Raw genomic sequence first — 72,089 nt, forward strand, 5'->3', positions numbered from 1 at the left:
GATGGATTTTCTGGTTTCTATCAAATAAAAATAGCACCTGAAGATCAAGAGAAAACAACTTTTACCTACCTGTTTGACACTTTTGTATTTAGAAGAATGCATTTTGGACTATGTAATGCTTCAGCTACTTTCCAAAGATGTATGCTTGGTATTTTCAACGACATGATTGAAAATTATTTGGAAGTATTCATGGATGATTTTTTAGTATTTGGTAGTTCTTTTTATGCATGTTTGACTAACTTACAAGTTGTTTTAGACATGTGTGAAGAGAAGCATTTGCTTCTCAATTGGGAAAAGTGTCATTTCATGGTTCAACAATACATAGTTCTTGGTCACATAGTCTCATCCCGAGACTAAGGGAAATCGGATCATTTCTTGGGCATGCTAGGTTATATAGGAGATTCATTCAAAATTTTAGTTCTATCTCTAAGCCCTTGTGTGAGTTACTTATGCATGATGCTGCTTTTGAATGAACCTTTTCTTGTCAAAATGCTTTTGATAAGCTGAAAATTTTGCTCACTACAGCCCCTATCATGCAGCCTCCTGTTTGGTCTACTCATTTTGAGATAATGTGTGATGCTAGTGATGTAGCCATTGGAGCTGTTCTTGGATAGTGTAGAATTAAGTTTCCACACGTCATTTCTTATGCAAGTAGAACACTAAATGGAGCCCAAAGAAATTATTCTACCACCGAAAAGGAACTGCTTGCTGTAGTTTTTGCATTAGACAAATTTCAAACTTATATTCTTGGTTCTCCTATGGTTATTTTCACTGACCATACAGAGTTAAAGTACTTATTGTCGAAGAAGGATGCTAGACCGTGATTGATCCGATGGATTCTTCTTCTCCAAGAGTTCGACCTTATCATCAAAGACAAGAAGGGTGCTGAAAACGTAGTCGCCGACCACTTGTCTCGGCTTACATTTGCTGAAAATGAGTACACTGTCCCTATCCTTGACTCTTTTCCTTATGAACAATTAATGTCAGTTGAAAATTTACCTTGGTTTGCTGACATAGTTAATTTTTTGGTGACAGGACAAACTCCACCCAATTGGAGTGCTCAAGACATACGAAAATTCAAGCATGAGGTCAATCATTCTTCTATGATGATCCTTACTTGTTTAAATATTGTTCTGACCGAATCATAAGGAAATGTATGCCTGATCATGAAATACAAGTTGTTCTTTCTTTTTATCATAATGAGGCCTCTGGGGAACATTTTTCTGCACATAAAACCGTTGTAAAAATTTTACAAAATGGGTTTTATTGGCCGTATATATTTAAGGATGCGTATAATTTTTGTAAAACTTGTGAACCATGTCAAAAACTAGGCACAGTCACTAAGAGAAACATGATGCCTTTACAACCCATTTTGGTCATTCAGATTTTTTAGTGTTGGGAGATTGATTTTATGGGGCCATTTCCATCTTCTTTTAGTTATTTGTATATCTTAGTGGCTGTTGATTATGTTTCTAATTGGATTGAAGACATCCCATGTAAAACAAATGACCATAAGGTAGTGCTCAAATTCTTGAAATAAAATATTTTTGCTAGATTTGGCATGCCTAGAGCTATCATTAGTGATAATGGAACCCATTTTTGCAACAAACCCTTTGTTGCCTTCATGAAAAAATATGGTATATACCATAAGGTTTCCACTCCATATCACCTTCAAAACAAATGGGCAAGCTGAATTAGCTAATAGTGAGCTTAAGCACATCTTAGAAAAAAGGTCAACCTTAACAAAAAAGATTGGTCTTTAAGGCTGACTGATGCACTTTGGGCTTATAGAATAGCCTTCAAAACCTATCTTAACATGTCCTCTTATCGCTTGGTATATGGAAAAGCATGTCATCTTCCCGTTAAGCTTGAACATAAGGCATATTGGGCTGTTAAACAATTCAATTTTTCCATTGACCATGTTCTATGAGAAAGTTTCAGATTTCAGAATTGGATGAGTTTAGGCGAGATGCATATGACAATTCTAAATTGTCAAAGGAGCGCATGAAGGTGTTACATGACAAGCACATCAAAAAAAGAATTTTGAGCCCAATGAACAAGTCTTACGTTACAATTCTTGCCTCCATCTATTTCCAGGCAAATTAAGATTGAGGTGGAGTGGTCCTTATGTAGTTAAGGCTGTGTTTCCATATGGAAATGTTGAGATTATCAATCCTCAAAATAGAAATACTTTCAAAGTCAATGGCCAACGACTTAAATATTTTTTGGCAAAACTTTCACATGAGGATACTTCCATACCTTTGGAAGATCCCACTTATTCTCATGATCCTTAGTTCATTTCTGTTTTGCTTTAATTTTTTTTCTTTCTTTTTCTGCTTTTATTTGTTTCACTTCTATGTTTTTTTCTTTCCTTGGTTTTATTTCTTTTTTTTTTCTTCAGTCTATCTTTTCAGGTTCAGTACTGTTTATTTCTTTTTTTTTTCTTTTTTTTTTCTGGTTTCAATTTTACTTTCATGATCCCTTCAGCCATCTCAGGTATTTTCCTTCGACCCTATTTTCTTTCATACCTTGTTTTATTCATGATTTACAGTGAGGACACTGCCCATTTTTAGTTGGGGTTAAGGAGAGTCTTCTACCACTTAGTCTCTCAGGATTTATTATTGTGGGGTCTGATTTTTTTTTTCTTGCTACCAAGTTACTGTTTTCTCATTTCTCTACTTAAGATGAGATAGTTGCAGTCTTGGGCTGCTCTAATTCCCACTGGTTTAGGTTTAAGTTCAACACAAGACCTTATGATAAATCTTAGCGACTCAAACTTAGAAAATGTATTTCAAAGCTATTGATTGATGACCCTAATGGACACAAGACATATTACTTTTGTTGTTTGTTTGATGTCAATCAGTGGTTTTCATCTAAACAACTAGCAAGAACTATAATGAACCATATCTTAATGGCCTAGGAAAAGTGTGATATATGTATTGAAAAAAAAAATGTGTAAAAATACATGAGAAAAGGGATAGGCTAGATATATATATATATATATATATATATATATAAAAGAAAAAGAAAAAAAAAGAAGGGAAATGGTGCAAGTACATTGGAAAAGGCTGCCTATTACCGGGATCTGATTAAAAAAAAAGGTCTTTCAAAGTGTGAAAGCGTGAAAGCCGACAATGTAATGGTTTTGAATTTGAGTAAAGACCTTTTGATTTTTCTTGAAAATTTTGCTAGGCTGAAACTATTGTGAGAAATCTTGAAACCAACAAATGGCAATCTGTTCACACACTTGATGTACTCAAAGATCTTCAGCTTAAATACATTTCCCTTGTTTGAGCTCTTGAGAATTTTATAAGCTTTTGTGTTAAGCTATAACCTGACATGTCCACATTCTAATGCCCAGGATTCCAATATGATTGATCTATTTTAGAGATTTTTTGAGTTCAGTGGCCCATTCTTGGATCTTTCATTCTTTGATCGCATTATTTGCTAGAGACTAGTAAAAAGTTAGTTGGGGGGCACATGATAAAGTATCAAAAACTGCATAATTAAGTTGATAAAGTGATTAAGTTGTTTAGCCAAAAATGAATTAAACACTTAATTATGTAGTAAATTATAAATTGGGGTCAATCGTTAAATCATGATATTTTGCTCTTAAAAAGATTTATGCAACTGTTAAGCACCATCAGAATTAATATCTCAATTTTACCATTTCTATTGTGAACACTTAATCCCATTTTATGTAGGGCATTATTGGAAAAGAAACACAAGGGTATTCTTGGAAATACCCAACTAGCATGCCAACACCTAAAGAATGTACTGGAAGTGGGCTAAGGATTATGAGCCGAAACAAAACAAAAAAAAAAAAAAAAAGAAAAGAAAAGAAAGAAAGATGAAGTTATGGAGTGCGACATGGGAGTGGAAGGCACAACAACTAGCCTCAAGCTGTGCAGCAGCAGACTCATGCACGCAGAAGTGGAAAGGGCAGGGGTTGGATCGTGGCCTCACAGAGCAGTAGGCGGGACTGTAGGAACCAGGATCGTGGCCTCACAAACTAAGCTGGAGCAGCTCATGCACGACGCTGGTGCAAGGGAGATCACGCGGACTGCAGGGATGCAAGGGAGAAGCGCTCACTGCAGGTGCTGGAGCAGCTCACGCATGGAATAAAAGGGAGGATTTTCTATGCGGGGCCGCTCTCTCTCGTTTTTTTTTTTTTTTTTGGGCATTTTCCATACTATTGTTTAGGGATTTTTTTTCGAAGTTGTAGTTGTTCTGGAATTTTTTTTTTCTTTTTCAGCAGTTTTGTTATTACACAGAGCACTCTTTTTATGAGTTGGAGTTTGCTTGCTTTAATTTCTATTTTCCTGAGAGAATGATGTTAGGCTAAGTTTTCAGCTTGAGCTACAAGATATGGATTCTCTTGCACTAAACTACTGATTAGAGTGATTCTGATATGATAGAAATCCATTTTATAGTTTTGCAAGTCGATTTTGTTGAGACAAGTCAGAACCAGAAATTCTTATTCTTGTTCTACTGTTGACGGAAGGCAAGCAGAAACTTGATAATATTTTCAAGGTTTTTCTTGGTTGGTAATTCTATAGATACTTTTGACTGGAAATCTGGTTTTAAATCTTCATTTTCCGATTGTTAATGCTTAGACTAGATTGACAATTGAGTTATAGAGTTAGACCTCTTAATCAGAGTTTGGAAAATGAGGAAACATCCTTGTAGCCCAAGTGTTTGACATTTTGTGTAACTGGTTTTGATATTTCTGCAATCTCTACATTTACTGCACCCATTTTATTCATACTAATATTTCTCATTTCTTTTAATTTGACTAGCAATCAGAAAACCAATTTCTCTCCATTCTTAAACTTTGTTTCATCCAAAAATCAAAACTATCGGTTTCATTAATAAACTCCACATCAGTACATAAGCATATATTCTTGTGTCTCTCCTTAGCGGTGTAAAAACCCCTTTCATTAAATGTTTGCTTAGCATAAATGTTGTTATCCCTATGGAAATGACCTTGGAACTCCTCCATGTACAACTTTGATAGCTTCTGCACTTGTAAGACAGATTTAGAAAGCCATCAATCGCCATCAAGACATTGATCCTAACTGCAGTAGGCATAAGAAATGCCACTTTATCATATGCTACTTTGAGCATAATAAATTATACAATGTCAAAGCACATACGGGTAAATCCACCAAGGGAGCATTCAAGTATTGGCTTGCTTTTTCAGCATTAGTATCATCCCTTGGTTTCAGCACTTACGTTTCCTCAAGAGGAAAACGGACAGGTCTAGTTCTACCATTTCAATGGTATACACATCAGAAGGAAGTGAAGATAGTACCATAGAAGTGTGGCAAGGCAATTTGAGCATCAAAATTTCAACCTCGAGGACAAGATTCTTTAAAGGAGGGGAGATTGTTATGAACCCATTTACATTGGGCAGGGTTGATGGGCCTCCAACCCAGTGCTATTTTTATTTTAATTGATTGTTAAAGTTGTTAGTGGCCTATGGGTTTAGATAAGTGGCCCATGGCCTTTTTGCTGGTAGTTGTCGAATTAGGGGTGTCTTCTAGTATATGTAGAGGGAAGAGGGTAGTGAGGGAGGATTTGGGAAAATATTATGAACTTGTGTTGTTTCCTTTTGGGAGGAATTGGGGACCTCGAATACCCCAAGGCGTAGTTATTATCACTATCTTTCTTGTTCTTGATTGTCTTTTATTGTCTATATTATTGTTTTTATCACTGAGTTTCTAACAAAATACCGCTTTTTCCCTGAAGAGACTGTGGTCGAATAAGTATTTCAGATTCTTATTGTCTGTGTATTCATACAAATAATGCCTCAAAAATCTAAAGCAAACACTGCCGCTATCACCCCCAAGTCGTGAAAGGGATAATGCTTCTCGTATTCTTTCAATTGGAGTGAAGTGTATGCCAACACCTTACCATTTGCATGATTATACATCATACCCCTCTTTTGGATGCACCACCTTAATTACCATATACCAAAGATTTTATTAACTCTGCAAGTAAGTTGAGGATTGGTACGGTGATGATCAATCCTTGTTTCAGCTTTTGGAAGCCCTGTGCAAACCTATTTTCTTCTTGTAATAGTTTGACCAAACAAAATATATGTTATTTTTCATCAGAGTGGTCGATGGGTTGAAGAGCTCAAAGAACTCCTCTGCAAATCTTTGACAATAACTTACTAATCTTGGGAAATTGGGTCTTCTTTAAACGTCGGTCAGTTTATCCCACTTACTAATCACACTTTTTGCGGCCAATTTTTTTGTGGCACCTGTAATATTGGATGCAAAATGCTAATTTTGTGCATTGGCGTAGTTTCATTTCCAATGAAGAAGAAGTTGGCACTAAACTCTACTTTTTGCGGCGAAATTATGTTGCCACAAATATTTTGAATGGAAAAAAGCAATTCTAATGTTTTATTAATCTTTTACGCTGACAATATTTTGCCAATAAACATGATTGGTCCTATTTAACTATTTGTGGCGGACTAAACTGCCACAAAGGGTCAAAAATTTAAGATATAAACCTTTTTCCCCTTACTTTTCTCCCTCGACCCCAATACTCTGCCTCGCTCTTCTCTGTGAGTTTTCAGCCGCCCCTCCTCATGCTATCCACCTGTTGCCAACTGTCGCCACCTCGCCAGCCGACAAGTCTCTCTATCTCTCTCTCACGTCATCCTGATCTCTCACGTGGTTCCACCACCTCCTCCACCTAGTCTCCATTTCAGTAAGCTCCCTTCTTTAATTAGCCATCCATTTGGAGGTATTTTTATAAATAGCTTAGTAAATTTCATTTCGAGATTTGCTAGATGCGAGAATCTTGACTACAAGGATTTGCTCTTCGAGATTTGATTCAGAAGCATTTTGCTTTCCTGCTCATCGGTTTTGTGCTCTCTCCCTCTCTTTCTCTTGCATTTCGTGTTCTTGTGTGAAATTTGGTTGGAATTCGTGTGAATGATTCTCTTGCTTAGTTGATAAAATTTTGTGAATTGTTGGAATCTATATGCTGTTGTTATATGTTGTTTTTGGTCTTTTGGACATTTAGGCTATAAAACTAGACTAAAAATGAAGTAGGAGCTGGTTCAATTTATTTTTATGGATTAGAAATGAGGAAAATATAGTGTTACCTAGATGCAATTTTATTTTAAAGATTTTACCAAGCCTTGGTTTTCATGAACAAGTTGGCCCTCTTGTTACTAATATCCTACATCTTCTATTGGGACTTTATGATAAGGAATTCGTGTGCCGACCAAACATAGTTTTGATTGATTTTAGAAAACTTACGTGTCTTATGTAACGTGAGATGCATGACCTACATAACGTACATAATGAATGACATGCTTGCAATAATATATGACATACGTGGTACATAAAATGTAGCTATCAAAGAACGAGGTTTAATAATAATCTATTTAAACCAACTAACATGTGCTAAATTTAACTTATGATCAATCTACTTACATCATAGCGCTAATTCCAGGATGTCGCCTTGTAGGTTGTTACCTATACGAAATACCATACTTTACTAAATTTACTTAGAAAGACATATCGTAATATCCTACTTATTTAAGAAATACTATGAAGCATAATTTAATAATTATTCTATGATATATTAATATCATATAATTATACTTAACATATCTTCACTTTGAAATTATAACTTAGTAAAGTTATTAGGCTTTATACAATCTGTTAAAAGAAGTAGCAAAAATCTTAATTCATAAAATAGTTTTAAATTTTTTTATGATTAACATAATTATTCAGTTATACAACAAATCTAGTAAATACTAATATTGTTTAAATATTCTTAACATATTTCTTTATTTTAAATTTATAGCTTTAATAATATAATTATATCAAAATCTATTAAAATAAACAGTGAAGTTTCATTTCATAAAATAGTTTCAACAAGATTCAAAGCGTTCAAATTAAAATTAAAATCTTTATTAATTACTATTGAAATCTAATTTTAGAAATTAATATTTAATAATATAGATCAATCCCATAAATATTTTATGTAAAATTGTAACATACTAAACATATATTTGGAACATATAAAATAAATATAATCCTTTATTTATTATTATTATTATTTTAATTTTGAGGTTTTATTTATTGAATATTATTATAAATATTTAACCCAAAATCTGTATTAATTTTATCAGATGCAAACACTATTGACCGAGTCTCTATAGAATTACCAAATCCTCTCTAAATGTGAAAAACGTGCCTAAGTCAATTTTAACTACACTGAAATTCATTGCAAATAAACCACTCTTCACTTCACGTCACCCTCTTCGTTATCCCTCTATTTTCGGTGTGATCACCGGGTCTTTCTCCTGCAAATTTTCTGAAACACTTTGAATTGAACACGTACAAGACAATTTCCATCTATTTATCCATTCCCCGTCTATAATTTCAATCACAGAAAAGCCTCAAGCAACAGCACAACTATTCCCCCAATCTGATCTGTTCTTCATCTTACTTAGAACCAACATTCATCCATTTGCCTCTATACTTCATCCTGCTCGAAGCTATTGCCATCATCGGCTTAGCCACTCAGAGACACTGGGCAAGACCTTTTTGAGGTAAGTCACGATTGTTCACCCTCTCTATCTGCTCATTTGTTTCTCAGTGAGTATTATAGAAATTAATCATCTTCTCTCAGTATTTCACCACAAACAGAGGCCTCCCTCAGTGTTCTACCGCCGTCGATCTTCACTCGCTAGCCATTGCCACTACACTCCATTTTTTTTGGGTAAGTCCTCACCAATCTCCTTTTCCACTCTACCATATCTTAGCCTAACAAAGCAAACACCCTCTCTGTTGCCTAGAAATTTCTCCATCATTAACTCCACTCAGGCCACAGGCCCGTCGCACTTCCTTTCTTCCACAATGAATAGATCATCACAGTTAATTTCTCCCTCGTTCATGCCTTTATCTGTTCATTCCAACCTTTAGTTTTTTCTAAAAGGAAGTTTTGGCGTTGGTTTAAATTCCGTAGGTCAACATGTGGTCATATCTTTTTGGTTAATTTCAAAACTGGCTTTTTGAGTTTTGTCGTGTATCACAATTTTAATCTGGTTTCAGCTTTCTATGTAGCCCCTGCATGTTTCTTTGTTATTTTAAAAATGCCTTCAACTACCTTCAAGTTAGACATGCAGCTTTTCTAGTGTTAAATAAAATCACAACTTGTTGCCTTTCTAGAAAATAATACTCACTTTAAGGCCTCATTTGTTTTTATAAATGAGATAAGATGATATGAGTTGAGATTAAAGTTAAAAAATAGAATAAAATATTGTTAGAATATATTTTTTAATATTATTTTTGTTTTGAGATTTGAAAAAGTTAAATTGTTTATTTTATTTTGTGTGAAAATTTGAGAAAATAATAATGATTAGATGAAATGAGATGAGTTGAGATAAACTGTGAAAATAAACGAGGCCTAAGCTTATCTTATAGTCTGCTTGTATTAGTTGGGTCTATTACTTACACTGATGAACGAAATATTTATGGAATTTTGATTATATTATTAAGTATAATTTTTACAATTAAATTATTGTAGTAAATAGTTTAATTTTATATTTTAACGCTATAAATATGATGCAGACTATTTTATGAAATGAGCTTCATGTTTTAATTGATAAGTTTAGGTAAAATATAGTTTCGTATTAAGTTAGAATTTGAAAGTGAAGATATGTTATCACTATTTAAATCATTTTAGTATTTATTAATTTGGTATATAATAGAATAATTATTAAAGTTCTCTGCATAGTCTTTATTTAATTAAGTAAAATATTATAATACGTTTTTAGGAAATTAGTGACATATGGTATTTCGTATAGGTAACGGTCTGTGAGGCGAGATTTTGAAATTAGCGATTCGAGATAAGTAATTTGATCACAAATTAAAATTATCGTAGTTTAGCTTGGAGAAATTATTATTAAAGCCAATTCTTGATAGCCTCTTTTACGTACCACGTATGTCATGATTATGCAAACATGTCATCCAACATAGCATACGATCATTTCATTCCACATCATGTTTAGATTCAGAAATTATAATTATGTACGTATTATGTCATGCAAGATAAGATCATATCAGTTTAATTAGTTGGTCATTTAGATGTATGATAGATACCAATGTAGTTTTAGGGTGGATGTGAAAGTCATGGACTCAAATGTGGTCCATCATAATATGATAGAATACTATCGATAGCTCCCATTGCAGCTACGGGACATGGGGTTGGTGCACAACCTCGCATATAGGGTCAATGTACTGGTCAGTCAGATCAATTAAATCAGTCATGCATAGCATAAACATCAACATGAATAGTCATGAATTTAAGCTTCATCATGAACTTTATGAAAGATCTTATATTTCTTACGTTTATGTTGCGATGGATTTCTTGTCGAGCTTTCGACTCATTTTAGTTTATTTTATGTTTTTAACTACCTAGGTGAGGATGATGAACACGAGCAAGCAGGCCAGGATTAGAAGGAATGGTTGATTTAATTTCAGACTTCTTTAAACAAAATTTTCTTTTATAACATAAATTTTATTCAGTTAATTCATTTAATATTTTTTTTTTTATAGAAAAACACTTCATTTCATATAGGCAAAACACCTTAGGAAAGGTTACAATAGTGTTGATCAATGAAAACTACATTCTCAATGATAGGAGGTACACTATTCCACCAAATAAACATATATTCATTTAATATTTTTGGAAAACATTTTATTAGACAAATCCTTTTATGAAATAAATGCTAATTACATGAGACTCTAGCCTATGAGAAATGTGTGTTACAAAAATATAGGTTTCTAGGATAACACCTTTATTCAATTAAAACTAAGTCCAATTTAAAATAATATAATGGTTAAAATCAAGCCCAAAATATAAATAAGGCCCATGTGAGTCCAAAGCCCACGTAAAAATACGAGTCCAAAAACCATTCTGCCATGGCTTACATACTATGGGGCAAAAACATAATTAAATCCTCAATTGCAAAACACTTTACAAAACTTCATCTGTCAATGGAAAACTAAGGATAGAGGGACATACTAGGCTCATTGAGAGAAGGGATGCGGCGGCGTTGGTGGCTGGGCTAGGTCGATTGTGGAGGGCCTGACAAAAGAGCACTGAGAGAGAGAGAGAGAGGAATTATTTGGCGCTACTACACCGAGAAGAGACAAAAATGAAGGGAGAGAGTGAGGGACATCATGGTTTATCGATGGGGAGTGAGGCTGAAGAGAGGTGGCTTACTAGAAGTTTTTGTGGCGTACGATGGTGGCGAAACAACTTGGGCTGGATGTGTGATTGTGCTCGTTTGCGAGCGCTGTGATGCCCTTCCGCTTGGGATCAAACAGACATCTGAAGCGTTCGGACATGCAACACAAAGTTACCTGCCCCTGTTCATGACAACTAAAGATGCAATGCACCAAACAGACAACTAACAATATTCAATATTCGCAGTGCAAAATTTTTTTCTTTGAGTAATACTATGTATAAGAAGTAATGTATCCCAAAAACATAAACATACTTAATGTAATTCACATGATAACTGGTATCCAAAATATTACAGTATTTTTCCAACAAGTTCGTAACATAAATAGTACTGGATACAGAGTTCCCTAAGTACATGTAAAACTAAGGTAACTACTAGGCTAATTCATCGAGTAGCTCGCGCAACTTGGTCAAGAACAACATAATACTATCAATGAAACAGAGCATCGAAGCGATAGGCTCGCTATCTAGTCTACCGCCTTCTGTCGATCATCTACTGCGTCTCTTAATCCTGACACATGATCTACCATTCCGAAGGGAATGGTAGTTGGAACTACTACGGTGAGATTTGAGTACAAATCTTAATAAGTTAACAAATAACTTAACATACAGGGGTTAAAGATGCGTGCATGACAATAAAAGCATGAATGCATACATGATCACAAATAAACTTGATGTGACTTGATATTTAACCAGACATGTACTGGCATGACTTGAACTGAACCTGAACTGAAACTAAACTTGACATGACATGAACTGAACATGGATTGACATGACTTGAGCTGACATAAAAAGAAGTGAAGAACTGAACTGGCGTGAACTAAACATGACATAAAACTGAACGTGAATTGGCTGAAATTGAACTAAATTGAATGTTAAATAACATGAGCACGAATGTGAAATATATGAACTTGGAATATTGTTCAATAATTAAGCATGATTAATAAAAGTGAAATGTGGATGCTACACAAGTCCCTTTGAGTCGTGTGTCCCTACCAATCACCACATCACAACACATGTATCTACAATCAGTTGTGAGTGCATTAACATATGTGCCAGTTCACAAGTATCTGCACCTATTGTGGAGCACATAATGTACGTATCTCGTGTCAGGTATCTGAACCAGCACGAGTATGTATAAAATGAAAGTGAAAATATAGCTAGCACCATCGGCATTAGTGCATGACTTCGCTCCAGTGACAAGTTAATTAAGCCCCATTCTAAACTTGTTAATCTTTGCCTTGTCAATTTAAAAAATTTTACACTAGTTTTGACACTCCAACTTGAACAAAGGAGTTCCACTATGATATTACCACGTCCTAGATAGCGATAGGCTCGCTATCTAGTCTACCGCCTTCTGTCGATCATCTACTGCGTCTCTTAATCCTGACACATGATCTACCATTCCGAAGGGAATGGTAGTTGGAACTACTACGGTGAGATTTGAGTACAAATCTTAATAAGTTAACAAATAACTTAACATACAGGGGTTAAAGATGCGTGCGTGACAATAAAAGCATGAATGCATACATGATCACAAATAAACTTGATGTGACTTGATATTTAACCAGACATGTACTGGCATGACTTGAACTGAACCTGAACTGAAACTAAACTTGACATGACATGAACTGAACATGGATTGACATGACTTGAGCTAACATAAAAAGAAGTGAAGAACTGAACTGGCGTGAACTAAACATGACATAAAACTGAACGTGAATTGGCTGAAATTGAACTAAATTGAATGTTAAATAACATGAGCACGAATGTGAAATATATGAACTTGGAATATTGTTCAATAATTAAGCATGATTAATAAAAGTGAAATGTGGATGCTACACAAGTCCCTTTGAGTCGTGTGTCCCTACCAATCACCACATCACAACACATGTATCTGCAATCAGTTGTGAGTGCATTAACATATGTGCCAGTTCACAAGTATCTGCACCTATTGTGGAGCACATAATGTACGTATCTCGTGTCAGGTATCTGAACCAGCACGAGTATGCATAAAATGAAAGTGAAAATATAGCTAGCACCATCGGCATTAGTGCATGACTTCGCTCCAGTGACAAGTTAATTAAGCCCCATTCTAAACTTGTTAATCTTTGCCTTGTCAATTTAAAAAATTGTACACTAGTTTTGACACTCCAACTTGAACAAAGGAGTTCCAATATGATATTACCACGTCCTAATATTTAGGGTCGTGATAAACATAACAGACATGACTTGACTTGGAAAACTGTTCTTGAGATACACAAGTTGTACTCGAGACATGACGTGACATGAATTGACAGGATAAATGACCTGACGTAAAGTAACGTGACATATACGTGAGATGCATAACTTGACGTAACATGAAACAGACAAACACAATGTAACATGACATAACATATAACAGACAACATTACGTGACATGGCATAACGTGTAACATATAACATTATGTAACATGACATAACATGTAATAAATAACATTACATGACAGAATATATAGTGTAACAAACAAATATTTTGTGATAGAATATATTGTGGTATATAAGTATGTCGTGACAGAATATAATATGCGTAACAATCATACATGTAGTGACATGGTATAACATGACATATATGATAACATAAGTACATAAATAATTGTTCCCTTACTCATTATACATACATAATAATCTAACAATAAGTTAGAAGTTAATTTACAGTGATTGTCGTGTTATGGAGAAAGCACAAAACACGATAAACTTTAAGTAAAGATTTCTAAATGCTTGGACTTCATCACTAATAACTTAGAAACACGAAAAATACAATACTATCTTAGAGTAAAATTACTATTTTACCCTCTATATGTGAAAAAATGACCATTTTACCCCTAACTTAAGGATTTTTTATCCTGACTCCAAAATTCACCAAACTTTACATTAGGAATATAAATTTTATCATAATCCCAAATATGTAATTAGAAGAATTTAAAATAAATCACAACCCTTACAAATACACTAAGGCCGAAACCTTCAAGGGCAAAACACTTTGTTTTTTGTTGAAATTCTATCCATCTCATTCCTCATGCTTAAAACCGAAATATTGCAACAAAGATAATCACATCCTATGCATGAAAAGAATACTAAAACAAAAAACAAAATCCACTTCATAAAAATACAAATCTTTTTAACAAAAAGTTCCAAACTTTTTAACTAAAACATAACCATTGATTCTCAAAATTTTGTCTTAATTTAAAACATCTCCAAGAACTCTAAAAAGTTCAAAAATAACTTCTAATATATTCCTAACATACTCATAAGAAATATCATCTTTCGAATCATCAAGTAAAAATACCAAAAGTCACAAAATTCATCTAGAAGTACTCGACTTCAACACTTCACCAAAAACAGATTTTCTCCAAGTTTGGTTTTGATCAAACCACTTGATCTGAAACATACCATAATGAAAATCACAAACCAACAACATCACATGGTTTAAAAACATGCCCTAAAGTAGATTCAAATATTAAACTCAAGATCACATTACCATATTTGCATGAAAACATCCATACCCCAAAAACCTCAAATCTGTGATCCAACCGATACAGAGATCCATAGCAGCAACAATGTTGTTTGTCAATATTGACCCACAGATAGATCCACAACACTGTCGAGGGTCCACATCTACCCAAAGATGGGCCAAGCATCGACATGAGTCCAGATCGACCCAAGGATGGACCACGACATTGTCGTGCATCTCAACCCATGGTGCTCGCCTATGTGTCAAGCACGTTTGCTCCCAAGATGCTTGCCTATGTTCAAGCACTTTGCCTCCTATGGGATTTCTTGGGGTACAAGTACTTCTCGTCGTCCTCGCCTGGGGTACAAGCACTTTGTCTCCCGAGGTGCTCACTTAGGGTACAAACACTTTTTCTTCTAAGGTGCTCACCTAGGATACAGGCACTTTGTCCCTCGTGGTGTTCACCAGGGTGGTGAACACTTTGTCTTTTGTGGTGCTCACCTGGGGGCGTGCACTTTGTCTCTCGAGGTGTTTGCCTAGGGTATGGGCACTTTCCATTTTCCTGTCACTCATCGAGGTGGCGAGTACTTTAACTCTCGTGGTCTTGCTTGGGGTACAAATAATCTATCCCATGTGGTGCTCGCCTGGGGCTTAGGGTACGAGCATTTTCCATTTCCCTATTGCTCTCACCAAGGTTCTAAGCACTTTAACTCCCATGATGCTCGCTTGAGGTGTGAGCACTTTACCCTTGTAGTGCTCACCTCCTTGACGAGCACTTTGCCTCTATGAAGAATGTAACGTCCGTCCTTGTGGTGAAAATTTTTATAAAATATCTTTATAAAGGACGACGAGAATTACCGTTCGATTTAAAACTTTTTGCTTGCATACCCAAGGTACAAGACTCTACGTTTATGACATAAAATGTGCTTTTAGAATAAAAGAGGTTTACAGTGGAAAACATTAATCTTACAATAAAAGGGTCTCTCGTACGATTAAAACTCATGCCTAGACTTCCGTGCTCTTCCCCATGGGCCGTGTCCGTCCTTTTCACTCAGTTCTTGTGAGGGGGAGGGACATGCATAAAAACTAAAATGAGTCGATGACTCATAAGCATTACTTCATACATTTAAAATATAACAATATAGGTTTTCATTCATACACTCATCATTCATACATTCTATACGTACATGCGTGCGTGCATACGTGCGTTCATTTGAAAACATCACTGGACGGAGTTTTCTTTTAGAAAGGAGCTTTCTTTTTGTAAAACATGTCCCCCGTCAGTGCCTTCATTTCTGCAAGAGTGCAGTGCGTTCATGCATGCGTGCTTTCATTTGAAATCATCATTGGACAGGGCTTTCTTTTCGTAAAACGTTTTCCCCGTCAGTGCCTTCATTTCTTAAAAGTTTGTGCGTTCGTGCATACATGCGTACATGTGTTCATACATTCTTTCTTATAACTTTCATAGGCCAGTACACACTATTACGCCCCGTGTGTTGGGGTTACCGGTCTTCCTTTGGACCCGAACTCAGCCCATGGCCACAGGTTGGGAATCCCTTTCATAGGGGGGTGCATTGGGTGCACTTCCAGTACTACTTACCAAGCATTGCAATCTGCCCATTCATTGGTACCCTTTCATTCATTCATGTGGCCGTTACGTGTCTTCATACATTTCATACTTTCATGTCTTTCTTGCTTTTCATTCATTCGTTCATGGCAGCTCTAAAGAGCTGGAGTTTTCATTCAGTTCTTTCTTTCCTTTAACAATCCTTTCATGAGAAAACATTTTTTTCATAAAAAAATATCGTTTGGGGCATAAGCCCGAAAAACGTTTTTCCTTTTTTAGTTCATTTCAGTTCTATGCTTCGTTTAACAGTTCGTTTGTGGAAAACGTCATTTGAAAACTGAGCTTAAACGTCAGCTTTCATGGCATCCATAAGCGTCACCTTAAACGTCGTCTTTCACGGCATCCATGAGCATCACCTCATGGTGCACACGAAAGCCTCGGTTCGTAGGATCCGTAAAAGCGTCCGTTTTCATGTCTTTCGTGTAGTTCGTGGATTTTCTTAGAAAACACATACAATAGATACAACGTATAGTCATCCATTTACATGCGTACAATTAATACTTTCGTTGCGTAAAAAAGGGCTGCCAAGGAGGGCCGTACATACGTATACCTTTGAACACTTAGCATTTTCTTTCGTAAAACGTCTTTCGTGTTTTTTCGTAAGGTATCGTGAGGAAAAGCGTTTCTTTTCGTTTCTTTATATTTTAAGAAGACTCAAAAAGAGTATCAACGTAACACTTACCTGGATTCCATGCTACTTGCATATCATGCAGTCCATTCATGTGTGCATCAGATGGCAGCCTACATGCATACACATAACCTTAACGTCATTCTCTATCTAATGCATAAGCAACTTAAACTATAAATAGAGCTACACATCACTTGGAACACTATCCTCCTATCCCATGCTCCTACGTACCCTTTACTATGCTAAACCCTTCGGGGACCACTTACGTTCACCACATCTTCCAACTCAAGGTCTTCCCTCGAGTGTTCATCCACTAAAGTGAACCCATGATTCACTTTAGGATTAAGACACTAAGACCTTCATCTTACTCTTCTTACTAACCACATTCGACGCATGATTCCGACCGATGGAATCACGCATCCAAATCCTAACAATACACTCGTCACTACCTTCATGCACCTTAGTCCACACTAAATCCTCATTCTCATCCATACAAGCCACACGTCTCTAAGCCAGTTCTGAGGCTCAAGCACCGTGTAACTGTGTTAAGAACAGATTACCCATTACACATGGTGACTCCGTCCGGCACATGTGTCTAATCAAATTACACATGTACCTTATCCCTTTATCACTTGAGACCAACATATAACATGTTGATCACCTGCTCGTAAGGACAAGGGCCATACTCCGATACCAACCTTCTCTTAACTCGGCTAGCATGACTCTTTATGCTATCTGTCCATTTTGACAGTTCATCCCAACACTTAACACAACAAGGCTCCATTCACAACCATCAAGCTACACCATGACCTTGTCATGTCACCTGACATCCCGCTACGTCATTTTTACATCAACCCTTAACTCATCACGAGTACAGTTCCTCACTTACTCCTATTACATCGTGACATCTCGTCACGTTCCTGCTACATCATTTCAATACTAACTCTTCATCCATCATAAGCATGACTGTTAGTAACCACGTCACTTCGTGTAGTTGCCCAGTCATGCTTCCGCTGAGTACTCTTACACTTGTTCTGCTACTTCATGCATACTCCTAGCCATAAGTCTTCACGGTGACACTTGTCACCTCAGACTACAGGCTGCACCATAACTACTTCGGGACATTGTTCCACAATTTCTGATACTATTCACTACTTTTCACGCCCATCAATCACACAACCATCCTTATCTCTGCGACACTCCACACGGAGTGTCGTTGCCTCGTGGAGTACACTCCACGTATACTCCATTTTTATACGCTACGACCCATCACCATTATGGCATACGCGCCACATGGTGCATTACTCTACTACATGGAGTACACTTCTCGTGTACTCTATTCACACACGCTACGCCACATCACCATTATGGCATACCCGCCATATGGTGCATCACTCTACCACAAGGAGTACACTCCGTGTGTACTCCCTTCACATGCACTACGCCACATCACCATTATGGCATATTTGCCATATGGTGCATCACTTCACCACATGGAGTACACTCCGCGTGTACTCCCTTCACACACTCTGCGCCACATCACCACTATGGCATACCCGCCATATGGTGCATCACTCCACCACTTGGAGTACACTTCATTTATACACACTACGCCACATCACCACTGATATGAACCCGTGGGAATGAATTCCCTTGAACCCACAATCAATTTGAAAACTCCCCAAGAAAGCCAAAATTCAAGTCAAGGATGGAGAAACCTAGACCCGATGAGAACTCGTTTCAAGAACCTAGATTATATTAAAATCTAGACCCGTTGAAGAACCCGTCTTAAGAACCCAGATTACAAAGGAGGAACGCCACAAAGGTTGTGATTTACCTTTGATAAGTTCAAGAGTTCAATCAAGAACAAGAGGAGAAAACTCAACTCACAAATAAAATTCAATATTGTCTGATCTTCAAATGAGGCTACAAGGAGTATTTAAACTAAACCTAATTAAAACCCTAGCCAAAATAAAGCCCCCTTTTACCCAAAATGCCCCTGATGAACAGTGTCACGCTACAGTACCGCGGCTACAGTACGACTACAGTAATGCTACAGTACCTCTTAAAACTCTAATTCCTAAAAGTAACTTTCCAAGTAAGCCCTTGGCCAAAATACAAGGCCTTCTTGAAAACTCTAGTTCATTGAAAATAAGACGTGTGGGCCAGACATCTTCAAGCCCACTTATTCTAAACTAATAAAATAAATCATTTAACCAAATTTGAAGTCTCAAATAACAATAGGCCCTATCTCTAAGCCATGTCTTCCACAGCTTGAATCAAGTGGATCAAAGCGGGTTCTCCTTCTTTCAAGCCCATCTTGAGTGTTGGGCTCTTGCTAGCTTCATCCCAAGTGGATTGCACCAATCCGTGCATTGCTTCCTTGATCTTCTTGGTCCTTGATCTTGTAATTGGCCCATCTAGAAATTACAAATGATCTTTAAGACTAGGCCCACCTTGGTTCCCATCATTCCCCCTCTCCTCAAAAGGATTCGACCTCGAATCTCCACCTGGATCAAAAGGAAAAATGTTAGTAACATTGAAAATAGCAAAAACTTGATACTTACTTGAAAGATCTACTTCACGTGTATTTTCATTAATTTTCTCAAGAAATTGAAAATGTTCATCCAAGCTACTCCTATCATCAACAAGCAAAGCCATCAGAGGTAAATGAGTAAGTGGATTAAAACCATAAACAACCTCAAATGGAGAATAAGAAATAGTAGTATGCAAGGTTTTATATGCACACTCTAATAAGGGCAAATGATACTCCCGCAAATGTTCATGTAGCAAGTCAATGAATGGCAAATGATACTCCCACGGTGGGCGCCACTCCGATGAGACATTGTAAAATGCTGCACAAATGAATGTTAGTGGAAAAACCTCACACACTCCCTTACGTGTTTACGCTCGAATAATGGCATTCCACTCGTGTTTCACTCCTAATTGGCTTTTTCCCGATAATAGTCTCACACTCTCTTGCCTTTTACCTCAATAGTTTTCCCGCTCAAGTTCTTTAAGAACTAGTTGAACTAAATCAAGATAATACAACCTTGTATTATTCCAACCAGTAATATAGATCCAAGAAACAAGAAACAAGGAAGGAATAAAACGACACGGGACTCAAGGAATTTATATGAGGGAAAGAGTAATTATAGAACAAGATACCAACTACAAATATGTATTCAGCCCCTTTGAGGATAAAACTCAATCAACAAATGTTTTTCTTTGTCTTTGTTGTAACTATGTAACAACCTTTAAATATGCTACCTCTCCTTATCTTCTTCTCCTTCTTCTTCTTCTTCTTCTTCTTTTTTTTTTTTTTTTTTTTCAAATTTTCTTTTCTTTTCTTTTCCTTTCCTTTCCTTTCTTTTCTTTTCTTTTCTTTTCTCTTCTTTTCTTTTCTTTTCCTTTCTTTTCTTTTCTTTTCTCTTCTTTTCTTTTCCTTTCCTTTCTTTTCTTTTCTTTTCTTTTCCTTTCACCAACTGATTTGATCACAAACAAGAATAAGCAGTTGAGAAAACCCTAACAATAACTCAGAAACCCTTGGGCAAGTGATATACAGCAGCCCCTAGAACAAGAGATTTCAGCCAACACAAACCCTAGAACAATGAATTTCAGCAACCCTAACAATAGTGAAGAAGTCTGCTAACCACCACTATTTTTTTTTTTTTTTTTTTTGTAATCAACCCTAGAACAATGAAGCCCTAGAATTAAATATGCAAGAAATAAAAGATAGAATAAGACCTGATTGGAAACCTTGCTCTGAATACCAAATGATATGAACCCGTGGGAATGAATTCCCTTGAACCCACAATCAATTTGAAAACTCCCCAAGAAAGCCAAAATTCAAGTCAAGGATGGAGAAACCTAGACCCGATGAGAACTCGTTTCAAGAACCTAGATTATATTAAAATCTAGACCCGTTGAAGAACCCGTCTCAAGAACCCAGATTACAAAGGAGGAACGCCACAAAGGTTGTGATTTACCTTTGATAAGTTCAAGATTTCAATCAAGAACAAGAGGAGAAAACTCAACTCACAAATAAAATTCAATATTGTCTGATCTTCAAATGAGGCTACAAGGAGTATTTAAACTAAACCTAATTAAAACCCTAGCCAAAATAAAGCCCCCTTTTACCCAAAATGCCCCTGATGAACAGTGTCACGCTACAGTACCGCGGCTACAGTACGGCTACAGTAATGCTACAGTACCTCTTAAAACTCTAATTCCTAAAAGTAACTTTCCAAGTAAGCCCTTGGCCAAAATACAAGGCCTTCTTGAAAACTCTAGTTCATTGAAAATAAGACGTGTGGGCCAGACATCTTCAAGCCCACTTATTCTAAACTAATAAAATAAATCATTTAACCAAATTTGAAGTCTCAAATAACAATAGGCCCTATCTCTAAGCCATGTCTTCCACAGCTTGAATCAAGTGGATCAAAGCGGGTTCTCCTTCTTTCAAGCCCATCTTGAGTGTTGGGCTCTTGCTAGCTTCATCCCAAGTGGATTGCACCAATCCGTGCATTGCTTCCTTGATCTTCTTGGTCCTTGATCTTGTAATTGGCCCATCTAGAATTTACAAATGATCTTTAAGACTAGGCCCACCTTGGTTCCCATCAACCACTATGGCATACCCGTCATACGGTGCATTGCTCCACTATATAGAGTACACTTCGAGTGTACTCCCTTCACACACTCTACGCCGCATCACCATTATGGCATACCCGCCATACGATGCATCACTCCACCTCATGGAGTACACTCCCGTCACACACACTACGCCACATCACCATTGTGGCATACTCGACATATGATGCATCACTTCACCACATGGAGTACACTCCACGTGTACTCCCTTCACACACGCCACATTACCACTATGGCGTACATGCCATATGGTGCATCAATCCACCACATGGAGTACACTCCACGTGTACTCCTTTCACATTACGCCACACAGAGTACACTCCACGTGTACTCTTCCCATTCCACAATACACCAGGAGGGTATATTTTACATATATTCTCCTTATCCCACACTACACCACGCACAGAGTACACTCAGCATGTACTGTTCCCATTCCACATACGCCAGGAGGGTATATTTTACATATACTCTCCTTATCCCACACTACGCCACACACAGAGTACACTCAGCATGTACTGTTCCCATCCCACATACGTTAGGAGGGTATATTTTACATATACTCTCCTTATTCTTCCACACTACGCCACACACAGAGTACACTCAGTGTGTACTGTTCCCATTCCACATGCCACATTACCAATACAACACATACTCTACAACCATACTACACAACACAGTCCACAACACTGCATAGCACAATTCCCAACTACGCTCCACACTTTACAGCACACTACACAGAACATCACAATACAGCGAACTCCACCATACTAATAGCACAGTCCACAACCTAATCAACTAATCAACATCTAACATAAATAACGAGGGATAGAGGGTTATACCATCGACGAGATAACCCGTGCGTTGCTCGCTGATCGTCACAGCCGATGATGTCGAAAGGGTCGTATGTGGTGGCTAACCCACGTACGGTGACTGTTTGGGTGTTTGGATAGCTAAGTGTGATCTTGGAAGGGCTCGTGGTGACCTTGTGATGGTGACAAGGAGCGTAACATGACGGATCTAGCCGTGTACAGTGGCGGTCAGCCACGCGCAGTGGCTGTCCATCATGTGCAGTGGCTACCCACCACATAAAGTGGTGGTTTGGACCTAGGGTTCGGCTAAGGGAGTTGCTGGTGGAGCCGTGGAGGCTCGGAGGTGGTGGCACGGTGGTCCACAGTGGTGGAGGGAGGAATGGCCGTGTGTATGGGTGGAGGAGCCTGTGAGAGAGTGTGCGTGCAGGTGTGGCAGATTGGAGCCATGGGTGGTTGGGATGGATCGGTGGTGGCTTGAGGAGGCTGAAGGTGGCGGTTACACGCCGTGTGTGGCGGCGCAATGTGGTGGAGGGTGTGAAACCCGTGCGTGAGAGAGGGAGAAACCGTGAGATGGAGGAGGGGCTACTGGCCATGGGTTCAAGGGAGGAGGAAGGGGGAGACTAGGAGGTGCCTGTGGTGGTGTCCGGTGGCCAAGGTGGCCGCGCGTGATGGCGCTAGGAGAGTCGGTGGCCTTGAAGCCATGTGAACCCATTTTCATGGGTACGGTGCATGTAACAGCCCACAAGAAATTCACTGGTAGAATTTCTTTTGACCTTAGGAACCTCGTGAAAACCCATACGTTTTTACGAATCGACCAATCGCTCAGGTTTTAGTCTGTCATCATAATCAGTGTTATCACTCACTATGGTGCTAAATTTACGAGTTTAATTATTTGAGGTAGTTAGAAGTGTTAGAATGCATTATGGTCTACGCCATTAGACTTAGTGGATTATTTAGGATTTTATGGCGCAATAGCCTATTTTCATAATTCCGGACGAAACGTCTGTTGAAAATTGTGAAATTATTTTTAGGGGCACTTCGGGGTTGAATTTCGGTAAACGATTTTCACTACAGGTTAATATGAATATTTAGAATTTTTCAGTACTAATTTTATTATGTAATTTTTTGGAGTGAATAGTAACCTCGATAAGCGCACCTAGTGCAGTATTTTTTAAAATCACAGTGTGGAATGTCCAAATTAGGTTAGGGAAGCTTTATTTGGACACTCGACAAGATCTTAGCCACACATAGTGAATAGTATTAGACACTTGATACCATGAGGAGCCATTAGATGGATTTGTGAAGGAAATCAAGGTGTGAGATTATGCCACCTAAGCAAAACCTTGTTTCATCTGTTCAACCAAATTGTGCCAGACCAAAGAGGGTTTCAACCCTAGCAAAACCCTAAATGGCTGGAATCCAATTGAAACCCGAAAAGCTTGATTGAAACCAAAACCCTAAACGGTTTCCCCAAACCCTAAGTTGGCCTCTAAACCCTTTTTAATCCAATTTCTAGCATTGTGTTTAATCACTTGATTAAATCACTTCCACATGCTATTAATTAATCTAATCCTTGTCATGACATCATTATCCAACCTTTTAAACCTTGAAAATTTGATTGGGCCAAGAAAAATTAATTTTGGGCTTGATAGCATCTCAAACCCTAACCAAATTGAAGCCCACTTGGTTGGGGCCCACCAAGGCCCACGAAATTGGCCAACTTGGCAAAACTTCTTAGAGAAGTTTCCTCCCCCACATGGCAGACCATCCACTGCCATTGGCTGCACCCAATAGTGCCTTGATGTGAAGGAGAAATCCACTCCATCAACCCCCATCTCTCACAACTGCTGCATGCAGTCCATGCCTCTCACTATTCTCTACTTTATGTCACATAGCCAACTCCAATCAAGGGTCTTTCAAGTCCATAACTTCCCCTTCCAGGAGTCTAAAGTCGTGCAAGGCACACTTCTCTCCATTTCATCACTTCTTTCCCTCATTCTTAGAGAGAAACCCAAAAGCGCTCTCTCGGGTAGATTTCTGTGTATTTTTGCGTGACCATTTTCGATCCTTTGTAAGTATTTTAGCACGATGTTTCCTTCATCTAAGTTGTTCTTCTTTGAGTCTAGTTTCCGTAGATATCTTATTCGTCTCAATCCATGCTCATTTGATTAGTAAAAAGTATTTTTAACCATAGAAAGGTCATTCTGGGCGTGAAACTGGAGAGTATGATATGTTTTGGAATTTTTGACCAAGCTAATGGACATATCTTGGTCCGAAAATTTTATGGAGTATTTTTAACATGATTTTGTGAATGTTCATTGAGGTTTTATTGCATGACTAAAGCTTTTGATGATAGATTTCTTTAGATTTAGAAACTTGAAAACTGGAGGTGGGAAAACAGTTTTTGTTTTGTGAAAGTTTAAATATTTCGTGGTATAATCTTATTCCAAAGGCTTTGATATTTTTATATGATGATCCTAAGCCTCTTATATACATTTTAGGATGTTATTTCGAAGATATTTAGTATTATTTTTAAAGATATGATTTTTCTATGTAAGAGGATTTCGGTTTGGCCTAAGATTTGATGTTTCTGGGTTAGATCCATGTTTTGTTGAATTTTAGCCATGTGATTTTAAGTTTGATGGTTAGATCTTCTTTAGGACACATTTTTAGACCATGTGATTTTTTTGTTTGAAGATCACACGTCTTTAAGCCATGGATCAAGAGATTGATCAAATGTAGTTGAGAGAAAAGTTTCTGTTTTGGACTATGTTTAAAACCAAAAACTCCAAGTGTTGTTTTGTGATTTTTGGTGACTTTTGTTTGATGATTTAAAGCATGGTTGATCTTAGAATGATGTTATGAATATGTTAGAGGTAAGATTTGATTTTTTGGAATTCTTGGAGATGTTTTTATTAAGGTCAAAACTTGTGATTTAAAGGGCTTACTTTTGTTAAAAAGTTTGGGACTTTTTACAAAAAGTTTAGTGTTGATGAATAGATTTTTCCTAATGGATATTTTAAGTGTGTTTTTAAACTTAGGATAGGAAGATCTTTGTTACAAAATTTTGGTTTAATCATGAGTTTTGAATTTTGAAAGAATTGAACCAAAATCAAGAGAAATGGCCTATGTAGGTTTCGGCAATAGTGAGTTTTTCATAGTTGTGAATGGTTTTAAATTTTTCTGAGTTGATATTTGAGTTTAGGACAAAATTTACATGAGGAATGTAAATTTTGGTAATTTTTGGAGATAGGATATGAAATCCTTAAGTTAGGGGTAAAATAGTCATTTTCCCACTTGTAAAGGGTAAAATGGTAATTTTACTCTAAGTTGCCTCTTTTCACATTTCTAATTGTTAGTAATTAATTTCTAACTTTTAGAATACCCTCTTACAGTTCCTCGTATTTTACACTTATTCTCGTAGAACGCGACTATCGAGGTAAGTTAGCTTTTAACTTACTATCAGTTTAATGTGTATGAGTGATAAGTAAGGGAACTAAAGTGTATGTATGCATGTTATCATATGTTCCATGCCAAGTCATTACATATTTATCTGTTACACAGTATTTATTCTATCACGAATTATTCATCTGTTACATAAGATATTCTGTCACGTATTTCTATACATTGCTATGCATTGCAAGTATGTCATGTTAAGTTAAGTATGCCATCTGTTACATGTATTTCATTTCACGTAATATTCACTGTCATATGTTATGCCATGTTGCGGAATATTGTCTGTTATATGTTATGCCATGTTACGAAATAATATCTGTTACATGTATGCCATGTTATAAAATATTTTCTGTTACAAGTAAGACTCAAAGTAAGTCATGTATGTCATCTTCTGTTCACGTCACGTTACGCTACGTCAGGACTTCTGTCTTTTCATATTCATGTCATTCCGTCTTGAATACAGTTTGTGTATCTCGAGAACAGTCTTGTTAAGTTATTCATGTCAATCACGACCCTAAGTGCTAGGATGAGGTAATATCCTAGTGAAACTCCTTGTTCACGCTGGAGTGTCTAAATAGGTGTGAAATTCCCTGGGTTGATGAAGTACAGTCAACAAGTTGCGAATGAGGCCTAATTAGCTGGTCATCGGAGCGCGCCAGGCACTAACACCGATGGAGCCAAACTTTATTTTACATGTGTCCACAACAAGTGTGGTACAAACAATTCATGGGGCCACAACAACTGTGGAGCATGAAGTATGGGGCCACAACAACTGTGGAGCATACACTACGTGAGACACGGCAATTGTGACACATAGGATACGTGGGGCCACAACAACTGTGGAGTACGTATTAACGCACTCACAGCTGGTATAGACACCTGTGTTGTGATGCGGTAATCGGCAGGGACACATGGCTCAAGGGGACCTGTGTAGCACCCGTATGGTCACTTTAATGATTAAGTCTACTGAATAAGATTCCAAGTTCATGTATTTCACGTTCAAGTCATGTTTCACGTTATGTTATGTTCAAGTTTACGTTCATGTCAAGTTTCAAGTTTATGTCACGTCACGCTAAGTTTCAGTTTCAGTTCAAGTTATGTCAGCTCATGCCATGTTATGTCAAGTCATGCTATGCTTATAATTTCATACCATGCTATGTCAAGATATGTTATGTTTACTATTGACTTTGATTGTGCATTTATGCCTTTATTGCCATGCATGCATCATTAACCTGTGTGAAGGTTTTTTGTTAACTTGCTGAGATTTGTAATCAAATCTCACTGTGGTAGTCCCAACTACCTATTCCCCCGAATGGTAGATCTTATTACAGGATCTGAAGGAGAACTAGGGATCGACCAGCTGGAAACGGTCGACTAAGTGACGGTGTGACTTAGATGTAGTTACCCTAGATTACTACTTGTATTTTGTGGAGTTAAATCTCCAGCACTCTTTTGTTCACAATTATTTTGGACTAGTATTGTGATCTCGGTTGTTAGTATGCCTTTATGTATGAAGTATGTTTTAAGTATTTGGGATATTATAAGTTTGGTGCATGGTATTGCCAAAAGAAAAAAAAAAATTATCCGCTGCGAATATTGCATAATGCTAGACGCATGTTAGGAACATTGCATCTTATATGTCATGAACGAGGGCAGGTAACCTTGTGTTGCATGTCCCGAAGCTTCAGATGTCCGTCCGATCCCAAGCAGAATCCGTGGGCGTCACAGTGCGTGTGCGCTACGGAAGGGGAGATGGAGGCTGAGCTTGCTAGAGGATGATGGCGGCGGGAGGAGAAACTGCCGTGGAGGTGGTGGCGCCGGAGAACGGCGCACGGCAGCGCAGTAGGCACTAAGCTCGTTCGGGCTTTGCACGGCCAGCGGGGAGAGACTGGCATGGGAGGACTCACTAGAGGGAGTGGTGCTGGTGGAAGGGGCAGTGAGGCTTGGCGGCGCACGGCGGCGCCGGGCTGAGCTATGGAAGAATCGGGCGTGGGGGGTGTCGTGCAAGCCGTGAGGGAGAGGGAGGAGAGAGAGAGAGCTGGGAGAAAAGTGAGGGAGAAAGAGAGGGGGTTTGGGTATTTAACCCAGTCCCTTCATCTAGGGATCTTCAAAACGATCTAACGATGGGGAATTAAAACACTGATTTGAAAATACGTAAACATTAACTTAATTAAAAGCACTTAGAGGAATTAAGGTAGAATATTATTTAAACTAACTTTAGTTTATAAAATAATATTCTTCATCATTAATAAATGATGAAGTCTTATTTAATACATTTAAAATGATAAAACCATTTAATTAATTAAAGTTTTCTACATAATTTAAATCCCATAATATTTTAATTAGTTGAAATCATTTTAATATTATTAAAATGATTTCCGACAATTATAATATTATTGGAGCTCTTCAAGAATATTATAATTGTCGTATTTAAAATCAAGTTCAGTTCAATAACACTGGAAATACTCCTTATAAATATTTACAGTATATTTAAAACACTGGGCTTGTCTTAAAAGTCACATTATATCTTTTGGAACACGCCATCGAGGTTCGGCACGCATGACGAGGCTTGCAGTCGCTAGATGGAAGGGGCAGACAATCACATAGTTTCTGCCCTCAGAGTTTGCTTACGTCAGAAAGAAAGAACGTACGTCAGAAAGAAGAAGCGTACGTAAGTAGGAAGGAGCATGGTATTACAAAGAATCAGTTCAATTCTAAGCTAGTATTTTTCTAAGTTAGAGATTAAAAACAAAAGGAAAATGCTACTTAACCCCTTCAATGTTACAGCTCAAAGTTATTGCTCGAATATTTTAATTTTTTTTTACTTAATAGTTAAGGAAACGATTATTAGTGAAATTGTATATTTTTTAAAACTTCTTTTAATAATTAAGGATGTTAAAAAAAAAACTTAGTAGAAAATGATGAAAAAAATTATAAATTTATACTCGCATTACGTTCAACAGTACACGCAGGGCGGCCGCTAGCATCATCCATAACAAAATAACAAAACAAGTTTACTGACACAAAATCGAAAAAAAAAAAAAAAAAAACTACTTATAAAATTTTCATCCAACTTATTTCTGTATGCAGCTCACAAAATTTAAGGAAAAATATTACTTTTTTCAAGAATTAAAAAAATCTCCGGATTTTAAATAAAAAGTGTAATTTTTATATATGCATAGAGTTACTACTCATTTACTATTTATAATATATTTAAAGTTTTTTTTTTAATTTTTTTATCATTTTTTAAAATATTTTTTTAACATTCTTAATTATTAAAAAAAATAAAAAAATATTTAATTTTACTAATAATTACTTTTTTAACTATTAAATAAAATTAAAAATTAAAAAAATCAAATATAAAAAAATAATAAAAAAATAATAAGAGTAATAAACCAATCATTATCCATATATATCCGAATTCCTCGTAACCGTTTATCCTTATTGTGTAAGTATTGGTTAATTCGGTCAGGTCAGCCCGAGTCAGAATGGGTTAGCCACGTGCAGACAAATAATAATTGACATTGGTTCTCTGACTCTCACGGTACTTTTGCCAGTGTACTGCTCGCTACTCCTGCTTATCTGCTATTGTGCCCGAAACCCCCACTGTCATAACAAAGAAGCGAAACCCATTATTTTAGTCCTTCATCTCAACTCTAATCTCCTTGAAAGACTCATCTTTTGGCTCTGGTTTGTGCTCTCAGCGTTTAGTGCTTTCCTTTTCATTTTATTTTTGTTTCTTTTACGTGGTTGCAATGTTTTATCTCTGAATGTTTGATTCTTTGTGTTCTATGAGCGGGTTCAAACTGATCTTGGGTCGATATGGTTTTTTGAGGCGTATTGGTGTTATTACTGTTGATTCTGGATTATTTGTCAATATCAGGTTACGGGCAATCGAAGTTTGTAAGTTTATTGTTATATTGGGGCTCAATCAAAGGCTAAGTAGAATTTTGTTATGCTTTTTTAACATTCAACTTGTACTGTTTTGAATGCTTCATTTGTGAGTTTATTTTAAATCTCTCATTTCTGTAATAGTTTTTACTCTTACTATCTTGTATTTCATGTTGTCGGTCCCGTTAAATTCAGTCTCCTGGAGGGTTCACTCATATAGTCGTGCTCAAGATTAGAGGTCCGAAGTGCATCTTGGAATAACTTATATTTGTCTTCCATTTTAAGCCTTTAGATGTTGCTCCATGGCTGCTTTAACTTATATTTTTTATACATTAAATCTTGGTGGCGGCTTTCTAGTCAAAGCTCTTGAATTTGATTATAAGATTTGAAATGTAATTGGTGTGGTCTTACAGTAGTGGTTTTGGAAGTGTGAAACTTTTACTGGCGTGCAATCTTCAGAAGTGTTTTTGACTGGATGTTCTTCTATGAGATGTATTTTATTAGTTTTCTGGTTAAGTTGTCAACGTAACTGTGCAGCTGAATATGGAACCGGAAGCCCTCTGGAAACTTGTGGTTGATTGCAAATATGGCAGGGTATGGGGGGGTTGGTGTTCTAGTGAAGGGAATGGGTCTTATCGTGTGGGGGTTTGAAAATACATAAGACGAGGGTGGGGGGGTGTTTTCTCGATATACTAAATTTATGGTGGGGGAGGGTAATCGTATAAAATTTTGGAGGGACATTTGGTGCGGGAAAGAGGCACTTATGGACTTGTTCCCTTTGGTTTTCTGAGTGGCACGTGACCAAGAAGCTTCGGTGACAAATCTCATGGTTCGTTCAGGGGACCAATTCCAATGGAATATAATCTTTAATAGAGCAGCCCAAGACTGGGAACTAGACAGTTTTGAGGCTTTTTTCAGTTTAGTGTATACTACGAAGCTGAATGGAAGGTGTGGTGATAAGTTGTGGTGGACACCAGCAGGTAAGGGTATCTTCTCGGTGCGTTCCTTCTATAAGTCCCTTACTTTACTTCCAAATACACATTTCCCTTGGAAAAAACTGTGGAGGAATAAGGCACCTCCCAAGGCACTCTTCTTCACTTGGACAACGGCTCTGGGTAAGATTTTGACTACCGACAATCTACGAAAGCGTAGGGTAATTATTCTTGATTGGTGTTGTATGTGCAAGAAAGCTGGGGAGACAGTGAATTATCTTCTGCTACATTGTGAGACAGCTAGAGCCGTGTGGAGTGAAGTGTTCAGTCGTATAGGGTTAAACTAGGTGATGCTTGCTACAGTGGTGGAATTATTGGCTAGTTGGGTGATACCGGGTGGAGTTCCACAAATCAAAGCTGTGTGGAAGATGGTTCCTAGCTGCATAATGTGGTGTATATGGCGAGAACGTAACGAGCGGACATTCGAAGATAAGGAGCAGACCTTAGAGGAGCTTCGAGCTTTATTTTTCCGCACCTTACTTCTTTGGGCTATAGCTGTAGATTTTAATGGCCTAATTGTACATGATTTTCTTGTTTCTTTTTCAGCAACTTAGATAGGTCTTACCTCTAGTATAACTTCTTGTGTACTTGGGCTATGCCTATTCTTATTAATACTATCGTTTACCTATCAAAAAAAAAAAAAAAAGAACTTTGTGGCTGAATAGTGGTAGTTTTGGTAATTGGAATCACCAAGCCTTATTGTTGAGTCGGATGTGTCAAGAAACACTATGTCCAAAAATACCTAATCAAGTTTCCTATGTTGTGGGGTGTATCAACTCTGTATTTTTAAACTTTCATTTCAAAATGGGTCTACTAAAAAGCAATCATCACACTTCTTATAGGAGCATTATGATACTGTATAATTTCAGTACTACAACAAGAGCCCAATGTTAAATTTGTGAGTTCTTAGTTGGTCTGATTTTCTCTTCCAATGTTAAATTTGTACAAAAGCCCGAACTTTTCATGAAACCTTGATAATTATGCGAAATAAACCACAAAGAGGTGGTCATTCAGTCTGATACTAAGATAGACAGCTTACAAGTATTGGATTATTGGTATTTGTTTTATTTATATATGTTAATGTAAAATGAGTGTGTTGGCATATTCATGTGACTATAATTTGTGTGTTTCTTTGTGGTGGTTGTATTTTTTCAGTACTCTAGGGCTTTATTGATGATTTCAGACTTCACAGAAATTGTTGTTTGGGTCCCTTCAGTTCTTAAATTCATTAGGATCTATTTAATAACCATATGAGTTTGTTTTTGAAGCTTGTAGCTTGGTTTATGTATTGGAAAATTTTGGTAGATATTGGATGTTACTTTGAGTTTTTGGGCACTGTCTCTTTCTTAAGGAGTTTTAGGCCCCGTTTGGAATTTGGATTGAACTGAGATCAACTCAATTTAGTTTAATTTTAAGCTGAGTCTAACATCCAAATACCTAACCCTTAAATCACTAAACTCATCTCAACTCAAAAGCTTTTTACACGTAGGGACCCACAACCTTTTTCAACCAAACACCTCTTTACACCGCACCCACAACCTTTTTCAACTTCCCTTTAATACATCTAAACTCATCTTAACATCAAAACACATTTAAACTCATCTTAGGTGAGCCCCACAAAACTCACTCCACCATCTCAACTCACTCCACCATCTCAACTCACTACTATTCATAAAGAACTCAACTCATCTCAATTCAGTTCAACATCCAAACGGGACCTTAGACTATCCATCTTCCTAGTAAAAGGTTTTCAATGTCCTAATTAAACATAGCATTTTATAATGGTAGTCACATCTGTAATGATGGTTAATATAAGTCTTTCATAAAATACGTTAAAACAATATGGGGGTCCTTCCAAGGTTTTGAGTACTTTGAAAGAAGCAGACGAGCCTCTTTCAGAAGATGAAAATGGGGTAACAAAAGGTAGTGCTTCCCCTACCTGTTCTATGCCTCCTGAGGGAGCAGTAGGGTCTGACGAAGTGGCACATAAAAGATCATCGGGGGGTGGAGCACCTACAAGCAATGTCATCGTCAATGGAATGACAACACCTATGTCGGAGGTGAAGGAACCTTTAATGGTGACAACGACAACAGTATAGCTGTTGAGGAGGTTTGGGATTTGAATGCAGGATATGGTGGGGAGGAAATTATGGGTTTGTCATTGGTGCCTTGTGAGGAGGAATGTCTAGGGTAGGGAGTGCAGTTGGAAACTGTGTCTGGGGATAATGTTGTTCCCCTAAGTTTTGCATAAGGTTAACGAGATTTAGCATATTGTGGGGTTTTCATATGGTGGATGTGAAGACCAATTGAAAGCACTACTCACTGCGATTGAGGCGGTCCACTCGCTTGAAACTAAATCAAGTTTTAAGAAAAGCAGGGAAAGATGCGGCAATCAACTACAATGCTAAGGGAGGTAGTTCAAATCGAGGGAAGACTAAAGGGATGGCATTATGAAGACGTCCTCGTAGAGGGAGTCTCGGGTGGGGTATTAGTCTTACGGGAAACAAGGGGTTGGATAGATTTCTAATTTTCACGGGCTTTTTGGGTCATTATAGCTCTGTAGTATGGGTTAGGTGTTTTCTTGTATACGTCCAGTGTACGTGGTTACTCTTATTGATATATATAATATTTTTACTTATAAAAAAAAATATGTATATATGCCTTAGTCAAGCAACTTGTTATAAGTTTAGGCTTACAAAGGCAAGATATGCCTACCCCTTCTGTTTGGGATGTGTGAAAGCATGTATTAATTTCATTTTGTATTAGAGTAGTGATTATATGAATATGATTGATTACATTAATAAATGCAATGTCATGCTGTGCAATATTAGATATGGAGCATAAGATTGAATAAGATTGGTAGGGTGAGAAACTAATATCCATGATTGGTGTGTACTTTTTTGTTTTTGGTATCAGATACCTGCTTTTATATTTCGAAAATTTGTGGCACTTGGTGTAAATTGTGCCTGATTTAATTTGTGCTTCATTAGGAGAGATGCACATTAAATTCTATAATTCCAGAAAGTTCAATATGTAGTCTTGAATTAGGGAATACCATCAGTATCAAGTTAATGATCTGCCATGTGGCTTATTGCATAAAGCAACAAGACCCTTGTAGCCTATGCCATTCCTTAAGATAAAGCTCTGTGCTGAATTCTATTATGTTGGTATGTGCCACTGCTGTGTACCCAACCAAATATTTTAAATTTGCCTTGTTCGCATTTGTACTTGTGAAAAGTACTAGAGTGTTGTGAGCTTACAGAGTGATTTACCGTCCTCTCCTGACAACACCTTTTGTTGATTCTTGAAGCATAGGAACAATGTCTGAGAAAATAGCTGAGAATATCTTGGACCAGATTGTGGAAACACTTGCTGAGGGTGGTTCAAAGCAGAAATCTGTGTCATTTTTTGGGGAAGAGAAAACAAATTTTGTCAGTTCTCAATTCAATCGGCTGTTTGGACGTCAGAAGCCTGTCCACCATCTTTTGGGGGGAGGAAAATGTCTGATTACTCTGATTATTCTATTTATGGTCCTCTAATTTGTACAACTTCCATTCTCTCTAAAGTTTTCTAAATGTTGTAGCTGCTGATGTGTTGTTATGGAGGAACAAGAAGATCTCAGCAAGTGTTTTAACTGGTGCAACAGCTATCTGGGTGCTCTTTGAATGGCTCAATTACCATTTTCTAACTCTTGTATTTTTTGCTTTGCTTCTTGGTATGCTTGCTCAGTTCATTTGGTCAAATGCTTCAGGCTTATTCAACAGGTGATCTAGAATTAAAACGAGCTTCTTTGCTCTCAGAGCTTCATTTTAGTTTGTGGTGACATATTCCTTATAGTGGCAGGTCACATTCTCAAATCCCTCGTCTTGTTATACCCAAAGAGATATTTGTCAACATTGCCACCTCACTGGGCGCTGAGGTTAATCGAGCTTTGGGTTTTCTTCAGGATGTTGCATATGGAGGAAACATTAAGCAATTTCTTGGGGTATGTTAGCTGTAATGATATATCAGAAAAATATATTACAAATCACTTTTAGTCCTAATTCTAATCCTCCATTATCTGCCATTCCACAAACATATCTTTCGTTGTAACTTTGTGGTAACTTCAATTTTTCGATTCTCTTTTTTCATAAAACCCTAGCCATACCATAGTATTCTTATTTGGAGGGAGAATAGAGACCTTGTTGACCGTTGGTAGTTATACTCAAAAAGTAAAAAACCTTATAATTCAATTTTATAATAAATGATAATAAGCTATCATTAAATGAATAATTGTATAGTAATTATTAGTTATAAAATGGAACATTTGGTTCTTTATATTCGAATGAATAAATTATAGAATATAACAATTAATACTCTAAAAAGAATCTAATAATTCTAGTTCGATTAGAATCTATCTTATATATTATAATTCTAGATATAGATAGATTCTAATTTTCCCTAATTTCATAGGTCCTTGATCAAAGCATGCCATTATTTTCTGATCCTATCTTATTAATTATTATCCTGGGAAGTAACCAGAAGTGAGAGTGGGACAAAGCAGCAGATACTGCTATGGCCCTTGCAAGTACCACACAAGGTTATTTAGTAACTTATCGGTGGAAGAAGAAATGTCAAGTATGATCACATTACATCAATATGAATTGATCGTGTCTATTTGATGTGACATATGAATGTGCATCTTCTATTTGCCTTTTTCATCCAAATTTTGGGTTTTAGTAAATTTATTTAGTGAGAGGCTCAGGGCATGCATTTCTTGTTTACACACCTTGCACAGGTAAGCGAGGACACCCAAAGTTATATGGCACAGGGTGGGATCTTTCCCACCTTTGTGCGAGGTGTATCCCCTCCACCCCAAAGTCATATGGCATAGGGTGAGGACTAGGGGCCTCCTCCATTGTGCGAGGTGGGGAGGATCATCAACCCCTCCGTGCGGGTGGGCACTGAGGCCCTCTCCACCCCCACCCCACTCCATCCCTCGTGCAGGTGTGGAGGGCTTCCTTATTACATATTGCCATATGTGATATTCATTAGGGGGTCACCTCCAATCATAGCCATCCACTACTTCACGACATTTGGCATATAGAGGCAGGGCCAGACATTGAAGTTGCTTCCAAGTTTGTGGATTAAGGGACCTACTGAATGTCAATTCTTCAACCAGAGGAAATCTGACTAACCATCCCCTATAATATCACCCCTCAAACCAACCCTCTAATTTTAGTTTTCAACTAAACTTACCAAACAAATTTTCATACTATCCAGTCCTTTCAACAGAACTTCCCAAAATTCTTTTTGATGCTACATTTGCAAAAACAGTTTTGGAAACTTTTCCAAACACCCCCTCCCTTTAATATGAATGCGGTCTTATCATGGACTAACAATGTTTCTTCAATGTGATAATCTAAACATGTCTATTGAGAGGTCATATTCAAATGTTGTGTTGCCTGATATACACCAATAAGGGTGATAAATATGAAGTATATTGGCTAAGCTTTTCACTGGCTCGTTAGTGTTAGGAGAAAAGATATATTTTAGTATCTTGTATCCCAAAGACTCCTACCTGTTGCTTTTGGATATAGCAATTTAATTCCATGAAATCTTCACAGGTTATAGTAGGCTTGTGGCTTGCTGCTGTGGTAGGGAGCTGGTGCAATTTTCTGACTGTTCTGTATGTTGGTGAGTTTCGTACTTTTATATTGTGGAGTCTGCTACTAACTTTGTCGTTTTCTGTTTCGATACTGTATGTGCTTTGATTCTGTGTTTTGATTTCCTGGCTTGTGAGTCTCCATATGTTGGATGTAGTTTAGCTGAGATCCCTGTGAGCATGTTCATCTTTCTCCTCAGCATTGTGGATAACTTTTTGCCCGGTATTATGAAAGTTGGAAACCATGATTGCATGTAGCATAATTAAAATATAGATCAAATCTAGTTTTCTCCTGTGGAGTTGGAAAAATTTATTATCCCGTAGGAATGTTTACTATTCTGGGTCTATGGGCAACACTATTTTGCTGGGAATCTACCTATATTACATATATATATATATATATTTATAACTATTTTTCCGGGAATCTATTTTATTTTGGATTTTAAAAATGTCTTTAATGAAGAATTGCTTATTATGTCAACCCTGAAATGCTTGTTATTCACATGGGCAGAATTTTACAGAGAATATTATTCATTTGCTTGGAATTGAAGCATCGATGATTTTGATAGATATGGGATGGCTGAGACCGATATTTCCCCATGAGGAATGAAATTGAGTCTATTCCGTGTATCATAACAGTGTCTATTTCAGGGGCCAGTAAGAATCAATATCTAAACATTTTGTTCTATGAGGACATGGATATCATTTTTCAGAGAAACAAACGCAACCAAACCATAAAAAGATTGTGGGATGTCCCTTTATTCTTCCTGGCTCATTCTTTTGTTTATCATTGAAGATGTACCCTGTGTTTGTGTGAGAAACATACATGGAACTTGAAAGCCGTTTTGACAAACTAATGTTTACAGAGAAATGATATTTACAATTATAGAATGTGCAAAGGTTGCGCACTCTTTTCGAGAAAAGTGAGTAAATATGAGATTTATATGGAAAAATTAGTTTTTTAATAGTGGATCTAACTCTTTTTCAAAAGGAGCGCATGGCGGTTGCATAACTCATAACTGTATCTAGCATTACTCATTTATATAAGAGGTACTTGTCATCTGACAGTTTTTAATTTCTTTAGGTTTTGTCGCTGCTCACACACTGCCAGTGTTATATGAGAGGTATGAAGATCAAGTTGACAGCTTTGTGTACCAGGTCATCGAACAAATTCAATGTAACTATCGGAAGCTGGATGTTGGTGTCCTTAGCAAGATCCCTAAGGGAAAGCTCAATGGAAAAAAGCATGAGTAGAATAATTTGGTAAAATAACTAGGCTGTTGTGCATTTCTCGTCATTTATTGATGGGGGATTAAATTTAAATGTGTTTCAGACCCAAAAAAGGGCAAGAAAACCAATGTTTTCGGGTAGATTTAAATCAGTGTATTGAATTGAGGGAATAAGCTGATGTTTGGGCTTCAATTTATATGACCACCATAACCAACTCGCATGACCATAGTCACACAGCACCCAGTTCTCTCTAGAGTCCTATTCAGCTGCCTATATCGCACACTATTATTGTGCACAAAAGTAATTTTACTAACTGATGTGGTTTGTCAGATTATAAAGTTACTTTTATTATAAAATAGATGTGACGAATCACATGAAATCACGTCAGTTTATAGGATTAATTTTGTGTAATCTCTTTGTGGCTGTAACACTCCTCTTAAAAAATTGTTTATTAAAGTCTTTTGCTTATAAAATCACTTATTAAAAATAAAAAAAATAAATAAATTGAAATTTTCATAAATAGTCTAGGCCTCTGCCTCTTCTCCCTAAATCGAGTATTATCCCACAACCTCAACCTCATCCTCATATTGATAATTATCTGGAACGATTAACATATTAAAACTAATGTAGATGTTCACATTAATATAATAAAAAGCTGTCGCCTAGATCTATTTTACATATCTCATAGTCATGATGGAACACGATGAATAAGAGAATATGAATCACTTACCTGTAGCGACTTGTGATGAAGTCTTAATTAGTAACACCCCCTCCCTCTAGATTCTACCAACCTTTTAAAGTTTACTTCCGCGCTAGGTATAAAAGACTCCATCGCTAGGTATAAAAGACTCCATAAAACTAACACAAAACATACTTTATTAAAAGTTAAAAGAGTCAAGGTAGCACTTATTAGAAATTTGTTCAAGTTTTATGCTAATAAAATCACTTATTAATAATTATAAAAATAAATTAAAACATCCATAACTCCGCCTCTTCCCCAAAACCAAGTCTTGTCATACAGTTACATCCTCATTGATAATTAGCTGTTCAAAAATAAGTTGAATACTCCGGAGGCAATAAGTCACACAATAAACCTTTACTAACTTAGTTCTTTCCTTTAAATAATCATGCAAAAATAAATGTGTATCATCATTTATCATTCATCACGGGATATTACATCCATCATCTCATACTATCATAACACACAATTGCGCCTAGTGTGCAAGAGGTGGCGATATCAACGTTCATGATCCCGCCCGTTGGTCTTCAATGAGCTTCGGTTATCTGTTAAAACGAAATGGTTATCTTTAGGTGCACCATTAATGAGCCACTCATGGTATTGACTGTGACACCCCCAATCTTCACTTGTGATGTTATGAAAACTTGGAGCATTAGGATATGCAATACACGGTCACATATATCCTCGTTCGTGACAAATAATATGCAATGCAACCGATAATATGTTTATGTAATAATCACAGCGGAATTGTGAGTCATAAAATATTTGTACTAGAATAACTGAAAACATAACATTATATAAAAACAACCATCATTCACGCCTCATTAATTGTCCATAGTATAGGGCGTTGATGAGTGTATGAAAGGGCACTCTAAATATTCTATTATTGGACTAAAATGCTAAAATGTGAATAAAAATCATAGAAATTAATGTGTATTCTTTAATTGAGTTTCTATTTACTTTGAGATACTTTTTAGCAGATTTTTATGTTTAATTTCAGAGTTAATAAAAAAGTAATCCAAACCCAGTCAAATTCAAAAGACTTTCAAGTGAGCAAGATGTTGGAACAACCTAAGAACTTTTAACTAGTGCAAGACTCTTTAAATAAGGATAATGATGGGGTCTGAGAGTAATTCGGATCAGGAGAAAAAGTCAGTCCGAAATTCGCTAGAAGGCAGCCTGTACATACTTTAGTATTTTGATCATAAATTTCCGCTCAAATATCGGATTGATGCAATTCTTCATATGTTAGAAAGCTATTTTAAAGGGCTACAAAGTTGTCTCTAATATGGATGTTCAAATGCGAACTCCTGAAGCACAACATGGATGCCAAGATGAGTCCTAAAATTTAGGCAATTTTATATACTAGAATATGAAGACATTAGGGTTTTTTTTCTTACCCTATATAAGCATTTCATTAACACAAAATTGAGAGTTCATAAAGGGAGAGAGGGCTCAGTTCTAAAGAAGGGGAGACGAAATTAATTTCCATGGCCGTCGTTTGCTTTATTTTTCTCTTGAGATTTTTGTTGTCTATTATATTTATGGGTAACTAAATTCTCAAGTAGGGCTAGGGATGAACTTGCACATTAGATAATATTTTTAATTTGTTTTTGATTTATGTATTTGATTTTCAATTACTAAAACGCTTTTATTTTATCATTCTCAATTCATTGTTGATGTTTTCTTCTCCAAATAATAATAGAATTTATTCTGTTTATGGATTCAGTCATACTTCTTCCTATTGAATGGATTAGTTCTTTGATTATGTTTGGATCAATTATTTATCTATATTGATTTAATTCTTTGCTGCAATATCGCTTCCTAAATATATGGTCGATGTTGAATTTTAATAGTGATAATAATTTACGTATTTTAAAAGTGGTGAGTGATTTTTCAAAGAGTTACATTTAGTTTAATCTTGGTTTATAAAGCTATACCTTCCGATTGGGAATTTTGAGAATTGCATTCCCGATTGAGTTATTCAATGAATTAAGAATAATAAAAATATCAGACTTGTGCAAGGGATTCTCGACGCTTTACTGTTTGTCAAACTTGAGTACTTTTTGCGTTAGTCACTTTTCTTCACTTTAATTTGCATTTAAAATTAATCTTTGTACTCCATTAATCATTAAATATCTTTCTTTAGTTTCTTTGTTCTTTCTACAATTCTTTTAATTTGTCTCTCTGTGGAATTGACACCCCAAAGCTATGCTACAACTACCGCATTATTCTTTGGGCGTAATCAGACATATATATAACATATTAAACAAATGGAGATTACATCTCCTTATTCAGATCTTGGTTTGTAACGCCCCCAACTTCCGCTTGGGATGTACTGGAGACTTAGAGCGTTGGGACATGCAACACAAGGTTACATACCCTTGTACATGATAGTTAGTATGCAATGCATCTTAGAAATGCAGCTAGCAGTATACAATAATTGCGGGGGAAAGTAAGGGTGAAAAATGAACTTATGCCAGAATAACTAAATCATCTCAATAATATTGATTAAACCATAACTTTCAAATCATCGGATAGCTTAATCTTAGTACAAAATGCCAAGTTTTCAAAAAAAAAAAAAAAAAAAGAAAAAAAAAGGAATCTAAACCAGCAGCTTCATGTGTTCTATGGCACAAAGCCTTAGACCTAGAAAGATCAAGTCTCCTGTCGACGTCTAGTTCCTCCTCCATCCTCTTGATCCACTGGTCCATTGGATCCATTTGCATCTACAACTTCTATCATTTTGACTGAAATGATAGTGAGTCCACAAATGGTGAGATTTATTTAAAATCTCAGTAAGTTAGACAACTAACGTGCACGAAGATAGGACTATGCATGAAAAATGATAAACATGAAATGCATGAAAATGCATAAAAATTGTATTTGTCTCTCATTCAGATTTTTCAAGAAGATAGACTTTTTATGCACATTTTCTTACAGAGAACATAATTTCACTTCCATCATAATTAACGTAAAATCATGGAATTAACGTAATGTGAGGTATCGTCACAGTTCTCCACATGCACTGTGAATACCTGCCAATCATTGTAATACAACTCACGTTGAAACTACGTTGTCTATAGACTCATTCTCAATGCATTGGTAATATAATATAATATCGTAAAAATCATAACATATACACCCACTAGTATTAGGTTTTATAACGTATGACTTTGCTCGGCGTTCTTTAAAAAGAATCCATTTGAAGCCTGTTGATTGTTCATCGTCAACCTAGGGTTTCCACTCCATATTTAATTCCTCTAGAGTGGACAGAGGAGTTCCACAAGGATATTTCCCCATCCTAGCCTTTGAGGTCGTGATGAAATAATTTTTCATGATATGCATGTATGTGACACAGTTCAAAAATGATAGTTGTATGCGAAATAAAAATAGAACATAAGATATGACATTTCATGCTCAAAATGACAGTTATAAAATGAATACGACATTTATCAATAAATAAAAAATAATCATCAAAGTATAAGTTATATGCCAACTTACAGACTGTTGATGTTGGAAGTGAGGTAGTGGCTGTAATAAAAATTGAACTAAGTTAGAATCTATACTATCTTAAAGAAAAATAAAAATCTTCTAGATAAAGGAAAATTATGAAAATACCCCCTAACTTCGAAATACTACTACTATTGCAATTTCTCTCCAAACTTAACTAGAATCTGTAGTCCTCATATCTTGCACGTTCTAAGATCATCTATGCCTTAAAAATCAAAAGGGATCTGTGCCTATTCATCCTCAATTCGTAGCATGCTCTATAGTTGATGCCTATATGAAATTTTGACTATATATGAATGCATGCATGAAAGATTCATCCAACAAAAAGATGATCACCAGAAATCTTTAATAATGAAATAAAAGCTTAACTATGACGCCCCCAAATTCCGCTTAGGATTGGATGGACATCTGAAGCATTGGGACATGCAACACAAGGTTACCTATCTCCGTTCATGACATATAAGATGCAATATTCCTAACATGCATCTAGTATTATGCAATATTCGCAGTGGATAATTTTTTTTTAGCAATACTATGCACCAAATTGATAATATCCCAAATAATTAAAACATAATTCATGCATATATGAAAAAATAAACATACATAATTACAGTACAGGTCTCAGGAGACTAATCTCAAAACAAGGGAGATCGAGCTCCATAATTACATTACCAAATTATACTAATGAGCTAGTTCATCGAATAACTCGCGTAACTCGACTAACGATGTCAAAATACTGTCCAAAAACCTAATTATGGAGGTCGTAAGCTTCGCGTCGCATCTAGACAACCTCTTCCAGTCTACTCATGTCCGCTCTCTGTCTTGGTCCTGACACATTGTCTACCATTCGGGGGAATGGTAATTAGAATTACCACAATGAAATTTGATTACAAATCTCTGCGAGTTAATAGGATACTTCCACACAGGTTAATGTTGCATGTAGGACAGTAAAGGCATGAATGCATAATCAAAGTCAATAATAAGCATAACGTAACTTGACATAACATGGCATGAAGTGACATAATTTGAATTGAAACGTGAACTAAACTGGAAACTTGACATGACACGAACTTGAAACTGAGACTTGACTTGACATCACCTGAACGTGAACTGACTTGGACATGAACGTGAATTTGAAACATGACTGAGCGTGAAATTGAACGTAAACTGACTTGGACATCAACATAAACTTGAAACATGACTGAAAGTGAACTGACTTCGACATGAACGTGAATTGGAACATGACGTGAATGTGAAATATATGAACTTGGAATCTTGTTTAATAAAGTGACCATGTGGGTGCTACACGGGTTCCCTTGAGCTATGTGTCCTTGCCGATTATCACATCAAAACACATGATATCTGGACCAGTTGTGAGTGCGTTAATATATGCTCCACAGTTATTGTGACCCCATGTATTCTATGTGTACAATTGCTGTGTCTCACGTAGTATATGCGCCACAATTGTTGTGACCCCATACGTCATGTGTTACAATTGCTATGACCCCATGAATTGTTTGTGCCACAATTACTGTAGACACACGTGAAATAAAAGATGGCTCTATTGGCATTAGTGTCTGACGCGCTCCGGTGACTAGCTAGTTAGGCCCCATTCGCACATTGTTGACTATATTTCATCAACCCATAGAATTTCACACTTATTTAGATACTCCAGCTTGAACAAAAGAGTTCCACTAGGATATTATCTCATCTTAGCACTTAGGGTCGTGATAGACATGAACTAACTTGACATGACTATTCTCCGAGATACACAAACTGTACCCGAGATGAAACACGACATGTATACGAAAGGACATAAGTCTTGATGTAGCATAACATGACATGAACGTAAATTGACAGACATAACGTACTTGACAGAAATATGTAACAGAAAATATTTTGTAGCATATCATAACATGTAATAGAAAATATTTTGTAACATGTCATAACATGTAGCAGATGGCATACACAACATAACATACTTGCAACAGATAACACTACATGACAGAATATATTATGTAATAGATAAGTATTTTGTGACAGTATACATTAGGTGTAACAGATAAACATGTAATGAAGTGGCATGGCATGACATGTAATAACATACAAACATAACTGTAGTTCCCTTACCCATCACACATACACAATAAACTGATAGTAAGTCAAGAGCTAACTTACTTCGATTGTCGCGTTTTAAGAGAATTCAAGCGTGATTAAGAAGAACTGTGAATAATGATTATAAAAGTTAGAAATTTAATCACTAATAATTAGAAACATGAAAACAAACTAATTTAGAGTAAAATTACCAGTTTACCCTCTACATGTGGGAAAATAATCATTTCTCACATGTAAATTTATGCATCTCATGTAAATTTTGTTCTAAACTCAAATATCAACTCAGAAAAATTTAAAACTAAATACAACCATGAAAACTCTATAGGGGCCGAAACATGTATGGGTTTTTTCCCTTGATTTTTGTTGCACTTCTTCCAATTTCAAAACTCATGATCAAACCAAATTTTTGCAACAAAAATCTTCCTATCCTAAGTTTAAAAACAAACTTAAAACATCCAACAAGAAATTACTAATCATCAAGACAAAACTTTTTAGTAAAAAGATCCAAACTTTTTAACTAAAAACAAACCCTTGAATCACAAGTTTTGACCTTATTCAAAACATGTCCAAGAATTCTAAAAAAATAAAATCTCACTTCTAACATATTCATAACATCATTCTAAGAACAACCATGCTTAGGATCATTAAACAAATGTAACAAAAAATCACAAAACAACATTTGGAGTTTTTAGCTTCCTACTAAGTCCAAAAACATAAACTTTTTCTTAACTAGTTTTGATCAATCACTTGATCCATGGCTTAAAAGATGAGATCTTCAAACCAACACATCACATGGTTTAAAAAAATGTTTCCTAAAGAAGATCCAACCATTGAACTTAAAATCACATGGCTAAAAACAACCCAAAACTTGGATCTAGCTAAAAACATCAATCTTTTGGCCTAACCGAATATCCTCTTGCATATAAAAACTCATATATTTGAAACTAATATTGAAAATCTTCAAAATAATATCATAACATGCATATAAGAGGTTTAGGATCATCAAATAAAAATATCAAAGCCATTGAAGTAAGATTAAATCACAAAATATTCAAACTTTTTCAAAACATAAACTGTTTTTCTTCTTCCAGTTTCTAAGTTTCTAGATATAAGAAAATATTTCATCAAAAGCTTTAGTCATGCAACAAATCCTCAATGAACATTCATATACACAGTTTGAAAACTCTCCATAAAAATTTTGGACCAATATATATCCGTTAGCTTGGTCAAAAACTCCAAAATTTAACACATTCTCCAGATTAATGCCCAGAATGACCTTTCTATGGTTAAAATAAATTTTGACAATCAAATCACCATGAAATGAAACTAATAAGATATTCATGAAAAATAAACTCAAATACGAACAACTTTCATGAAAGAGTCATCGCGAGAAAAATACTTAAAAGGGGTAAAAAATACCACTCAAAAAGACTCAAGAATCTGCTTGAGATAGCTCTTTTGGGTTTCTCTCTAAGAATAGGGTGGAAAAGTAAATGAAATAAAGGGTGTCTTGCATGACTCTAGACTTCTGGAGGGGGGAGGTATGGAATTGAATTAACCTTTGATCGGTGGTACCTATATCACAAAAAGTGAACAATAGTGAGGGAGAAGGATTGTTGCTGCTGCGGTGAGGTATGGAGGGTGGTGAGGTGGACTTTCCTCTCACATCAAGGCACTATTTGGGAGCTACCAAGGGTAGAGGATGGTCTGCCATGTGGGGGAGGAAACTTCCTCAAGAATTTTGCCAAGGTAGCCAAATTCGTGGGCTTCAATTTGGGGTTTAAAAGGAGTTTGATTAGGGTTCGGGATGCTATCAAGCCCAAATCCAATTTTTCTTAGCCCAATCAATTTCCAAGGGTTAAAAGGTTGGATAATGATTTCATAATAAGAATTTTATAAATTAATAGCATGTGGAAGTGATTTAATCAAGTGATTAAACACAATGAGAGAAATTAGATCAAAAAGGGTTTGGAGGCCAACTTTAGGGTTTGGGGAAATCATTTAGGGTTTCGGTTTCAACCAAGCTTTTGGGGTTTCAAATGTATTCCAAAGGTTTAGGGTTTCACTAGGGTTGAAACCCTCTTTGGTTCAACACAATTTGGTTGATCAAATAGAAAACAAGGTTTTGCTTAGGTCGCATGATCTCACATCTTGATTTCCTTCACAAATCCATCTAATGGTTCCTCATGTTGCCAAGTGTCTAATACTATTCACCAAGTGTGGCTAAGATCTTGCCAAGTCTCCAAATAAAACTTCTCTAACCTAATTTGGACATTCTACATTGATTTTGAAAACACTGCTGTGGATGCTATTATTGAGGTTACTATTCACTCCGGGAAAGTGAAAAATAAACTTTGCACTGTAAAATCATAAATATTCATACAAACCTAACTGTGAATTCGTTTATTGAAATTCTATCTCAAAGTGCCTCGAAATAAGAAAAACGCGTTTTTGAACAAGTGTATCGTCCGAAAACTGAAAAGGAGATTATTTCGCCGTAAAATCTTAAATAATCAATTGAGTCTAGTGGCGCAGACCATATCTCAAACTAACCCTTCTAACTATCTCAAATAAATAAAATTGCACTTCTGGCACCAAAGTAAGTGATAGCTGACTATGCTTACAGACTAAAACGTACGCGATTGATAAAATTGTGAAAACTAACGGTGTTCTCATGAGATTCCTAAAGCCCATAGAAATTCCACCATTTAATTTCTAGCTGGCTACTACATTAACCTTGAGCAAGTTCATCCCAACACTTAGCCAAGCCTAATAAAATCCTTAAATTCTAACTAAACCTCAAATGAGGCATGACATGACCTCTCCACCAATGACATGCTAGAATTAAATCCTGCATTCTTCTTATCCCAATTAGAAGGCTTTCTAAATGCTCACATTTCAAGCCTAAGTAAAATAAGCTAATTTCCTCAAATGAAGCATGATAAAAAGTCAGGCAATAGATGCTTTGATGATCAAAACAAGTAGAAATTAAAACCTATTATGATATGCTTCTAACCTCAAACTAAACCTTTAGAATTTATTCTAAGACGTATTTGAATCATAGCATATATTATCAAGGCATGCCATAACTAATATCTTCACAAAAAAAAAAAAAAAAAACATAATAATCATAATAATAACTTAAAACTAAACTTATCCACCAATTTTTCGGCTTCTAGCTAAACATGGTATCTCATGCTATATTCACCCAAGATTAATACTAACACTCAAAAACATAACTTAACACATAAATTAAGATCTAGAGTGAAAAACTTACAATGATTTCGTGGCCCTCCTAAGCTTCTCACTCAAACTCACAAACTCAAGAACTCACTTAGAACTTCAAGAACACTCAAGAAATAAGGGAAGAGAGGCTCTTTAGAATACTCAAAGAAGACTTGAGAAAATTAAGTGAGGAAGAAGTGAAGGGAAGATGGGTTTATATAAGACTCCAAGGGTGGTGAGGCTTGGCCTAGAAGGCTTGCCATTGGTTGGTTTGGGCGGTGGATGATGATGCTGCCTAGAAACCTCTGCCGTGTGTGGTTGGTTGATTCTTCACCATCACTGCATCTATGTAAGGCTGAAATGGCTAGAGGAAGAGGGAGAGTTGCCGTGGGGGAGTGGAAAGAGGGAAGAGAAGTAAATGCATGGCATGAAGGCAAGCCATCATGCTATAGTTAAGGTGCACTACCAAGGCCAACCATTTTTGTCTTATTCATTTGAACACTTCTCTATGGCTGTTATGCCTAGCTTAAAGGCACTCTTAAGTACCCTAAATAGGCAGTAGACGGTGGGAATTGGCTGCCGAATGAAGAAGAAATGGCAGCCCAATGAATAAGGTGTTTTAATGGTGGTTGCCAAGTTACACAAAGGTGCATTTGGTTTGGTTCAAATTTGGTGTTTCGGTTAGGGTTCTTGAAATCAAGATTGGTAGGAAAATTTTCTTGAATAAATGAGGGACCAATGACAGAAATGTCCTTGATAAAAGTCGGTATAAAATAATCAAGTTAGGGGCACATTAGTTCGTGCACACAAAAGTATACAAGGGTGCCGATTGATATGGTTTTAAGGTTTGACATGTCATTACCGTAAATGACATGTGTAAAGGTTTATCTAAAATTCTAATATGATCTAAGAGTAATGGAAATGGATAATCAAACAAGGAAATTTTAGAACAAAAGGACGAGAAATGATAAGAGTAAAAATCGAGCTTAAAACATGGTTTCATGATCACTAATCATGTGGTGATCGATCATTGCTCTTAACCAAAATTCTAAACTTAATTTGATTCTTTCTAAAGCTCTTAGGGTCGTGGACTACTCTAATGAGCTAGTCTTCTAAATTCTAGTGTTGATCTAAGAGTTAATCCAAAGGGTAAATAGGCGGGGTGTTACATGGTTAAAAGGAGTTTCAAACAAAACATAATTCAGATCATCTCTTTGATGCGTTGAATGGCTTGCAGGACCATGTCCAAAAAAATCACTATCAACTCTAGCTAGTGGTCGAGATCTAACTCTGCTTCAATCATTCTCAGCCAAGGGTTCGCATTCATCACCATGATTTGGTCTTGCTACAACTTCTACCATCTCAAATGGAATGGTAGTTGAAACTAATAGAGTGAGATTCCTTGAAATCTCAATAAGTCAACAACCAAAATACAAAGAGATAATAACACTGACATGGCAGATAATAGACATGAAGTGAATGCATGAGATGCAGAGAAAGTATTTTTGCTTGTTCATCCAGAGTCCTCAGCATCTTTCAGAGAATTTAGATACACATTTTCTTACAGAGAACATTTCATACTTTTTCTTTTCTTTTTCATTTCTTTTCTTTCTTTAACATATGGTAATATCATGGCTACCCATTCTGCACTGTAAGTACCTCCTGGTTACCATAGCCCAACTTTTGGGACAACGTTATCAGAGTTACATAGATAATTTCAATGCATTGATCATACTTTTCATGACTTGGGCGCCCACTAGCGTTAGGTGTCATATTTATATGACAACGCCCTAGAATCCTTTAAAGAGGAATTGGTCAAAGTTTGTTGACTATTCTTCATCAACCCAAGGGTTACCACTCAATTTTTAATCACTTTAGAGTGGACAGAAGAATTTTACTAGGATAATCCCTCATCCTAGCATTGGGTCATGATAAAAAAAATGTGTTTCATGCTATGCTCATTACAAAACATGTTTAATGACATGTGCTTCTTTTGTAACAAGTTTCACACTTCATGTAAAATGTCATATTTTCATATTTCATGCCAAAGAGTACTAGTTTATGCAAAATTTCATAATAACTAACACGTCATACAGTGATCGAATACTCATAAAATATTGCAAGACATTTTATGATCAAAATAACATTTATAACATGAATGAGACGTTTACACAAAGTCATATAAATATTATTCAAGAGTAAGTTAGAGGCCAACTTACAAATTTCTTGAATTTATGAAGGTAGTGGCTGAAACAAGAGGTGTGCTACAAGTTAGAATCTTAATAGGCATTAAGAATCATACACTTAACCTACCAATGCTTTACACCTCACTAATCCAAGTGATTTATAACTTCCAAATGCAACTTTTTAGTACCATGCATCATGATATTTCTTTGTCTAGACCATGGCATATGCTCATGCTAAGTACCAAAGAAATCAATACCAAGTGATCATGCTAACTCCTTTATGATGCTGTCACCATTTTAACCTTGAATTTTAGACCAACTTCTTCATGTGACTCATACAAGTAATTAAATTAAAGCATCATAATTGTTTACCTAGCATAGTATGTTGTAACTCATCTTCACTTGATCTTTTAACTTCATAATATAGCATATCATGATAATTTTATTAACCTAAAACATTATGACACTATGATCAAGACCTATACTCCAGCATGCATCTTCTATCGTTTTGAGCTTAAGCCTTCGTTTTAACAAGAATCCATACTCAACATTCTTGCTTGTGCATCCATCGAATCATTAAGGTAGATCACTCACTAATTTTGAGCTTTCCTTCAAGTACTCGATTAAGGCTCTCTTACACTCTTTTTGGAAATCTTTCTCTATATCACTTACTTTATTTTGTATGCAGTATGAGGTGAAGTAAGGTAGTAGGGGCTCTATTTATAAGCTTCACAAGAGGAAGAATATCACTCAAGAAGCAACTCTTACCATGGTTTACTCAACAACTCACCCCTGTTCTTACCATGGTGGTTTCGGCTAAGGGTTATGATGAAGATTTCTCTTTGTTTTCTTATGTGCAACTATAGAATCTAAAGTCTACCCTAGGATGAATTCATTTCTGAGTTTGTGGGGTGTCGGGTGCAAGAATTTTCAGAAGTTGAATAAGTTCTCGTGAACATAGTTTGATCATAACCAAATCCTTGTTCTTTTCAAAATCATTACCTAAAATCACTAGTTTCCTTTAACTAATTCAGTTCTAAGGCCCTAGTAGATGCATAATTGATTCCTCCCTTGTGTAAGAAAGACATGAGAGTGAGGGACACATGTCTTCATGGTGGAAGAGGTGAAATAGAAGTGGAGGTGTTGGTGCTTGCCGCGAAGAGTCATTTGGCTTCATCAAGTCTTCATTCAATTTTCCTTTAATCTTTGGAGTCAAACCAAGGTTTAGGTGTCAAGTGATGGCTGAATGCCATGGCTTCTTCATCTTCACTTGGGAATTAAGAAAGTGGCATGGGAATAGGATGTGGTTTGGAAGAAAGCTCATCATAGTGGTCAGCTAGGAGCTAGAGCTATAGTTACTTCTTTGTTTGTGCTAGGGATGCATCATATGACCTCTTTGTAGATTTGATTCCTCTCTTCAATGTCCTCTATTAGGGCTGTCCAATTTCAGAATTTTTCTTCCCAATCCTTGACTCAAACCAATGGTCTTTCTCTAGGGGTACCTAATTAAACTATTGATGCTTTGAGTGGGGTACAAGGAGTTTGACATGTTGCTAGGGAACTTGACATGAGTTGGCACTTCTTCCATAATTGAGGCAACGTGTATAGAGCCTAGTTTGTAAGGATGGAGCTTTTGTGGCATGTGGAGAAAAGCAAAAACTAATTTTAATGTTAAGGGTGTCAATCGGTCGAGATAGGGTTTTTTGCTTCCTTTGTTCTTTCTTCTCCCATCTCTTGACCATAAACTTTGTGGGGGCCAAGGGGAGATCTGACCATTTGGAATCTAGCATTCTTTTTGCTTTTGGACAAAGTTTATGGCCTAAAGAGGTGCTGCCCTTTGTTTATTAGGAATGTATAAGAGGAGTTGGTGTACGGTTTGACTCTAGTGACTTGTACTTCATGTGATTGTGAAGAATGTGTCTTCTCTTGTCCTATTTTCATGGTTCAAGTTTTTAAATCTATTTAGATGGTGGGATTAGGTTGTAGTGCACAAAACTTCATTCAAAATAGACAAAGCATTTGGTGGCATTCGTTAGACGTACTTAGTTTGTACTTGTTAGATTGTCATCATAAGCTAGTTGACTTGATCCTTGTTTTGGTTTTTTTCATCCAAATCCTGAAATTGTGTTTTAAATTTTCAGAAATGAAGATCTTTGCAGCCAAGTATTCTTTTAGGCGCCTGGTGCAAGGTGTTGAATTCCTAAAGTTAAGGGTGTGATGCAAGTTTCTTTAAACTTGATCTTCAAGTTGGGCAAGTTTGGCCCTAAGTTTGGTATGTTGGGCTAAGCTTGGGTTTGGGTTTCAGCCCACTTGGTTTGGGCTTAGATTTGGGCCTCAATTAGCCTTGGTCCATTCAATTTTGAGCCTAGCTTGTGGGTTTCTAGTTGGGCCTTGTGCCCATTCAGATTTGGGCCTAAACTTGGGCTTCATATTGGGCTTTAGGTCCATTCGGATTTGGGCCTAAACTTGGGCTTAACTTTTGGGCTTTACCTTGGATCCATTCTAAGCTTTTGTCCTTAAGAGTTGGGTCCTAACTTTCTTATGCTTTAAACCCATTTTCCTTCTAACTAGGATCCACAAGATGTTATAGGTTTGGCCCTTAAACCCACAAAGATAATAATTCTTTTAATATAGTCCATTCTCCACTCCCCTTGTGGTGTTCTTGATAGGCTTTTGGTGGCGTGTTACATTGACGTCTATCTTTTTCACATATGTTACTCTAATCCATCATCAGTTATCCATCATTCAATCAAACACTTTTCTTTTATTTCCTTATACCTTTTCTTTCCTCCATTAATAATAAATGTAATAATATATAGATACATTTCATCGCATAGCATAAGCATACGGTAAAATCCATTTACACTCATATGCTCTAACAATAAAAGATACATCAACGGAGCTATCAATGAATAGGCTTTACATATAATAATAATTAAAAACACACTTTGAGCAATGAGCCTTGCATTTATGAATAAATTCATAATCATATGACTTAGACGTTGAGAAATCTCAAAAGAGTGAGCTCATATAATTTAAAAACCTACTTTCGAAGGGCATGATTGGATATCCTTACATAACTTATAAATGATGCATGTCAATGGACATGATCATATGTACTCACATAACTTATAATAAAAGAAATAAGTGCCAAAGGTGTGATCATATTACTTGTATCATAGTTTGAGCAACAACTTATTATAATCACCGATTTCTACACATGCAATGCCATGCCAATTTTAACCATGTGTTCCATCAAATTTCAAAATTGGGATTTCTCCTAATATAGCTACCTACCATCTAAATAATGATCGAGTGACGCCTACAATTTATATTCTAGTAATTTTGACTTCAACTAATCCATAGCACCCAACCCTTGAAATGTCCAAAAAAAAAAAAAAATACACCTTTGTGTAATAATAACACATAGAAATCAGCAATGCTTGTGACGCTCCTGAATCCCACTTAGGATTTGGCGAAAAAGGCCACGACGTTGGGATGCACATCGTACAATGACACCCCCTTCATTCCATGAAGTGTTGTGTGATTGTGCTAAGCATACATGAAGAGGAAATAACCGCAATAGAATGATGTAGGATACATGTTGTATCTTAGAAACTCCCGACTAACCAAAGAAGCTCTCCCGAGATAATGTCTCATCTCGACTTGGGGTTGTGATTCAATCACACACCCATAACTCCTCATATAACTAGAAAGTAAGCATTTTTAAATAATAACATCAACCTTTTTAATAAACAACCAGTATATCATAGTGATAATATTCATGCAAAAAGATATTAAGATCAAGCCAATATTGTAATAAATAATAACACGGTATGTTCAATCATTAACCATTATTGTTAGTGTTGTCACGAAGAAGAACCTACCTTAACAGTGAGTTTTCACTAAGTCGATCGTTTTTGGCCTAGCTTCCCTTGGCTCGATGAGGTCTCTTTCATCCGAATGCGTGAGAGCACGAGCTTAGCTTGCAGAGGTAGGTTTTTTGTCTTATCTTGGAGACTAGAACACACACACACACACGCACGCACGCGCGCGCACACACACACACACACACACACACTCTCTCTCTCTCTCTCTCTCTATCTGTGTGTGCGCGTGTGCACGCACGCGTGCTTTTAGGTTTTCGGAGATCTCAATGCATGTGAGAGTGATGTTATGTGATATGATGCTTTTATATGAAGGGAATCGCCACTCAAGAACCTAACAGTTCTCGACATAGGTTGGCTGGTGAATCAACGAGTCTCGACTATCCAAGTGTACGTTGGATGAAGGGTGGCAGAGATGGAAATGACGTGCTCTATGCGTTTCAAAAATCTAGCCAAAGAGATGGGAAACTCAGTCTACTGCTTATGAATGTTGCCCACACGGTGGAAAGCTAAGCTTCTACTCATGGTTGAGCGCCCACTTATTATTTGAATTCCTTCCAGTCACGCCTTAGCATCTTGGCCCAAATTTCTAGGCGAGGATCGTATTCTTAAATTCTATTTTTGTCTAGTTGGTGACACATGTTTTCAAATTCCAGCTTAGCTACCCTTTGCCTGCCCAAATGTCTTTCCTTGCTTTCGAGCCTGCTCTCCTTGTACATCGCCCATATAACCTTTGCTCGTCTAATGTTAATTTCGCATACCCTTTGGTCACTCAAAAGTGGCACTTCCTCATTTGTTCACTATTCTTTTGCCTATTAATTTTTTGTCTGCCCAAGACCATTCTTGCCTAAGTCCATTTCACATGAGGCTTTTGCCCACCTTAATCGTTTGACATGGTCTTCTCTTGTGCCTGAGATTATGAATCCTTGCTTAGTCAAGTTTTCCCGTACATGGGGAGTTTCCTACTTTCGAAGGGCGCGATCCTCACAATGCTTAACTGCAAACCAAAACCGATATGACCAAACCCAATATTTTTCATCTTCAACTCGCATAGTACCTGCATCTTTAGCAAATATTAGACATTTTTAGGTGGTTTCGATGAGAAAGAGACAGAGAAGAGAGACAAGTTAAAGGAGGGACATGTAGTGGTGGTTCAAGGTGGTGACCAAGTAGCTAGCCACTTATCCATTGGTCACCTTCAGCGTAGGCCGTGGGAGGAAAACTCGTGCATTCAAGTAAGCTTGATGGTGTTTGCTATGGAAGTTTGCAATTGGACAAGGCTAAGTTTCAACTAGTTAAAGTGATACATAGATATGGTGTGAGAGACGAAAGATGGGAGCTGAAATAGAGAGAAGGGAAATAGTTTGGTTTTCACTAGTTCTTGGTCTTTATGGTATATAAATGTGGCGCTGAGAGAGACGGCGTGATATGAACCCATAGGAAATAGAATCCCTTGAACCTATAATCAATTTGAAAACTTTCCAAGAAATTCAAAATCAAGTCAATGGATGGAAAACCTAGACCCGATGAGAACTAGTTTCAAGAACCTAGATTATATTAAAATCTAGACCCGTTGAAGAACAAGTGTCAAGAACCCAGATTACAAGGAGGAACGCCACAAAGGTTGTGATTTACCTTTGATAAGTTCAAGAGTTCAATCAAGAACAAGAGGAGTAAACTCAACTTACAAATAAAATTCAATATTGTCTAAGACTTCAAATGAGGCTAAAAAGAGTATTTAAACCAAACATAAATAAAATCCTAGCAAAATAAAGTCCCTTTTACCTAAAATGCCCCTAGATGAACAGTGTCATGGCTACAGTACGCATGGCTACAGTAACGCTACAGTAACCTCTTGAAACTCTAGTTCTTAAAAAGTAATTTTCCAAATAAGCCATTCGCCAAAATATAAGGCCTTCCCGAAAACTCTAGTTCATTAAAAATAAGACGTGGGCCAAGCATCTTCAAGCCCACTTATTCTAAACTAATAAAATAAATCATTTAACCAAATTGGAAGCCTCCAATAACAATATGCCCTATCTCTAAGTTATGTCTTCTACAACTTGAATCAAGTGGATCAAACCTGGTTCTACTTCTTTCAAGCCCATCTTGAGTGTTGGGCTCTTGCTAGCTTCATCCCAAGTGGATTGCACCAATCCGTGTATTGCATCCTTGATCTTCTTGGCCCTTGATATTGTAATTGGCCCATCTGGAACTTGCAAAGGATCTTTAAGAGTAGTCCCACCTTGTTTCCATCATTTCCCCTCTTCTCAAAAGGATTCGACTTCGAATCTTCACCTACATCAAAAGGAGAAAGATAAAAAACATTGAAAGAAGCAGAAACATTATACTCACCTGGAAGATCCACTTTATATGCATTGTCATTAATTTTCTCAAGAATTTGGAAAGATCCATCTCCTCGAGGATGCAACTTAGTCATTCTTTGGGCTGTGAATCTTTCTTTGCGCATGTGAACCCAAACCCAATCTCCTGGTTCAAAGATGACACGCCTTCGCCCTTTATTGACTTGGGAAGCAACCCTTTCATTCTTTTGAGCAATTTGAAGTCGTACCCTCTCATGAAGTGACTTCACCAACTCTGCCTTCTTTTGTCCATCTAAGCTACTCCTGCCATCAACAGGTAAAGGTATCAAATCCAAAGGAGTAAGTGGATTAAATCCATAAACAATTTCAAAAAGAGAATATGAAGTAGTAGTATGCATGGTCCTATTATATGCAAACTCTATAAATGGCAAACAATCCTCCCAAGTTTTTAAATTCTTATGAACAACAGTGTGTAAAAGCTGAGTTAAAGTCTTATTAACTACTTCAGTCTGACAATCAGTCTATGGATAACAAGTAGTGGAAAATAAGAGCTTAGTATCCAATTTTTCCCACAACACCTTCCAAAAGTAGGTAAGGAATTTAACATTCCTATAAGAAACAATACTCCTATGTACACCATGGAGTCATACTATCTCCCTTAAAAACAAGTCAGCTATGTTTGTGGCATCATCTGTTTTATGGCATGGAATGAAATGTGCCATCTTACTAAATCTATCCACGACCACAAAAATAGAATCTCTACCTCTTTATGTCCTAGGCAGCCCCAAAACAAATCCATAGATATGTCTATCCATAGCTCACAAGGAACGGGTAAGGGTGTATACAACCTATGTGGCAAAACCTTAGATTTGGCCTTTCTCCATGTAATGCACCGTCCACAAATACGATTAACATCTCTCTTCATCTTAGGCCAAAAGAAATTTTCATGCAAAATGTCAAAAGTTTTCTTGACACCAAAGTGTCCCATTAATCCCCCACCATGTGCCTCATGCACCAATAATTCACGCATAGAACAACTTGGCACACAAAGTTTGCTTTCTTTAAACAAATAACATCATGCTTGTAAAACTTACCAAATGCCTCCTTATCACATGCCATATACATATCAAAAAAGTCAGCGTCATCGGCATACATTTCTTTCACATATTCAAACCCAAGCATTTTAGCACTCATAGAACTAAGAAGTACATACCTCCCGGAGAGAGCATCAGCAACAATGTTCTCCTTACCTTGCTTGTAACGGATGACATAGGGAAAGGTCTCAATGTATTCCATCCATCTAGAATGCCTTTTATTCAACTTACCTTGACCCTTGAGATGCTTCAATGATTCATGATCGATGTGGATCACAAATTCCCTTGGCCATAGGTAGTGCTGCCAAGTCTCTAATGGACGAACAAGAGCATAAAACTCTTTGTCATAAGTAGGGTACTTCAGGGATGCCCCACTTAGCTTTTCAATGAAGAAGGCTATGAGCCGCCTATCCTGCATCAAAACAGTTCCAATCCCTATTCCTGAGGCATCACATTCAATCTCAAAAGCTTTGTTAAAATCAAGTAATGTTAACATAGGTGTAGAGTATTACCTTTCTTTAATAGTGGCAAAAACATTCTCTTGATTAGCCCCAAATGAAACCAAACATTTTTTTTAATTACCTCAGTGAGTGGTGCAGCAATAGTGCTAAAGTCTTTAACAAAATGCCGATAAAAGCTAGCTAAGCCATGAAAGCTTCTTACCTCAGTGATGCTTTTTGGCATTAGCCACTCCTTGATAGCCTTGACTTTCTCTTCATCCACCTCAAAACCTTTTGTACTAACAACATATCCAAGAAAAATAACTTTTTCCATGCAAAAGGCACATTTCTTGAAATTAGCATACAACTTTTCACATCTCAACACATCAAACACATATCTCAAATGCTCAATATGTTCATTTAAGTCCTTGTTGTACACTAAGATATCATCAAAGTACACAACCACAAACTTGCCTATGAATGCACGTAGGACATGGTTCATTAATCTCATGAAAGTACTAGGCGCATTTGTAAGTCCAAATGGCATAACCGACCATTCATAAAGCCCATACTTAGTCTTAAAAGCAATTTTCCATTCATCACCATCTTTCATTCTAATTTGATGGTACTCACTTTTAAGATCAATTTTACTGAAAATACATGAGCCATGCAATTCATCAAGCATATCCAATCTAGGAATGGGATGGCGATACTTTACCGTGATATTGTTGACCACCTTGCAATCAATGCACATCCTCCACGTCCCATCCTTCTTTGGCACTAGTAGCACTGGTACTGCACAAGGGCTCATGCTCTCCCTCACGTACCCCTTGCTCATCAAATCCTCAACTTGCCTCTAAAACTCCTTTGTCTCCTCTCGATTACTTCTATAGGTTGGTAGGTTTGGAATAGCAGCCCTGGGCACAAAATCAATCTGGTGATCAATGCCTCTAATGGGTGGCAACTCATTTGGCATCTCCTCCGGGAATACATCCTCAAACTCCTGCAATAAAGAAACAACCAAACTAGGAAGAGATTGGTTAGTTGCATCAAGAGTAAGATAGGACTCTTTATAGACAAGAAAAATCATAAGGTGATCTGCGAAGAAAGCCCTCTTAACCTCACTCTCTCTTGCATAGAAACTCACTTTTACCTTTCCTTTTCTCTCTACAGACTCTTTTTCTTTTTTTTTTCTCGTGGTTCCACTCTTTTTTCTTTACTCTCAGCCACCTCTCTACTTTCTTTTTCACCATTTCTTTTATGTTCATTTTCACTCTCACTCTTTCTTTTTTGCTCAATCATTTTTTCACTCTTTTTTTTTTTTTTATCAATCTCATTTTCACTCTTTCTCTTTTGATCACTCTCATTTTCACTCTTTTTTTTTAACAACCTCACTTTTCAATCTCAGTTGGTCCTCATAGACCTGGCTTGGAGTTAAAGGAGCAAGTTTGATTGTTTTTCCCATCTTTCCAAAGTTGTACATGTTCTTGAACCCATCTTGTGTCACCCTCCTATTATACTGCCACGACCTCCCCAACAAAATATGGCCAACATGCATAGGCACAACATCACAAAGCATCTCATCTTGATACTTCCCAATAGAAAAAGTAACTAACACTTGTTTATCCACCCTAACCTCCTCACAATCATTCAATCACTGCAATTTGTATGATCTAGAGTGTTTTAAGGTTGGTAAGTTCAATTTCTCAACCAAAGTAGTGCTAGCCACATTAGTACAACTCCCCCATCAATGATCATACTACATACCTTATTGTTGACATGGCATCTAGTTTGAAAAATGTTCTCTCTCTATTGCTCTGCATCATCCACCTTAATGTGTGCATTGGGAGCATGCCTGGCAACAAGAGACTCACCTGTCACGGGGTATACTACTCCATCATCATCACTAGCATCAACCAACTCGAGCACCTCATCACTATCATCCTCACTCTCAGTCATCATCTCCTCATTGTCACGCATAATCATCACCCTCCTATTTAGACATTGAGAAACAATGTGCGCCAAACCCAAACACTTAAAACATTTAATATCTCTATTCTGTGAAGGTTCGGATTCTACCTTGGGTTTGTTTCTAGTTCCCTCATCTTTTCCCTTAGGTGGTTCGGTCTTTCTCTTTGCTTCAGCTGGATCATTCCTATCCCACTTTGATTTCCAGGTAGTGCTAGAAATTGAAGTGTACCTTGCTGTCCCTTTTCTCTTTAACTACCTCTCCACCTTCATAGCCATGTGCACTATGTCCTCTATCTCCACATAATGCTGCAATTCAATTACATTGGCTATGTCCCTATTCAAACCACTCAAAAATCTAGCCATGGTGGCCTCCCGGTCCTCCTCTACATTAGCCTGAATCATCGCCACCTCTATCTCCTTATGGTAATCCTCCACACTCCTTAGACCCCTGTGTAAGATTTTGTAATTTCTGGTAAAGGTCTCTATAGGGCTAGGTACAAATCTCCATCTCATGAGAGCTTTCAACTCTCCCCATGTCTCTATAGGCCTCTCATAATTCCTCCTCCTATTGGTCACTAATTGATCCCACCAAATAATAGCATAATCAGTGAACTCAATTACCGTCAACTTCACTTTCTTCTCCTCAAAGTAATTATGGCAATCAAATACCAACTCTATTTTTTTCACCCACTCTAGATAAACCTCAGGGTTAGCTCTACCTTGGAAAGATGGTATTTTCATTTTGATGCTCCCAAGGTCTCTATCTACACCATCTCGACCCCTGATATTCCCCTTAAGTCCTCTTTCACGCCTAACTCTTCCATGTCTTCCCGACCCAACTTCAGATGCTAAGTCTCCTCATCCTCACCATCTCCTTCATTCTCATACTCATTTTCAACTCTATGCTCACGTTGCCTCCTATCTCTCCCACCTTGCAGATTTCTAGTTGCTACTTCTTGATGATCCATCCTATCCCTCACTTCACCCAATACAAAGTTCAACTACTCAAACTATTGTTGCATGACTTGCAACACAAATGATGAGTTATCTACTCTCCCCTTGGTGATGAGCTACTCCAATGAGACATTATAAGATACTGCACAAAAGAATGTTAGTGGTATAAAAGAAAACCTCATACACTCCCTTACATGTTTAAACTCGAATAATGACACTTCACTCGTGTTTCACTCTTAATTGGCTTTTTTTTTATAATAGTCTCACACTCTCTTGCCTTTTACCTCAAGAGTTTTCCCACTCAAGTTCTTCAAGAACTAATTGAACTCAATCAAGACAAAGCAACCTTGTTTTATTCCAACTAGTAATTAGGTCCAAGAAACAAGAACAAGAGAAACACGGAAGGAATGAAAAAAATGACACGTGAATCAAGGAAATAATATCAATGAAACAGTAACTATAAGACAAGATACCAATTAGAATAATGTATGCAGCCCCTTTGATGATAAGGCTTAAGAAAAAATTTTGGATTTTTTTTTTATTTTCTTGTCTTTTCACCAACTGATTTGATCACAATCAAGAATAAGCAAATGAGAAAACCCTAACAACAACTCAAAAACCCTAAGACAAGTGATATACGGTAGCCCCTAGAGCAAGAGATTTCAGCCAACACAAACCCAAGAACAATGAAATTCAGCAACACTAACAATAGTCAAGAAATCCGGCAACCACCTCTATTTTTTTTTGTTTTGTTTGTAATCAATCCTAAAACAATGAAGCACTGGAATTAAATATGCAAGAAATAAAAGATAGAATCAGGCCGATTGGAAACCTTGCTCTTGATTCCAAATGATATGAACCTGTGGAAATGAAATCCCTTGAACCCACAATCAATTTGAAACCTCCCCAAGAAAGCCAAAATCAAGTCAATGGATAGAAAACTTAGACCCGAAGAGAACTAGTTTCAAGAACCTAGATTAAATTAAAATCTAGACCCATTGAAGAACAAGTCTCAAGAACCCAGATTACAAGGAGGAACGCCACAAAAGTTGTGATTTACCTTTGATAAGTTCAAGAGTTCAATCAAGAACAAGAGGAGTAAACTCAACTCACAAATAAAATTCAATATTGTCTAAGGCTTCAAAGAGTATTTAAACCAAACCTAATTAAAACCCTAGCCAAAATAAAGCCCATTTTACCTAAAATGCCCCTAGATAAACAGTGTCGTGGCTACAGTACGCGCGGCTACAGTAACGCTACAGTAACCTCTTGAAACCCTAGTTCCTAAAAAGTAAATTTCCAAATAAGCGATTGGCCAAAATACAAGGCCTTCCCGAAAATCCTAGTTCATTAAAAATAAGACGTGTGGGCCAAGCATCTTCAAGCCCACTTATTCTAAACTAATAAAATAAATCATTTAACCAAATTGGAAGCCTCCAATAACAAAAGGCCCTATCTCTAAGTCATGTCTTCCACAACTTGAATCAAGTGGATCAAAAGTGGATCTCCTTCTTTCAAGCCCATCTTGAGTGTTAGGCTCTTGCTAGCTTCATCCCAAGTGGATTGCACCAATCCGTGCATTGCTTCCTTGATCTTCTTAGCCCTTGATCTTGTAATTGGCCCATTTGGAACTTGCAATGGATCTTTAAGAGTAGGCTCACCTTGGTTCCCATCATTCCCCCTCTCCTCAAAAGGATTCAACCTCGAATCTTCACCTACATCAAAAGGAGAAAGATAAAAAACATTGAAAGTAGCAGAAACATTATACTCACCTAGAAGATCCACTTTATATGCATTGTCATTAATTTTCTCAAGAATTTGGAAAGGTCCATCTCCTCGAGGATGCAACTTAGTCCTTCTTTGTGCTGGGAATCTTTCTTTGCGCATGTGAACTCAAACCCAATCTCCTGGTTCAAAGATGACACGCCTTCGCCCTTTATTGGCTTAGGAAACAACATTTTCATTCTTTTGGACAATTTGAAGCCGTACCCTCTCATGAAGTGATTTCACCAACTCCGCCTTATTTTGTCTATCCAAGCTACTCCTACCATCAACAGGTAAAGGCATCAAATCCAAAGGAGTAAGTGGATTAAATCCATAAACAATTTCAAAAAGAGAATATGAAGCAGTAGTATGCATGGTCCTATTATATGCAAACTCTATAAATGGCAAACAATCCTCCCAAGTTTTTAAATTCTTATGAACAACAGTGTGTAAAAGCTGAGTTAAAGTCCTATTAACTACTTCAATCTGACCATCAGTCTGTGGATGACAAGTAGTGGAAAATTCGTACCCAATTTTCCACACAACATCTTCCAAAAGTAGGTAAGGAATTTAACATCCCTATCAGAAACAATACTCCTTGGTACACAATTGAGTCGCACTATCTCCCTAAAAAGCAAGTCAGCTATGTTTGTGCCATCATCTGTTTTATGGCATGGAATGAAATGTGTCATCTTACTAAATCTATCCACAACCATAAAAATAGAATCTCTACCTCTTTTTGTCCTAGGCAGCCTCAAAACAAAGTCCATAGATATGTCTACCCATGGCTCACTAGGAAAGGGTAAGGGTGTATACAACCCATGTGGCAAAACCTTAGATTTGGCCTTTCTACATGTAATGCACCATTCGCAAATATGATTAACATCTCTCTTCATCTTAGGCGAAAAGAAATGTTCATGCAAAATGTCTAAAGTTTTCTTGACACCAAAGTGTCCCATTAATCCTCCACCATGTGCCTCACGCACCAATAACTCACGCATAGAACAACTTGGCACACAAAATTTGCTTTTTTTAAACAAATAACCATCATGCTTGTAAAACTTATCAAATGCCATATACACATCAGAAAAGTCAACGTCATCGGCATACATTTCTTTCACATATTCAAACCCAAGCATTTTAGCACTCATAGAAGTAAGAAGTACATACCTCCGAGATAGAGCGTCAGCAACAATGTTCTCCTTTCCTTGCTTGTAATGGATAACATAGGAAAATGTCTCAATGTATTCCATCAATCTAGCATATAAAGTGGATCTTCCAGGTGAGTACAATGTGTCTGCTACTTTCAATGTTTCTAACCTTTCTTCTTTTGATGTTTGTGAAGATTCGAGCTCGAATCCTTTTGAGGAGAGGGGGAATGATGGGCACCAACATAGACCTAATCTTAAAGATTCTTTACAAGTTCCAGATGGGCCAATTACAAGACCCAAAGCCAAGAAGATCAAGGAAGTAATACAAGGATTAGTGCAATCCACTTGGGATGAAGTTAGCAAGAAACCAATAGTAAAGATGGACTTTAAAGAAGAAGAATCAGTTTTGATCCACCTGATACAAACTATGGAAGAGTGCAACATAAATTAAGGCTTATTATTATGTTTATGTGATTGAAAGTCTTGGACTTGTTTATTTCATTAAAAGGGTTTATTTTATTAGTTATAGGAATTAGTCTAGAATAATTGGGGTTGCGGAGACTTGACCCACATATGTTTTTTTTAGTTGAACTAGGGTTTCAAGAAATTACTGTTGCCGATTTACTATAGTTGTGTTACTGTAGCTGCGACATTATTCATTCAGAGGTAGTTTTGGAAGAAAGGGCTTTATTTTGGCTAGGGTTTTAATTAGGTTTTGATTTGAATATTATTTGTAACCTCATTTTAATCAATTTTATGAAATTTGATGAATTTATTCATTGTGAGTTGAGTTTATCTCCTATTGTTTTTTAATGAACTTTTGAACTTATCAAAGGCAAATCACAACCTTTGTAGCGTTCTTCCTTATAATATAGGTTCTTGAGACAGGTTCTTCAACGGGTCTAAATTTTCATGTAATCTAGGTTCTTGAAATGAGTTCCTCAATGGGTCTAAATTTTCTATTGGCTTGATTTTGGCTTTCTTGGGTGAGTTTTTAAATTGATTGTGGGTTCAAAGGATTCCATTTGCACGAGTTCATATCATTTGGTATTCAGAGCAGGGTTTCCAATCAAGTCTGATTCTGTATTTTAATTCTTGCATATTTACGTTTAATTCTAAGGTTTCATTATTCTAGGGTTGCAAAAACAAAAAGAAAAAGAAACAAAAAGTAGGCTGCCGAAATTCTTAGGGTTTTTGGTTTGGGTGAAATTTGCATCACCTAGGGTTTCAAAATTCTAGGGTTTCTTGCATATCTAAGTTTTGTCAATTGCTTGGAATGATGTTCCATTGATTCTAAAAGTAAAGGTAGCATATTCAAAGACTGCTACATAGTTACAACAAGGTATACTTCGGTTTCTAGCACTCCTTGGAAACCAAAGTGGGACAAAAATGATCAAACTATAACAAAGGGGATGACCGAAAGGGAAAGATGAGGGAACTAGCAACAAACCCAAGGTAGAATCCCAACCTTCACGAAATGGAGATATTAAATATTTTAAGTGTTTGGGTTCAGAGCACATCGCATCTCAATGTCCAAATATGTGGGTGATGATTATCCGTGACAATGGAGAGGTGATGACTGAGAGTGAGGGTGATAGTGAAGAGATGCCTGAGTTGGTTGATACTAGTGATGATGATGGAGTGGAGTACCCCGTGACAGGTGAATCTCTTGTTGCCAGATGTGCTCTCAATACACAAATCAAGGTGGATGATATGGAGCATTAGAGACAGAACATTTTCCATACTAGATGCCACATCAACAACAAGGTATGTAGTATGATCATTGGGGGGGAGTTGCACTAATGTTTCTAGCACTATTTTAATTGAAAAATTGAACTTGCCTATCTTGAAACACTCTAGAATATACAAGTTGCAATGGTTGTGGGAGTATTGATTGTCATTCATTGAGTTTGCATATAATTGGAGTAGTCATTTTGGTGTAAGGAAAACTTTAGATGTGTTTCATGAACATTTGTAGGAGTATCATTTGCCATTCATTGAATTGTTACATGGATGTTTGCGGGAGTATCATTTGCCCTTATTAGAGTGTGCATATAATAAAACCTTGCATACTACTATTTCTTATTCTCCTTTAGAAATTATTTATGGTTTTAATCCACTTACTCCTTTAGATTTGAGATCTTTACTTGTTGATGGTAGGAGTAGCTAGGATGGACAAAAGAAGGTGAAATTGGTGAAATCACTTCATGAGAGGGTACAACTTTAAGTTGCCCAAAAGAATGAAAGGGTTGCTTCCCAAACCAATAAAGGCCGAAGACGTGTCATCTTTGAACCAGGAGATTAGGTTTGGGTTCACATACACAAAGAAAGATTCTCAGCCCATAGAAGGACTAAGTTGCATTCTCAAAGAGATGGACCTTTCCAAATTATTGAGAAAATTAATGACAATGCATATAAATTGGATCTTCCTGGCATGTATCATGTTTTTGCTATTTTCAATGTTACTAACATTTTTCCCTTTAATGCAAGAGGAGATTCAAGGTTGAATCTTTTTCAGGAGAGGGGCAAGATGGACCTAGTCTTAAAGATCTTTTGCAAGTTCCAGATGAGCCAATTATAAGGTCAAGAGCCAAGAAGATCAAGGAGGCATTGCAAGGATTGGTGCAATCTACTTGAGAAAGTCTAGCGAGAGCCCAACATTTAAAATGGGCTTGAAGGATGAAGATTCAGTTTTGATTCATTTGATACAAGCTATTGAAGAAGGCAACAACATGACTTAAAGGCTTTGGGCACTTGAAAGCTTTCAACTTGCTGAATTCATTTAAATGATTTACTTTATTAGTTTAGAATAATTCGGTTTATTATGAGAAGGACTTAAGGGGGCGCCTATTCAAAGGCATGCTGAAAAAGTTATTATTTTGTTGAATTAGGGTTTCAAGAAGTTACTGTAGCTGAGTACTGTAGATGGAGCACTATTCACTCAGGGGTATTTTTGGAAGATGGAGATTTATTTGGCTAGGGTTTCAAGAAGTTACTTGTAACATACTAGTCATGGATTTAGGGTATATAGGTAAATCTTCTAGTTATATTTTTTCCTATTATTATTATTATTATACTCTTATCAGATTTTATATTTATTTATTTTAATAATTACTATTATAGTTTTGTTGAATTTACTACAGTTTTTGTTTTATTATTATTTCTAATAATTATTACTAAATTTTATCAGATTTTAGAGTTTTGTTTGAATTTAAATTTTGTTTCGTCCTATCCCCACCCGTAAGCATCAACCCTATCTATCAAATTTGTAATCCTAACCTCATATTCATCATCATCCCTAGTTTAGTAAATTCAAATCCTAATTGGAGACCAACTCATATATGAAAACCTACCATATATCCTTCCTATCATCTATAAGAAACCCACGAAGTCTCTGAAATAAACACAAAACCTTTTTAAGCCCTCGTATCAAACTCCTGCAAGTTGCCAACCCATCGCACCCACTCCATCCTGGAAAACCAGTCGCGTTGCCACCCTTCTCTCTCATTCTCTCGGCGTCGCACCTCCAGCCACCCAGAGCCACCACGCATCGCTCCTCCCTCTCAGTAATTTTTTTCCCTCCGTCTGCCATTCTCTCTCTCTCTCTTTTGTTTTCGGTCTAGCAGTTTCTCTCTCTAAACTCTCTTTTCCTTACTAGGCGTCGCACCACTCTGCCAGAAGATCCAGTCACGCCGTCGACCACTTCTGGCCGCCCAAAATCGCTGAATCGCGCTGCTGCCCTCAATGAGCCTTCTTTTTTTACTCTCGCACGGCCTTCTTCTTGATCTATCCTTGTGTCTTGGCTTAGGTTTTAAGGATCCTTGTTTCACAACGGGCCAATGGGCCCTACGTATGCGACGCTTAAGTTTTTTAGTGGGCTTATGTTTTTATGGACCAGGTTGTAACTTTGTATTTTTAAATGGTCTTTAAATGGACTTGTATTCTAAATTGGGCTTGATCTTATTTTATTTTAACAACAGTTTTACTAATTTTATTGGGCTTAATATTTTAAAAGTCAGTTTTTCTTAAATAAATATATTAGTCAAAGGCTATTTTATAAGGAAGTGTTTAAAGATTTGAATTATATTTTAAAGTATATTATTGAGACTAATATTTTGTTAATATTCCTTTGTCTATTTAGTAGAATTTAATAAAATTATTATGTTAAGAATATTTAAACAATATTAGTATTTATTAGGTTTCTTATAAGATTTAATAATTATGTTAAGAAATGAAACTTAAGAATTGAAGTTTTATGACTTATTTTAAAATAGCTCAAGTATTCTACTAAATTATAATATGTCGTTAGTATTTAAGTAATTTAAATACCAGGATTTATTGATTATAGTGTTAAACAAAAGATTTGTTTGACTATCTTTTAGATTGTGAATTTAATTAAGATAGATATTAGTACTTATTGTTCCCAAACAAATTTAGTAATAGTTATTATTGCATATAGGTGACTAGTTACGAAGTGATATTCAACAAGAAGCGCAACGAGGTAAGTAATTTGATCACAAATTAGGATCATCACAGTTCAGCTTATATATAAGTATTATTCAAGCCAGTTCATTGCCAGCCATTATTTATGCACCACTCATGTCATATGCAAACATGTCATCCAGCATAGCATACGATTATGTCATTTCGCATCATGTTTAAATTCAGAAATTATGATTATGTATGTAATATGTCATACATATCATGTGTATAAGACACATAAGCTATCTTAAGTTCAAGTGCAAGATAAGATCAGTTAATTAAATGACCATTCAGATGCATGGTACCAATGCAGTTCAGTTTCAGGGTGGGTGTGCAAGCCACGAGCTCAAGCGTGGTCTACCATAGTATGCCAGACAGAATACTATCAGCAGCTCCCCTCGCGGCCGCGGGATGTGGGGCCAGTGCACAACCTCGCACACAGGGTGAAGTGTGTTGGCCAATCAGATCAGTCAGTTAAATCAGTCATGCATAACATAAGCATCAGTATGAACAATCATGAATTTAAACTCTCAGCATGAAAACTTTTATGAAAACCTTATGTTTATTATATTTACGTTGTGTTGGATTTCTTGCTGAGTCTTCGACTCATTTTAGTTTGTTTTCATGTTTTTAACCACCTAGGTAAGGATGATAAATACGAGCAGGCAGGTCAGGATTAGAAGGAGCAGTTAATTTTAGTTTCAGACTTTCTAAAATAAAATTTTCTTTTATGACATGAATTTATTTAGTTTATTCATTTAATGTTTTTTTGGAAGACATTTTATTAGACCTTTTTCTACAAAATAAATTTCTAATTTCATTTATGACATACGAGATCTCTTGCCAGGTTTACTTTTATGAAAAACACGTGACACCCTTAGCCTACGAGAAGGGGGTGTTTCATTACTATACCCGCGTTATTGTAGCCATGGCACTATTCATTCATGGGTAATTTTGGAAGAAAGGGCTTTATTTTGGCTAGGGTTTTAATTAAGTTTTGGTTTAAATACTCTTTGTAGCCTCATTTTAATTAGTTTATAAAATTTAATGAATTTATTCATTGTGAGTTGAGTTTATCTACTTTTGTTCTTGAATGAACTTTTGAACTTATCAAAGATAAATCACAATCTTTGTGGCGTTCTTTCTTATAATTTAGGTTCTTGAGATAGATTTTTCAACGGGTCTAGATTTTCATATAATCTAGGTTCTTGAAACGAGTTACTCAACGGGTCTAGATTTTTCATTAGCTTGATTTTGGCTTTCTTGGGTGAGTTTTCGAATTGATTATGGGTTCAAGGAACTCCATTCCCACGGGTTCATATCACAAATAAAAAAGAAAAGAAAGAAAATAAGAGAAAATAAAAATAAAACAAAACAAATAAAGGAAAACATATATGTGTGGTGTGTCAAAGTTGATAGACTAGATCCACAAGTGGAATTGTCTTCCACTTCCGAACTTGCTTATCAATTAATACTTTAAGGCGTTGATCATTTACTTTAAAGATTTGACCATCCTTAGGATCCTCTATTTTTACTACCCCATTTGCAAAAACATTATTCACTACAAAAGGGTCGGTCCACCTAGACCGAAGTTTTCCTGGGTGCTTATGGAGTCTAGAATCATATAACAACACTCGATCATTAGACTTAAATGTCTTCCTAACAATATTTTTATCATGAAATGCTTTCATTTTAGTCTTATAGATTGTAAAGTTCTCAAAAGCATCATTTCTCAACTCCTTTAACTCGCTCAACCGAAATTTCTTAAGCTTACCTATATTCAATTTTGAAGAAATACTAACAGGAGAAGTCTCACCTACGCCGAGAAATGCATACTTTAAACTTGAAGGCGGCGGTTTCAATTCCAATTTGGAATTCTCCACGCTTGAAGGAATTTTTTTTTCACTTTTCTTAGGCAACTCATCAAATTTAAGTTGTCAAGCCTGTGTTCCATAATCCTGAGTTTCATAACAAATAGCACAAATATCAACAACATCAGATGAATCACTAATAGTATCAAACTCAGAATTAACAAGGAATTATTCAAGGGGATCATAATCATGAGTTGTGTGAACTCCCTTGTCTATAAGTGCGTCAATCATGTATGTTTGTTGGCACCCATCATCCTCCCTGGGCTGCCTACTAATGTGGAATATGTTGACCTCCATGGTCATGTTTCCAAAAGATAGTTTCATCAGCCCATTCCTGCAGTTTATAAGTGCATTAGCCGTAGTAAGGAAATGTCTACCTAATATGAGAGGAATCTTAGAGTCAAACTCAACAACCGACTGAGTATCCAAAATTAAAAAATCAACAGGGTAGTAAAACTTGTTAATTTGGATCAAAACATCCTCAACTATCCCTCTCGGTTTCTTAACTAAACGGTCAGCCAATTGAAATACAACAAAAGTGGGCTTAGTTTCACCAAAACCAAGCTGCAAATAAATGGAATAAGGCATCAAATTTACACTAGCTCCTAAATCTAGCAAGGCTTGCCCAAACTCATGATTCTCAATATTACATGCAATGGTTGAACAACCAGGATCCTTGTACTTAGGAGGAATTTGCTGCTCAATTAGAGCACTAACTTGCTCTGTTAGAAATGTTGTCTTCTTAACATGGTGCTTCTTCTTAACTGTACACAAATTTTTGAGATCTTTTGCATAAGTAGGAACTTGTTTAATAACATGCAAAAAAGGAAGATTAATCTTTACCTACTTTAAGTTCTCCAAGATTTTATTGCTAGAATCTAAATTTCGCATACCAGATTTTAAAGCTTGAGGAAATAGTACCTGAACTAGGCTCTTATTGCTTGGGCAACTCAGCTTGGGCAACTCAGCTCTATTATTGCTTTGTTCCTCTCCAACATTCTCTGGCTTATCAGTTGTTGGGATGTGTAAGGACTTACCACTTCGTGTCACAATGGCATTAACCTCCTTCAAATTTCCTTGAGCTATATGTTGACCTTGGGGTGTAGATTGAGTTTGAGAAGGGAACTTGCCACACTCATTCACACTAAAAGAGCTCATCAACTTGGATACATGGCTCTTTATCTCTTTGTTTTCTTCAACAACCTGCATAATAAAAAATTTAAACTTTTGATTGGTCTTACCCTGTGCTTCAATAAAAGTATGTAAAGTATCTTCTAAGGAGTTCCTAGAAAAGGAAGATGCATGATACAGTGTAGGATAAGATCTAGGGGTTGTGCAGGCGGCTGGTTTTCAGACTTCCAGCTAAAATTGGGGTGACTGCGCCACCCCGGAGTATAGGTATCAGAGAAATGTGTAAAAGGTTTCTTATACATACCTAAGGCATTACATTGTTCCTCATACATCCCTCTCATCTCAATAAATGTGGGACACTTTTGGGCAAGGTGATCTATCCCGCCACACACAAAACATGGTTCAAAAGACTTTGCATGATTAGTCACATGTGTTGGCTTTAAGTCCTTAGTTTTTAACAGCTCTAGCTCCCTAGTGAGCATCTCAACCTTAGCCTTTAAGTTATCATCTTCCCTAAGATGGTAAATTCCACCACTATTTGGGTTTCCTGCAGGTCGTGACCTATTTGTGCTCTCAGTAGCACTAGGTCTAATCCAAGTGTGAGTTTTTTCAGCAAGCTCATTGAGGTATTATAGGGCCTCATCCGAATATTTTTGTAAGAACTCACCATTACACATCATCTCCACAAATTGACGCTCTTTAGGTGTAAGTCCCTCATAAAAATAACTTATTAAGCACCAATTCTCATATCCATGGTGAGGACACATACTCAACAACTCCTTAAATCTCTCCCAAGACTAATACAAAGTCTCACTGTCCTTTTATGAAAAGGTGAAAGTGGAGGTTTGCCTTTTTAAAGCATTGGTCTTATGTTAGGGAAAATATTTATTAAAGGAGACCTGAGTCATCTCATTCCATGACCCAATAGATCGTGGTCTCAGCGAATATAGCCAACTCTTAGCTCTATCCTTCAAAGAGAAAGAAAAGAACTTATGTCTCACAATGTCATCAGTTGTATTTTGACTATGAAAAGTCGCAACTACTTCCTTAAACTCCCTAATATGCACATATGGATTTTCATTGTTCAAGCCATGAAAAGTATAGAGTAATTGTATCATTTTTGTTTTAAAATCTAGTTAGCGAGTATTAGCTGGAAACATGATGCATGATGGTGTGGCTGTGGATGTAGGGTGGAGATAATCATGAAGAGTTCTAATGATTTGATTTCCGTGTTCATTCATTTTTTTTTTGGACTAGATGAATTGTCAAACAAAGGATTTAAAAAGATTGATTATGACTCTACCAAAGGCCTACAAGTAAATTTACCCAAGGTGTGCATGTAACAAAATACTAAAAGAATAAAAATACTATAGAAAGAAAGAAGAAAAAAAAATGCAATAAGCTAAAAGAATCAACGAAGTTACCGCCTTCTTCAAATTGTTGGAAAGAAAAATTATCTAGCAATTCTTCTACCGTCTCCCCGGCAATGGCACCAAAATTTGATTATGCTCAAAGAATAACACGATAGTTGTAGCACAG

At 36.6% G+C, this 72,089-nt stretch overlaps 1 protein-coding gene and 1 long non-coding RNA gene across 6 annotated transcripts; both read left to right on the forward strand.

Annotated features, from left to right (window-relative positions):
* The first annotated feature begins 864 nt into the window (after window positions 1–864).
* LOC121253198 lies at window positions 865–24,130 on the forward strand. The gene is made up of 4 exons (XR_005938373.1): window positions 865–1,088; window positions 9,812–9,818; window positions 12,481–12,486; window positions 24,119–24,130. It is a non-coding gene; the product is annotated as an uncharacterized LOC121253198 (long non-coding RNA).
* Window positions 24,131–29,443: 5,313 nt separating this feature from the next.
* Window positions 29,444–37,881, forward strand: LOC121253197 (reticulon-like protein B8). 5 transcript variants are annotated; one of them, XM_041153147.1, is made up of 6 exons: window positions 29,444–29,636; window positions 34,140–34,330; window positions 34,413–34,593; window positions 34,673–34,814; window positions 36,436–36,505; window positions 37,542–37,881. In XM_041153147.1, the coding sequence occupies exons 2-6, from the start codon at window positions 34,150–34,152 to the stop codon at window positions 37,592–37,594; spliced, it is 627 nt and encodes a 208-aa protein (XP_041009081.1). In that variant the 5' UTR covers window positions 29,444–29,636; window positions 34,140–34,149; the 3' UTR covers window positions 37,595–37,881. The 5 variants fall into 5 exon arrangements, with proteins under 5 accessions (XP_041009081.1, XP_041009080.1, XP_041009078.1 ...); XM_041153146.1 differs by having other exon boundaries at window positions 29,445–29,636; window positions 34,667–34,814; XM_041153144.1 differs by having other exon boundaries at window positions 29,446–29,636; window positions 34,145–34,330; window positions 34,667–34,814; window positions 37,558–37,881.
* The last annotated feature ends 34,208 nt before the right edge of the window (window positions 37,882–72,089 follow it).

This window comes from Juglans microcarpa x Juglans regia, chromosome 2S (genome assembly GCF_004785595.1).
Source record: "Juglans microcarpa x Juglans regia isolate MS1-56 chromosome 2S, Jm3101_v1.0, whole genome shotgun sequence".
Lineage (NCBI taxonomy): Eukaryota > Viridiplantae > Streptophyta > Magnoliopsida > Fagales > Juglandaceae > Juglans > Juglans microcarpa x Juglans regia.

Coding starts and splice junctions, on each gene's coding strand:
- LOC121253197 (XM_041153144.1), top strand. CDS start 34,150: ATGTCTGAGAAAATAGCTGAGAATATCTTGGACCAGATTGTGGAAACA. Junction 34,331..34,412: donor TCTTTTGGGGGGAGGAAAAT/GTCTGATTACTC, acceptor TAAATGTTGTAG/CTGCTGATGTGTTGTTATGG. Junction 34,594..34,666: donor GCTTCAGGCTTATTCAACAG/GTGATCTAGAAT, acceptor TATTCCTTATAG/TGGCAGGTCACATTCTCAAA.